The sequence below is a fragment of the Aulostomus chinensis genome, chromosome 19, assembly GCF_037954235.1.
Source record: "Aulostomus chinensis isolate RoL2024-O1b breed Wild chromosome 19, RoL_Achi_v1.0, whole genome shotgun sequence".
NCBI lineage: Eukaryota > Metazoa > Chordata > Actinopteri > Syngnathiformes > Aulostomidae > Aulostomus > Aulostomus chinensis.
The window spans coordinates 24,406,953-24,479,041 of record NC_141338.1 but is presented as its reverse complement, the minus strand read 5'-3'; the positions used below and the strand labels follow the sequence as shown (position 1 = coordinate 24,479,041).

The 72,089-nt window shown below is 44.1% G+C and overlaps 2 protein-coding genes, 1 long non-coding RNA gene and 1 pseudogene across 8 annotated transcripts in view; 2 read left to right on the top strand and 2 right to left on the bottom strand.

Moving 5' to 3' along the window:
* The first annotated feature begins 16,442 nt into the window (after positions 1 to 16,442).
* Positions 16,443 to 29,726, top strand: LOC147244464 (uncharacterized). The gene is made up of 4 exons (XR_015110422.1): positions 16,443 to 16,633; positions 17,983 to 18,046; positions 19,567 to 19,726; positions 29,453 to 29,726. It is a non-coding gene; the product is annotated as an uncharacterized LOC147244464 (long non-coding RNA).
* Positions 29,727 to 38,876: 9,150 nt separating this feature from the next.
* On the bottom strand, positions 38,877 to 48,979 carry june (JunE proto-oncogene, AP-1 transcription factor subunit). 2 transcript variants are annotated; one of them, XM_086187409.1, is made up of 2 exons: positions 48,549 to 48,979; positions 38,877 to 43,990 (listed from the first exon to the last, which is right to left on the bottom strand). In XM_086187409.1, exon 2 carries the CDS (start codon positions 43,838 to 43,840, stop codon positions 42,794 to 42,796), a length of 1,047 nt encoding a protein of 348 aa, XP_086043535.1. In that variant the 5' UTR covers positions 43,841 to 43,990; positions 48,549 to 48,979; the 3' UTR covers positions 38,877 to 42,793. The 2 variants fall into 2 exon arrangements, with proteins under 2 accessions (XP_086043535.1, XP_086043536.1); XM_086187410.1 differs by lacking the exon at positions 48,549 to 48,979 and adding an exon at positions 48,425 to 48,508.
* Positions 48,980 to 52,397: 3,418 nt separating this feature from the next.
* LOC147244462 (uncharacterized) lies at positions 52,398 to 54,246 on the top strand (annotated as a pseudogene).
* Positions 54,247 to 66,459: 12,213 nt separating this feature from the next.
* Positions 66,460 to 72,089, bottom strand: part of LOC147244461 (leukemia inhibitory factor receptor-like) — a 15,119-nt gene continuing 9,489 nt past the window's right edge. For 3 of the 5 annotated variants that reach the window (XM_086188360.1, XM_086188362.1, XM_086188365.1), the window contains 4 exons: positions 70,208 to 70,336; positions 69,951 to 70,044; positions 69,770 to 69,836; positions 66,761 to 68,537 (listed from right to left, as the gene is read on the bottom strand). In XM_086188360.1, the coding sequence (XP_086044486.1) occupies positions 68,073 to 68,537; positions 69,770 to 69,836; positions 69,951 to 70,044; positions 70,208 to 70,336 (755 nt within the window). In that variant the 3' untranslated portion in view covers positions 66,761 to 68,072. Of the gene's footprint in view, positions 66,715 to 66,760; positions 68,538 to 69,769; positions 69,837 to 69,950; positions 70,045 to 70,207; positions 70,337 to 72,089 lie in introns of those variants that run through there. The other 2 variants (XM_086188363.1, XM_086188364.1) reach the window with 2 other exon arrangements.

Below are 72,089 nucleotides of genomic sequence, written 5' to 3'. Positions count from 1 at the left end.
GTGACACTGGTTAGAAGGTGCGGTTCATCCCTTTACTGTCTGGACTATTAACAGGAACTTGTCTTACCTCTGCTCTCCGCAGCTAAACCCACAGGCTCTTTTCCTGGGCTGTTTCAAGTTTACGTTGACCTACAGAACTGGTTCCAAGAACATCAAACCTGATGCCCTCTCCCAACAGTTTTCCCTGGCTGTGGAGAAGCCTCTGAAGAGTCCATCCTCACGTGGTTGGAACGGCCAGGTGGGAGACAGAATAGGTGGTAACAAGTCTTCTCATGCTCCTGCTGGCCTCCTCTGACCCTTGCCCAAACCTCGATGCCCCTGGTTGCATGTTGCAGTTGACTTCATCACTGGACCCCCCCCCCCCCCAAGGTAATACTATCATCCTTACCATTGTTGACCAGTTTTCAAAAGCTGTTGATAATTACCATCAGCCCAAAAGACTGCCAACCTCCTGGTTCTCCATGTGTTTCAACTTCATGGTATTCCCCAGGACATTATTTCCAACCAGACCAAAGGCCAGACGGAATGGGCGAATGAGGATCTTGAGGATCTTGAGGCCTCTCTGCGGTGTGTGGCTTCCCAACTCCCAGCCTCCTGGTCCACCCACCCTGCCTTGGGTGGAGTACGCCCACAATTACCTGGGTAGCTCTACCACAGGTATGTCAGCAATCATGGTGGTTAATGGTTTTCAGCCTTCTTTGTTCCCCTGTCAAGAGTCCAAAGTTGCTGTCCTGTTGGTTCAGGCCAAGTTATGCTGAGACTGCCAAGTTTGGTGGGAAGCCAGAGCAGCCTTGGGGAGGACTGCAGTCTGGAACCAGCACCTTGCAGACTGACACTGTACCCCAGCACCAGACTAAAAGGTGGGCCAACAGGTCTGGCTTTCGTCCCAGGACCTTCCTCTACAGATTGATTCCAGGAATCTGGCTCCCAGGTACATAGGCCCATACCACATTGACTGCATTATTAATCCCATGTAGTCGAATGAAACTGCTGAGTGAGACCAAGGGAGTCGTGCAGCTTTGTATGGGTCCTCCAGGTTTATGAAACACCAGACCACATAAACCTGAGTAATGAAAAAATAATACAGTGGTAACACCAGCATGATTCAATCTCGTTGCTTCTTGTGTTGATACAGTGTTAAACATGACAAATTCAAAGCTTTATTGTCAGTTCATATAAGCGATATTATACAAGGGGAAAAAAGTAGAATATTTGTAATTTTTAAATAATGAAAATGTACTTGGGCACGGTGGTGGAGTGGTTGGCACTGTCACCTCACAGCACGAAGGTTCTGGGTTTGAGTCCCGGCTTGGGCATGGGATCTTTCTGTATGGAGTCTGCATGTTCTCCCCGTGCCTGCATGGGTTCTCTCTGGTACTCCGGTTTCCTCCCACAGTCCAAAGACATGCAATTGGGAACAAGACTAATTGGATACTCTAAATTGACCTGAGGTATGAATTTGAGTGTGAATGATTGTCTGTCTGTAGGTGTTGGTCCTGCGATGGACTGGCGACCTGTCCAGGGTGAACCCCACCTCTCGTCTGTAGCTGCTGGGATAGGCTCCAGCCCCCCCCCCCCAAAAAAAATATACTGGGGCAGTGTGGCTCAGAGGTAGAGTGGCTGCCCAGCAACCGAAGGGTTGCTGGTTCAATCCTCATTTCCCCCGGTGACTATGTCGAAGTATCCTTGAGCAAGATACTGAACCCCTAATAGCTCGTGATGCCCCTGAAATGCACTGGCAACCTGTCCAGGGTGAGCCCCGCCTCTTGCCCAATGGCGGCTGGGATAGGCTCCAGCCCCCCTGTGACCCTTAATGGATAAGTGCTATAGAAAATGGATGGATGGATGAATATTTACTACAAAGCTACTAAAATAATTTTAAAATGGGGGGGGGGGCAAGGCACAAGTCAAGTCAAGTCTGTTTTATTTGTATAGCGCCAAATCACAACAAAAGTTATCTCATGACACTTTACAGGTAGAGCAGGTCGAGTACCACACTCCTTCAATGAATTTAAACCCAACAATTCTCCATCAGCAAGCACATCCTGCAACAGCAGTGACCAAAACCTTCCTTTTAACAGGCAGGAATGTCAAGCAGATCCGGGCTCAGAGTGGAAGGCCTTCTGATAATGTCACATTCAAGTAGTTTGATATGTTTCAATGTTAATTTAGCTTATATTGTCTGAGAAAAAATGCTGGTAATGTAGAACAGACTATGGAGCTGAAAATCTCAGGGCACCTGACACCTGGCGTGTGGAGCTGGTGTGGCAAGTAAAAATAAATGGATTGTGTGTGTGCCTGGTGTTTTAAAGCATGATGTGCCATCACCCTGTGTGACATTTATAGACTAAATAATCCAATGAGAAAAAAAACCCACAGAAAAATCCATAATGAAAATCACTACTACTACTGTTTGGGGGTGCCGCCAGGGATTTTTGGTCCCATGAAAAGAAAACCAATTGGGCCCCTGTCACCCAACAGCCTGCACACCTACTACAAGGACACCTATAGAATCCAGTTGCCCCACTTAAAGCTATAAATTGTTGTTGCTCTGTAGGTCTGCAACTCTTGCCGGCCAATAATTAATCGAAAATATTTGCTGGCAGTGAACGCTGAAGATGTAACATGCATCCCTGCATACCCTTGAAGTTACTACTGTAGGGGGCTAAAACAGTTATTGTTTAAAAGTTGTAATCTTAGCCAATGAACTGTCACTACCACACCCATAGACTCAACCACCAACCTTTTAAGAGAAGACTGGATGTGTTAGGAAGCCTGCTTGACAGAGCAGGGGATTAGAGCCTGGCTACTAGGAGCAATGTCGTGCCTGGTCAAGCCAAGTTGGGATATTGGAGTAACTGGGTGAAGAGGTTCATATCAAGTTAAAGTGCTGGTCTCACATGATCAATTTAAAGAAAGAAGCTCACCCAAGATCTCTGTGCCACCCCCACCGATCCCAACACTGATTGACTTTGTGGAATGGCTGTATTAAAGCTATGCTGCTATAAGCTTAGACTGCTGGAGGACACATCTGGTTACATGGAACCCTCTCCTCTTCTCTCCTCTCCTCTCCCCTTCCCTCCCCTCCTCTCCTCTCCTCTCCTCTCCTCTCCGTTTCTCACCCGAAACATGCTGTAACAAGGCTGCTCATCTGAGAGGTTGATCGGGATCTAAAACACCCTGGTACAGAGCACCTTTTAGTGGAGTTGAGGAGGAGGTTTTGGATTCTCTGTGGCCGTGAGGCCATAAGAAGACAGCAGCACTTATGTCCTGAATGCCAGAGTTGGAGAGCCCAACCCATCAACCCCAAGATGGCAGACTTAACCTCCTGCGCGGCTCAGGTTACATCAACCAGTCTCCTTTTCTACAGGGATTGGCTGTTTTGGTCCGATGCAGGTTAAAGTTGGCTGCTGGAATGAGAAATGCTGGCGCTTGCTCTTTAAATGCCTCACAACAAAGGCATTCCATAACGAAGTGCTGTCAAGCATCAACACTGACTCTTTCCTAATGGTCTTGAGAAGGTTCTTATCATGTCAAGGGAAGTGGAGCTGCACTCAGATCAGGGCACCAATTTCAGAGGTGGAGATAAGGAACTACAAGAAGCTTTCCAAGCCCTTCATCCTTCTCTCCAAGCCCAGCGAGTGGAGAACCAGATCAAGTTTTGTTTCAATCCTCCTTGCGCTCCCCATTTTGGAGGTTGCTGGGAGTGGAAAATCAGGTCGATTAAAGATACCCTAAATGCCACCCTAGACTCCCAAGTTGTCACCAGAGAAGTGCTGACTACTGTCCTGATAGAGAATGAGGGCATTCTTAATTCCAAGCCACTCGGCTACATATCATCCAACGTAGCAGACTCAGACCTGGTCACCTCCAATTTGTTGTTGATGGGGCAGCCAAACCCCTAACTACCTAAGGCAGCATACCATGAGTCAGAGCTGCTCAGTAGTTGCCAATGGGTGGCTTTCCAAATGCTGTCTGTGTGCTTCTGGGAACGGTTCCTGCACCACTTCCTGCCCACACGACAAACCCCGTCAAAGTGGCAGACAGACACACCCCCTTTTCAACTGGACACTGTCATGATGATTGTCGAGCCTAAACTACCCATAGCATCGTGGCCTGTTGGAACAATCACCAAGGTGTTCTTTGGGACCGATGGTTTAATTCAGACAGTGGAGGTAAAAGCCAGGGACTGCACCTATGTCCCACCTGTGAGTCACCACATCAGAGTCCCTGCTGTCCCAGAAGAGCATGAGCTGTGATTAGCGGAGCCTGGCCACTAGGAGCGCTGTCGTGCCTGGTCTAGCAGGGTGCAGCTGGTATTGATTGAGAGAGAGAGAGAGAGAGAGAGAGAGAGAGAGAGAGAGAGAGAGTCAGTGCTTCATTATTTACATTTAGTGGATGAATTTTGGCACGTTCTCCACATCTCCTGACCCGCCGGTTGTATATGTGTGCATCCACAGAAACGTAACTTAAATAGTGGGCGGCATGGCTCAGGGGTAGAGTGGCTGTCTAGCAACCAAAGGGTCGCTGGTTTGATCCTCGACCCCGGTGACTATGTCGAAGTGTCCTTGAGCAAGATACTGAACCCGTAATTGCTCCTGATGAGTAGGTTGGTGCCTTGCATGGCAGCCTCCACCGTGAGTGTGTGTGTGAATGAGACGACACTGTCAAGCGCTTTGAGTGCCACTAAGGTAGAAAAGCGCTCTATAAAATTGAGTCCATTTACCATAGTTATGCTGTCTAATCCCAGGACACATTTTATTGTTGTGCACTTGTGGTAGCTTACCTGTTTATAGGTATGTTTCACTAATGATTAGAGGTGCTAGTTGTAGCTGCTAATGGTATAAACAGTCATTTGCTTTATATGAATGTTATTGACCGTCTCTTTTCTTTCTTACTAATGTGTGTCTTTCTGTTGATGGTGTGTTTGATGTTTCATGTGTTTATTTATGCTAATTGAGATGTTAAAGGCAAACGTTATACTGTGAGCTGGATGTCTGTGGTCAGTGATGGTTATTGTCATTTCTTTGTATTCTAGAACCACACGTATATGCATCTATACAGGATTAAATGCCTGAAATGGAGCAACAGTTTCCCACTTCATCTTTTTAGTTAAATCCTGGGGGAACCTCAGAGTGTGTTCTAACCAACACCACAGAACAGCCTGTCAGTTGCTTGTGAAACTCTTTTTATTTATTTATCTAACCTTTATTTTACCAGGTCGTCACATGAGATCAGGTGATCTCTTTTTCGAGCGAGACCTGGCCAAAATGGCAGCATCTAAAACAAACAAAATAACACAAAGTCAGACAAGAACAAACACAGCGACGTGGTACAGAGAAAAAACGAACAGTGAAACAAGGCCAGACGTGATAAAAGTCAAAGCAAGGAGGCAGGGGGAGGCGGGGCTTTACAAAGGGTCACTGAGGAGAGAAGGTCAGGTTCATGGAAATATGACACATTATCCAGCAAAACAATTGCATTGTCCCATTTCAGTCTTTAAAATGTCCAAAGTCTGTGTTTTAAAAGCAGACATGGTGGTGAGAGCCTGCAGTTTGAGAATTCTTTGGAGTCCATTCCAGGCAACCAGAGCAGAAAAAGAAGAAGCCCTTTTCCCAAACTCAGTGCGAGTTCTGGGTACTGAGGCATGTAAATGATCCTGTGAGCTGGAGGATGTGTTTGGTATGAATGTGATGTATGAGGACAGACAGAACGGAAGGTTACCAGGGATGGCTTTGTAAATGAAGGTGTACCAATGATGCAGTCTACGGGCAGAGAGAGAAGTCCAGCTTCCCTTTGTGCACAGAGTGCAGTGATGGGTTCATGCTCTCCAGCCAGTCATGATTCTAGGAGCACGTGGTAGACAGTCTCCAGCAATGCAACATGGTGGAACCAGCAGATGGAGATAAAACATCACCAGAATCAAGAACTGGTAAAAACGTAGCAGCGACAAGTCTCTTTTTTGAAATAAAAGAGAAACAGGACTTAATTCTGAAATAGAAACCCAGCAACACTTTTAGTTTTCTTGACAAATGTCTAATATAAAACCTAGGTATTTAACTGTCGATACATGTTCAATTTGCACTCCTTGTGAGGTGTGAAGAGAGGCGGCATGTAGTTTTATGTTGGATTTGGTGAAGATCATAAATTTAGTTTTCTCTGGATTTAGGACAAGTTTAAATTGCAGTAGCTGGGTTTCATTTTCCTTAAAAGCAAGTTGTAAAAGTTCCAGCGTCCTAGACGAGGTAGCAGCACAACAATAAATGACAGTATCGTCAGCATAAAAATGGAAGTTTGCGTAAGAAACATGTTTGCCAAGGTTATTAATATAGAGCGTGAACAACCGTGGACCTAAAACTGAGCCTTGCAGCACCCCCTTGTGGACAGATAGAATATCAGAATAGAAACCATCAGCATAAACACATTAAGTCCTCAGACAAATAATTAGAGAAATAATCAGCAGCAGAGCCAGACAATCCACTATTACATAGCCTTTCTTTCAAAACCTTATGGTCTACAGTGTCAAACACTTTTGAGAAATCAATAAAAAGAGAAGCACAATGTTCTCTCCTATCTAGAGCTCCGATTATATCGTTGACTACCTTCAAGGTGGCTGAGACTGTGCTGTGAGGTTTTCTAAAGCCAGATTGGTTACAGGATAAAATATTATTAAAATGGAGAAATTCCTTCAGCTGGTTGCTTACCAGTGATTCCAATATCTTGGCTGGTGCTGACAGGATAGACACTGGTCTATAATTGTTGAGGGTGGAGGGTTCACCACCTTTAAACAGGGGAAGAAGGTGGGCCTTTTTCCAGATTGTGGGGATTTCTCTGCAAGTCAAGGTCAGATTCAAAATGTGAGTCAGGGGTTCAGCTATGAAATCAGCAGAGAGTTTTAATTAATAAGGATCCACTTGATCGGGCCCTGCCGTTTTATCAGGATTTAGATTTTTAATTCTTCATGCACATCATCAATCGAGAAAAGCTGGAAATTAAATTCCGTGAAGGACGGGGGCTCTGATTCAAGTGAAGCGTGCGTGACAGTCGATGCATTTGTACGATCAAATAAGAAGCCAGAAGACACAAAATGTTTGTTGAAACAATGAGCAGCCCAGCTTTGTCCTACCCAGGAGGTACAGCAGAGAGACTGCAGGGAGGGACACTAGAAGAATTTTTAGGATTTAGAGATTTGCTAGTCTGCCAAAATTTCCGTGGATTATTTAAATTTTCTGTTGTGAGGGCAAGATCAAAACTAGATGTGGCCTTTTTTACTAAGGCAGTACATTTATTCCTTAGACATGGGAATCTGGCCCATAGAGCGTCAGAATTAATCTTCCTTGCTTTGGCCCAAGTTGTATTTGTTTCATGTATAAGATTTGACAACTCTTGAGAAAACCACAGATTGTCCCTACCCTTGACTCTATATTTCCTGTAGGGAGCGTGTTTATGATGATTGACAGGAACACATCCTGAAAGACACTCCAAGCTAATTCAACGTCAGGTACTAGGGAGACCCTGCTCCAGTCACTTAGATACAAGTCAAAATCCCTGGACGCAAAAGTGCTTTGTATCGCATTTAGTAATATAACGAGGTTTAGATTTAGGAATTTTTGTATCCCTGACAACTGCAATGGTCGCTCACGTCATTTGCAAAAATGCCAGTCATGGTGTATTTGTGTGGCTTATTCGTTAAAAACAGATCAATTAGTGTGGATTTCTGAGGACATTTTGGGTTTGGACGAGTAGGGAAGTTTAATAATTGCGTCATCTTTATTGTCACGATGTGAGTTTGTGGGATGATGGAGACCCAAATGCAGACGGGGAGAGCCGGAGGCTTGAGACCGGCAACTTGAGACTTGAGACTGACGACAGCAAATGACGTGAGTGACAGTGGCAACTACAATACTTACAACTAGGACGACGACAATGACAGCAAAATGACCCAACAAGTAACTGAACAGCCACTACAGGTTAAATACAAGAGGGGAAACAAGACACAGGTGGTGCAATCACCCAGGTGAGACACCAGGTAATCACAGGAGGGAGGTCAGAAAGACAGGACATGACTACAAAATAAAACAGGAAACACGAGACAGGGATCGTGACATTTATAACAGGATGTCCCCCTTTCGACACTCTCCTGTCTCTCTTGTCTGTATTTCTGATAGTCAGACTTCCCCTTTAAAAGCTGCAGCGGGGACATGATGTTGGCTGGACGTATGTGGTTCTTTCTGCAAGCATCACGACTCGCAGCACAGTGCTCTACTCTACATGTTTTGAAAGAAAGTTTTATTCATGCAGTGGAAAAAAAAAATTCTATTTGATAACAAAGCAATACTTTGAATGTTCAGTAAAAGGCATTATGTTTAATCTTTTGTTGTTGTTGCCTTTTTTAGGGCCAAATCTGGCCAATGAGGGAGCTCAGTGGGCCACCCCTCGGGTGACTCTGGGGGGAGACGTAAATGTATGAGGATCCAGATCTCATGATCCTGAACATGGAGATTGAAGAAACTGATTAGAAGTATCAATCAAAATGTAGTTTACAAATCCACCTCAGCTCATTCTTGTTTTGGACTCACAAATCCATCAGAGCGCAGATCTCTGGACTTCATTCCAGCACTGAACTTAAGAAAACCTCTGGTCCTGGTTGGCTACTAAATTTTAGCTATAAGAGGACGACACTGTGGATGCATGATGATTCTTTGTGTCATAAACTTTATTTATCAGCTCAGGAAACAGAAACCTATTATGGTGTTGGAGTTTCTGTCAGTCGGCATCATCATGACGCACATAGGGTGGAGACCATGTGACATCATTCCTTTGGGGTTAGAGGGCGTCACTGTGACACACTGCAACCATAACAACATGGTTTCACCTCCTGTGGTTGTGCGTATGTTGTTATGTAGTTGAACATTAACACAGCTGAAGTGTGTGTTGCTGGTTTGAGTCATGTCTGACAGTTTAATTCCTTCCTGATGTAATGAGAAAGTTTGTCAGAAAACAGGCAGCAAAGTGTGACTTTTAACACACAACACCACAACACACTCAACACTAAATGATGCTTTCACTGGTTCACAGCCAGTCACTCATCTCTTTCACACATAAATAAATGACAGTGGAGTCATGATAACACCCCCTGGGGCCTGTACAGTGACGCAGGCTTTTAGTGGTTAGCGAGGTAACATCAAGGTTTCTGAAATTACCTCCTCTGTGGTGCAAAAGTGAGCTGCGACCCTCAGAGAAAGACTGCCTATAATTTGAAGGTGACTCACTTTTCAGTTAAATGTATCACCTTGTGTACGTTCTTCAGACTTAACCTGCTCCACAGCAGCCTAAGAGGTGAGATTAGAGGTCCAAGCAGATGAAGGCCACCATTCCCATCAATCCCATCAACTCCAGTACACACAGGAGGGTAGGAGGGTCTCTCCAGAGTTCTGAGGTTTTACATAACAGAGCTTTTCCCCGAGGGAATTCTGACATTTGCCAGTTAGTGGAATTGTACTGAGTCAGGGAGAGCGTGTCTCAGAAGAAGACTCCCTCTGAATAAAATTACACAAAAGAAGATTTCCCTAGTTTTCTCTTTAATCAATGACAAACGAATAATGCATAGACTATTATGTCACTTTTTCTCTCTTCTCTCTTTATTAAAATTCAATGTAAATTTTACAATTGTTTTATATATGTTTTTAATTACATCAGATAAAAAAGAAGGAATTCATAAAAAGCGTAGAGACCTAATTAAATATATAACATGAAGAAGAGCTATTTGGAATGTGAGGAACCCAGAATTGTTGAAGTTGTACTGATATTGAGTTCGTTTGTCTATCTTTAATTTTAGAATTCATGTAAATGCATCTGGACAAAAATAATGAATAATTCATATGTATGTGCCTGTCACCCTAAGCCTTTTGGCTAATAATAATCTGAACATACAGCAGTGTAACAAATCAATGCTGAATGTGTGTCAACAGCACACACACACACACACACACAGGCACACATGCATGCATGCACACACACACACACACACACACACACACACACACACACACACACACACACACACACTGATCTGTGTCAGTCAGTCATTTGGGATTTGTCAGACTGAATTTAGGAGCATTAATCTGCTAAGGGACAAACTGCACAAACTGAAAGTATAAACCATGCGGTAAGTCAAGGTGATATTTGTGACCTGGTCTGGAGATTACTGACCAATCAGAAGCATCCTTAGCTGCGTGTACCGATGTCCACTCTATGGACACAGGATACACTCACTCAATTGAAGACCCTCGGAAAACCCCCACACAAGTTTTGCTCTGAGCAGAAGACTTTTCCAGCAAATGTGGTCATACTTTTCTGGGTTCAGACTTTTTCACTCCCTGTTTCAAAGCAGATTTCAGGCGCGACCCCAAACTCTGTTGGTTTAACTGTACGGATCATTTCTACTGCTTCCAACTGGCCAATGACATCCAGTGAATTCGGCCTTAAAAGGGTTATGGCTGTTCAGCCTGACGTGCACTTCAGTGGAGTTTTATCAAGAGCACTTGCAGACAGTCATATTGAATTTGTTTTCCCCAGTAAAAGGATGCCCATTGGGATTATTGATTCTTACAGTTTTAGATTTCGATTTTTTAACAAATTCTCACGTAACACTTGTCACCTTAATTTCCAGATGCCATAATCCGAACGATAGCGGAGAGGAGATCATTAAAATTTTAATATGCTCTTCTGTACCACGATTAATTATACTGTCACTGCAATCAGCTTAATGACCAGCTGCAGTTGGTGCACACAGCACAGAATGCTGTGACGACTCCTTTTAAAACTGAGCTAAGCCTCTCAGGCTTCACGTTAGTTACAGAGAGGCTGTGAGAATGAGTGCAGGCACCACTCAGGCTGAGGAAACTACCTCCACCTTCGATGTGAGTTTAGGTTCAAAAGATCCAATCGACAATATACTTTTATATGACACAAGAGGAAGAGCAGGAGCTCAATATCTGTCTTTCCTTTGACTTTCCCAAAGTGGAGTTCTCTAGAATTTGCAGCCCCCCCAATGAGTCCTCCCATTGGGTCCTTGGCAACATAAAAACCGTTTGATTTATTCTTAGATATAAAACTTTAGAATGAAATAAAAGTTCCTGGACATTTAGAAAACTTCCTTGTTCCAATCTTTGCTTCTTTCATTTTGTGCTGTTGTTGTGGCCAATGACACGCCATTTCATGGACCTTTGTTGTTCATGTTCAGGTAGTGTCAAGCATTTTCTTGGGTGGGGCATGGGGAAGGGGTGGGGGAAATCATGTAAACATTTTGAAAAAACGAAACAATTGATAACACATAATGTTGTTGTCTTGACCTCTGGTGAATTTCCTCTGTGGTGATGATGAGCTGCCGGTTGTTTTGGGGCATTTGGTCTGATGTTTTTCCCTAAATATCATTTTCCGCCTTGATTGACTGATCGCAGCTCAGTGGTCCGAGTAGCTCATGAGGAATTTTGAGCTCTCGCATCAGAGAGTACAAAACACATAAGTGTTATCTTTTGAAAATGAATAATATAAACAAGGAAATTACATGCAGAAGAAATATATAATGACAAAGATTCTAATCAAAATCAACCTTTTCAGCTTCATAGGAAGATATGAAAGGCATAAAGAAATTCAATGAAATGTCACAAATGAAACCCAGGTCCTCCTGTGCACTGAGAGCTGCTTGATTCTGATTCAGACTTCAATTTTCAAGATAAAAGATGTGTGATGTTATTATTTTTAGACAAGCTTGGACCACAACTCCGAATGAAATTAGTTTATGGCTCCATGAATGTGCCCCCCTCTCCACACACACATACACACACAGTCATGCACCGCTGGCTTCATCCTGAACGTGGCTCTGATCAGATGTGATCAGTTTCCGCTCAGCTTGCTCTCTCACAGCGTGAACACAAAGAGGCAGCAGCATAAATTTCCTTGCTGTGTTTTTCTCCGTAATTTCATGCAGCAGAGCAGCTGCAGGGGCTTCTCCTCTGTCGTCCGTCCATTCGACTGTCTGACCATGCTTCCAGTCCCAGCTGAGCAGGTCTCAAGACCAACATCACGAGTTTCATCAAAGAATGAAGCTCAAGCCAACCCATGTGGACGCCACAGACAACTATACGGCGTTAAAAGCACCTGACCAGGTTTGGATTTTACATCATGATCGTGAATTGAGAAGACATTATCATTTTCCCAACACAACATGTCTTGTATGCTTTTCAGGGGTTTGATGGGGGTGGGGTTGGGGTGTAGTGTCCCATCTATGTTATACACTCCTGAACACAAGACCATTCTTGTTCATCAGCCTGGTGTTATTTTGAACATGGGCTTTATCTCAGAAACACGCTTGTCTGTTCTTTGTGTTGCAGCTTGCTCATGAGATCTCAAGAAGCCTCGTCATAACTTTAAAGAACAGCTTTATTTGGATGAACTGAAAGAATAAATGGTTGTGTTCTTGCCCGAAAATTTTAAAAACTAAAACAATAAATAAACATACATCTTAACAGTATGCCTCAGAGATTTGCATCGTGTAGTTTGAAGAGACGCAATGCATTGTGGGTATGAATATGTCCATAAGCTCTTGATGGGAAACCAGAAATTCCTACATAGGCCAGTCAGACACATCTTGTATATCACCAACTTCACTCGACTGTCAATTTCACACCCCATGTCCAAAAATAGACAGGTCAGTGTGTGATTCACAACCAGTCACACACAAAAGCTATGGCCACATTTTTTTGATACATTCTTATGCTTCTTCTTCTCTTTCTAGATAAAGTTTTTACTTATCAGCTCAATAAATGCAGTAAGTTGCAGTTAAGACCTCCGCCTTTTCTTTTGTTAGAGTTGCCAACAATGCAAATTCACAGGTCAAGTTGAAATAAAAATATCTGTGATTCACTGATTGTTGCAATTCTCTGAATGAATTAATTCCACTACTGTTTTAATTTCTTGTGCAACAGAGCCTCAGTAATTATGATGATCAGGTGTAAATGAGGCACAGGGGTTTAAACACCCTGGACAGCCACTACAAACATGAGCAACAACAACAATATTAACCTGACGTTTGAGGGTGGGGGAAACTGGAGCACACAGCTTTCCCAAGTGTAGAAGTGTAGAGTATCACATTGACCTCTCGGTTGTGGGCAGCAGAGTCTGACTGGAACCAAGCACATTCACCAGGCCAAGCAGACTGGATGTCCATACATGAACCGGGTGCTCTACACAAATCTCAGCTATCAGATGGATGGACAAATACTCCTACAGCCATGGCAGAGGCAGAGGTGGCAAAAGTTCATTATGTAAGCAACTTTCAGATACTTGTATAAAAATGACTGGTAAAAGTAGTACTACTTCCATGAGTGCAAGCACTTTTCAATCTTTTTCACAAGAAAAAGTAGAGAATTACAGTTGTAAATATACTCCAGAATAAAAAGAAAAAATATTGACATCTTTCCACTTTGGTGATTTTCAAGTCTACACTAGATCAAGCATTGCTAACTCTGTTCTTTTTAATGAGTCAATATTGCAGGTGTCTTATTCAAGTTTCTTGTGTTTGGTGAAAGTCTTCTCCCTGTATACAGAAGGTGGGAAGCAATATTTATGTACTTTACCTCACCACCTCCACCAGTGTTGGAGAATGAACAAGTGATCTGCCCCCTTAAACAAAAGTCTCATCCATTATTAGGTCTCTCAAATTGTATTGATGTGCTGTGCATGAAGACTAAAGAAGAAAGCCTGTTTTCAAAAATGTAAGGAGTAGAACAAACAGATATTGGTGTTAAAATCTAGAGAGTGAAAAACATCTATCTCAAAATCTATGCAAGTGCAGTCACAAAGTACTTGTACTTTGTACTAATGAAATAGGACCCAGTGGCCTGGTGGAGCAGTGGTCAGCACTGTGGCCCCCAGCAAGAAGGTTGTGGGTGGACCCCGGCTGGAGCACGGGGTCTTTCTGTGTGGAGTCTGCATGTTCTCCCTGTTCCTGCTGGGTTCTCTCTGATACTCCACCACAATAGCACTGACCACTCCCACATAGGTTGATAAGCTGGAGTTTCCACACTCTTCACTAGAACTGAAGAAGCCTCTCGGATGAGAGGTGAAACGTCTTCAAGATAAACTTACGTCCAATTGACCAGATTTTACTTCGCTTCGATCTCTGATACTCCAGCTTCCTCCACAGTCCAAAGACATCAAGAGGGGACCAGGTTAATCCAGACTCTAAATTGACCGTAGGTGTGGCTGGGAGAGCCAGTGGTTGTCTGTCTCTATGTGTTGGCCCTGCCATGGACTGGTGACCTGTCCAGGGGGAAGGCTGCTGGGATAGGCTCCACCCCCACCACCCTCAACAGGAGAAGAGGTAGAAAGTGGATGGATGGATGGAAATATGACCCATATAATAATAATAATAATAATAATATCCTCCTGGCACCGTCACCTTATCTTGGTGGAGGAGTCTGAGTGCCCTAGTGACTCTAGGAGCTATGCTGTCAGGGGCATTTTTCCTTTGGGGTCACACAAGGCAGACTGGTCCTTGGCAAAGAGCCAGACAACGAACGGTTCAATAGACCCTTCATGGAAGTTAAAACAATGAGTTTGTGTACCCAGACCGGAGGGGCACAAGAGCACTCCCCCCCCCCCCCGACCCAGGCCCGGGGTAGAGGCCCAATGGCAAGCGCTTGGTGGTCGAACCTTAGTCCATGGGGTCCAGCCGGGCTCAGCCCGAAAGGGATCAATGGACTCATCCTCTCGTGGACCCACCACCCGCAGGAGGAACCGTAACAGTCCGGTGCTATGTGGTTTAGGCAGCAGACAAAGGCAGGGTGCTTGGCTGTCTGATCCCCAGGCATGGAAGCTGGCCTTTGGCACATGGAACGTTAACTCTCTGGTACGGAAGGAGCCAGAGCTGGTGGAAGAGGTTAAGCATTACTGGCTAGATTAGTTGGCCTAACCTCGACACATAGCTCCAGGTCCAGAACCCAAGTCCTTGAGAGGGGTTGGACTCTTTCCTTCATTGGAGTTGCTCCAGGTGAGAGGGCCAGGATGGGAAGAAGTCACAGAAGCAGTGAAACAATTCCACGGTGGCAGAGTGCCGGGGATGGATGAGATCCTCCCTGGGTATCTCAAGACTCTGGATGTTGTGGGGCTGTCTTGGTTGACACATCTCTGCAACATTGCATGGACATCAGGGGATGGTGCCTTTGGAGTGGCAGACTGGGTGGTGGTCCCAATCTTTAAGAAAGGGGACCAGAGGGTGTGTTCCAACTATCAGGGGATCACACTCCCCAGCCTCCCTGGAAAGGTCCATGCCAGGGTACTGGAGAGGAGGGTCAGGGTGATAGTCGAACCTCAGATTAAGGAGGAGCAGTGTGGTTTTTGTCCCGGTTGTGGAACCATGGATCAGCTCTTCACTCTCACTAGGGTGCTGGAGGGGGCATGGGAGTTTGCCAACCAGTCCACATGTGTTTTGGGCATCTGGAGAAAGCTTATGACTGTGTTCCCAGGAGCACCCTGTGGGGGGTACTCCAGGAGTATGGGGTGGATGGCCCCTTACAAAGGGCTGTTCAGTCTTTCTACAGGAGGAATGAGAGTCTGGTCCGCGTTGCCGGCAGTAAGTCAGACTTGTTCCCAGTGAGGGTTGGACACCGCCAAGGCTGCCCTTTGTCACCGGCCCTGTTCATAACCTTTATGGACAGAATTTCTAGGTGCAGCTGGGTGGTGGAGAGGGTTGAGTTTGGTGGCAGGAGGATTTCGGCTCTGCTTTTTGCGGATGACATAGTCCTCTTAGCTCCATCAGGACACAACCTCCAGCTCTTACTGGGACAGTTTGCAGCCAAATGTGAAGTGGCTGGGATGAGAATCAGCACCTCCAAGTCTGAGGCCATGGTCCTCAGCTGGAAAAGGGTGGCCTGCTCACTCCAGGTCGGGGGGGGGGGGGGGGGGGGGAGGTCCTACCTCAGGTGGAGGAGTTTAAGTATCTCGGGGTCTTGTTCACGAGTGAGGGTAGGATGGAGCGGGAGATTGACAGGCGGATTGCGGCGGCATCCACAGTGATGCGGGCACTAAACCGGTCCATTATGGTGAAGAGGGAGCTTAGCCAAAAGGTGAGGCTCTCCATTTACCTGTCAATCTACGTCCCAACCCTCACCTGTGGTCATGAGCTCTGGGTAATGACTGAAAGAACAAGATCACGAATCCAAGCGGCTGAAATGAGTTTCCTCCTCAGGGAGCCTGGGCTCTCCCTTAGAGACAGGGTGAGAAGCTCAGTCCTTCAGGAGGGACTCAGAGTAGAGCTGCTGCTCCTCCATGTGGAGGAGTCAGTGGAGGTGGTTCGGGCACCTGGTGACATCTCCCAAGGGAAGTGTTCCAGGCATGCCCAACCGGGAGGGAGACTTGAGGCCGACCCAGGACACGCTGGAGGGATCATATCTCTCGGCTGGATTCCCCCAGAAGAGCTGGTGGAAGTGGCTGGGGAGAGGGCAGTCTGGGCTTCCTTGGTGAGGCTGCTGCCCCCACGACCCAGACCAACCGGATAAACAGAGGATGACAATAATAATAATAATTATAATAACTTAAGAGTTTCTTCTATTCTTCCATAGCATTGGTTGTAAGTACACTCAGTTCTTCCTTGTTTCTGGGTGGTCAGGGTTCTTTGTTACTACTGGCTGGTTGTGAGCAGCTACTGGTTCAGTGCCTTGCTCCAGGGTGCCTCTGTAGTAATCTTGGTTTTGCTCTTTTTACTTCTGTTTCCTCCACACAAGAGTTTTCAGCCAGTGTTTTGGCTCGGCTCTGTGGATTTATTTAGTGTCTGCAGATTGATCACACTGGTTTGTATTTAACCTACTTAGGCTGAGAGTGAGCGCGCTAAGCTGAGCCCCCTGCAGGATTTAACATTTCCAACTGTCAGGACGAATTAACCGGCACTAATACCACTTTCATCCCTCGCTGGTTTCCTTCAGTGGAGTGACTCACGGCTCTGTAATGCCGAACAGCAGTATGTTGGAGCATTTTTGAGAGTGATTCTTTTAAACATCCATGTTGATTAGACTCTGATCTGCTCCAATCGCCTTCAGGATGAAAATCAAGTATCATATGTTTATAAAATAATTATTTAGGAAAAAGTTATTGTTACAGCATGAGTCAAAATTTGATTATTACAAAACACTTTGTGCTTGTTTGTTCTTCCTGTTGTGATATGTATGTAAAGAGCAACTTCAGAAACCCCCTAAGTTCCAAAATATTATATTTTATTTTTATCTTATTTGGAAAGATTAGACAAGATTGTACAAGAAATTCGATCCATGTCAAGAGCATAAAATATTGTCTTGTGATTCAAAGATATAAGGCCTTTGTGTCATGATCACAAGTTATTGGGCCTGTATCATGTTAGACTCCTGTCTTGGGGTTGCTGTATATTATGAATGAATTAATGAGTGGATGAATGAGTTTATGTTTTCAAACATTAAAATAAACAATAAATAATAAAAAGAAAAAACAACAAAGGACCAATTTTACCATTGAAATTCTATTTGCAACCTAAAAATAACCATAACAACTAACCCTAATGTGTTACATACACATATATATGTATATGTGTGTGTGTGTGAGTGTGTATGTATATATATATATATATATATATATATATATATATATATATATATATATATATATATATATCAATTATCATCAGATTATTTACCATCCAAAATAACCATGTATTTGAATTCCCCATTTACTTTGGAACGGTGAGTTTCTCCATGTGTGAGACAGTTGCCATCTCAGCCTCTGGAACTTTCAGGGTTCCCATTTTCAGAGACGAAATTAGAAATATTCATTTAGCAACTATTCACAGTCTTCAGGTAAATGAACTTCAGTCTACTTTGGTTAGTTGTTGTGTGAAAAGAAAACAGGAACTGTGTTCCAATTTTTTATTTTCATATTCATTTCAATACTTAGGATAACAAAGGCTGGTACTGGCTTTCAACAACCAGGGAGTCCAGGGAGAAGAATCAAGCCACAGGTGAGTGTGGAGCATTACCAGCTGATTATTGTTTTCCTTTGGATGCTCAGCTCGCTCAGATTTATAAGCGAATGGTCACATCAGGATCACAAATCACAGGCGCACTCCAGCAGCGTGAAAGCGTGTCCTGTGTTTGGTGCAGTCATTGTTCTGGTGGACATGCTCTCTCAACTCCTCCATGTACTGTGTGCTTCCTGCAGTTGAGGACATACGGTAATCACTGGAAGGCTCTTTCCACAGGCTACATGTCGAGTTGAATTTATGACAAATTCAACCAAAAGAAAGTGAGGGACTTTCTAAATTCCTCATTATATACGTGTACAAAACTGATTATTTCAGGACTCAGATGAATGAATAATATGAGTTTGAGGTTCCCTGGCATTTTAAACAGATAGGAAATCTTGTGCTCAGCCTAGTTTGGCTAAAGGATGGGAGGCAGGAAATGTTAGCCTGCATCAAAAATGTTGAATTGCATTTTCATAAATGAATCATTTTATATGACGCAGAATTAATTCTCTGAAAATGCAGAGCCAACAAGATTTCCGACACAGATGAATTCTTTTTTGCAGTCATCAGATTTACATGAAACAAAGGGTGGTTTTAATTTAAAGCACCAAAAACTGTAAAGTGTTCAATCTGTATGAAGACAAAATGAAAAGGACTGAAAGTAAAGGATTTTGCAACTGAGATCAAGTGATCAGAATCTCATCATGATGAGCCTCATTCTGTTCTTGTTCGTTTTGGTTTCTAATTTACCAGTTTTTCATCTTTGAAGGGTTAAGGTTTCCGAAGTCAGGCCAGATAAGTGTGTGTGTGTGTGTGTGTGTGTGTGTGTGTGTGTGTGTGGGGGGGGGTTATTAATTTAAAAAAGCCAAATTAAACATTCAAAGATTGGTTAATTACAGAGAACCCTCCGACCCCCGCTATCCACCATCATTTTCATGTGTAAAATTTAAATAAGCTCATCGCTCTCTTCCAAAGCCAAGAAAAAAACACCTCCATGCATTAGAGATGAGTGTGACAAGGATTAATTATAGCGCAGTAAAACCTGTAGCTAATGTGCTGCGTTCAGACCGACGCGAATGCTGATGACAGACAGACACAAACATCACATCCCCACACAGGAGAATCACACCAGTTTTCTCTGTGGTTTGATTTGATCTAACTGACCTTCACCAACAGCGAAACACTAACTTTACATTTTATTACTATGTGAAACTTTACAGACACCTTTGTCCTGCTCTTATTAACATGGCAGCAGCCTCCCAAAACCTAGGAAAAAAGTTTTTCAATTTCCAATCTTTTGATAAGAATTAATCGTTTTACATATTCACTGCAGTCGACAACAACATTTATTTACATTTACTGTTCTCAAAACTGAAACATTTATGTGCATAAAAAGATCCAACAGACCTCAAAAATTTCACACCGCAGTGAAGTCAAGTTGGGTTTTGGTCCTTTCCATGTTTTGTCTTGTCGTTTCCTGTTTTATTTTGAAAGTAACTCTCCTCTCATTTCAGGTCACTTGCCCGTCCCCATGTGTCTTGTCTGACTGCTAAGGGTTTGCACCTGTTCCCCATTGCCCTGTCTATATATCGCCTGTGTCTCCCTTTGTTTCGTCCCCATGTGCTCACCCCAGCCCTTTGACCACAGCCTTGTTGGCTGTTTTTCTTCCTCCAAGTGAGAGACTTTTTTGTTGTAAGTTTTTCTATCTTAGACCAGTCTTTAGTTAACGTTTCATAACTGTTTCCTCTACAAGAAGTCACCTTTTGTTTCCTTACCTTTTCATAACTTAGTGCCTCCTGTAGTGCCTCCATCCTCCTCCGTAGCTGGAGTGATTTTCATTTATCAATTAACCTTCGATAGCCTATTCTGCTTTTCCTCCTTTTAGTGGAGTGGTTTTTATTTATTCCACCCCTCTGAGGGGTGATCCTATAGGCTAGGTTCATAGCCTTTATTCTGATCCTTGAACCTGGAGTTGTCTGGAAACCTGAACCCTGCACCTGCACCTGTTTCCTGTGTTCAAGCCTGGTCATGACAGAAAATAGAAAGGGCAAAGGTTGTAATTTTGCTTACTTTTGGGTTGGCTGATACTGCTCTTCCATCAACACAATAAAAAATAAAACAGAATTAGAGAATGGATTGGTGATAGACAGGAAACACGGGGTAGAGAAGAAGTAAAACATGAAGCAGTAGTCTCAAGTCTCAATTTTGCATCCTAAAAAGTACAGTCTAAAAATACTGCTATTTCATAGTATAAATCATTTGGAAAAGAACATCAAGCTTGATGCTGTACTTCAGCAGGGAAATGTTTTTGGACTTCTGACACTTGAAACACATGGGGTGAGAGGGATGCTGCTGCTGAGCACGAGCCACAGCAGCCGTGTTCAGACCACTATTTTTAAAGCAACTAGTTTTTTTTCTTCTGTGTGAGACATTATCCTCCAGGCATATTAAAAATGAAATCACCTCAGAAAACTCGGAACCCAGTTGTCATGCAGTGGCACACAACCCAGATGGAGTAGCATGCAGGTTAAACGCCTGACTCTGCGCCTCCTTACCATGGTCCAGTGTCAGGCAGCTCACACTGCAGGGAAGAATTACAGAGGTCTCTCCTTGCAGAAAATATATATACTGTATAGTGCATGCTTTGGCTGTTGCAGTTGACAGAAGTCATTAGTTTTATACCCATTGAGAGGCAGAAAAACACGTGGCATTAGAAGTCAGCGTGAATGCATTGAAAACATAGAACACAGCTAGAACGGTAAAGGGCTCTGTGTGATTGACAGGGTCAATCTGGCCTTCTTTCCTATGTCTCTGTCAAAACAGATCACTTGATGTGGACTTCATTGAAATACTTGAATTAGCCATCTTGTAAAACAGAAGAACCAGCGGTTCATCAAGAGGTGTTTTCAGTTTGAAAATGGGTATTGAGTTTCCACGGGGAGGTACTGAAGACCCTAATTTGAGGGGGGTGACAGGTAGTGATGAAGGAAGGGGAAGTGGCCTCCATGAACACCGGCTGGGCCAACAACCCTCACGTGACCTCAACGACTCTGAAACCCAGAGACAGACAAAGTGAATGATTATCTCAGCAGGGCTCCACAATTTAGAGAAAGAACAAGTGCGATCATTTTGGCTGCAGTTTCAATGGTAATATGATTTGCAATATTGGAGGGACTGTTAATATTTACAACCATGTTCTCTTTGTCATTGATAAACCTATTATTCTTATATCTTCAGAACATTATGCGTATGCAGAGCATCTCTGCAGCAGCAAAATACTTCATCTTAAATTGCATTCTGACACACAATGAGCCTTTAATAAAGATTGCATATTCCTGCAATTTGCAGTGGAGGGGACATATTAGGCAGAAAATGAAGATTGGTCCTTTGTGGTGGTGGATTTGTCACTGTTTGTTACGGTGGCCCTGCAGGGCAAAACACAACAACATTTCAGATTATGGAAAGGGTAGGGAAACATTTTTGTGTGTGATTGGACGAACCCAAGTTTGCCGACAGTTCAATTATGTCATTTCCTGTTCCTTTTGCTTACAGCTCTCAGCAGCATCCTTGCGCGAATTTTAAACTGAGTTTGAAAGGATGGAAGAGGATATTGAAATCATAAGGGACTGTTTTAAGAAAGGACATTCATACGACGTAATTGTCGATATGCTTTCAACGTATCATGACATTAAGATGTCCCGTGGAACTCTGAAATTAGTTTGAAAGATTTAGGATTTAGACGGGGCGGCTACTCTTCAGCGAGTCACATCAGAAGGGCTATTTTATCACAGCTGCACGGACCTGGACAGATGTTTGGATACAGGACAATGTTGTTGACTTTAAAGCAGAAATATGGCCTCTGTGTTAAAAGGGACACAGTAATGCAGATGCTTCGAGAACTGAACCCATGCGGGACCTTGTTGTGGACACGTCGTAGGACCATTAGACGCACGTACTGTTCTATGGATCCAAATTACTTGTGGCATGTAGATGGGTTTGACAAATTAAAACCACTTGGCATGAGTAAGGGTTAGGGCATAGACGAGTTCTCCCTCAGAATCATGTGGCCCAAATGTGGACCTACAAACAACAACCCTGAAGTAATAAAAACAACTTCATCAACTGTATTAGAAGTGTCGGCGTTATTCCCATGAGACTGCGCACCGACTGTGGAACAGAGAGCAGGACAGTAGCCACGATTGGCCATTAGCCACCCTCGTTAGTTATCAATGGTTTTAAAATAGTCCCTTATGATTTCAATATCCTCTTCCATCCTTTCAAACTTAGTTTAAAATTCACACAAAGATGTTGCTGAGAGTAGTACGCATAAGGAACAGGAAATGACATAATGGACCTGTCGCCAAACTTGGGTTCGTCCAATCACAAACAAGAATGTTGTCCCTACCCTTTACGCAATCTGAAATGTCGTTGTGTTTTGTGAAATGCTGTTGTGTTTTGTGAAATGTCATTGTGTTTTGCCCCTCAGAGCCACCACAGTTTGTCTTTAGTTTATAATAATTGCTGCATGTGCATGAAGTGTATCGAAGACAGAGCATGCACACCCAAAGTTCTTAAAATCATTCAAGGTCAGTAGGTTGTGATTCTTGAAAATGTGAAAATCAAGGAAGGACAAGGGTTTTGTTTTGTGAACATCTTCAGAGCTTTTTAATATAAAGATTCTATTGGTTTGAACGGAGACGCATGGTGAGTGACCAGTTAGTAAAGCAATATTCAGTTGGCCAGAAGATCATGGCATACAATAACATTGTGGTGGTATGCCTTTACAGTGATGACTTGACATGCTCAAAGTTGTGTAGGTTAAATCAAATGGTGTGTGAATTAAAAATAAAAAAGATTAACACTGTTGCAGACCAAGTGCTGTACAGCCATTCATGGAAGCAGTATCCCCAATGGGAGTGGCCTCTTGTTTGCAGGAAAATGCACACTACATTGTTTGAGGAACTCAAACCTTGTTAATATCCAATTATTATGGATTTATTCTCCCTTACTGAAACCAAAACTAAAATAAAGCAAAAATTTTTGCTTCACATAAAGTGGTCAAGTTTGTAGGCTCCGTGGCCCTGGCACTAGACCTTGCGCTCAACAAAGGTATTGCTGCAGTGCCTGGAGGACAGACACGACTTATTGCACCTTTCTATTTTAGTTTTATTTCATTTTCTTAATGAAAATAATTTTGAATGATGTCTATTAATGGATGGAGAAATATGAAAGCTGAAATGAGTTTCCTCTGCAGTGGAGAATTGTTGGGTGTGTCATGAGATAACTTTTGTTGTGATTCGGCGCTATAGAAATAAAATTGACTTGACTTGACTTGCAGGGAGGCTGGGCTCTCCCTTAAAGACGGGGGCTCCCTTAAAGACCGCCAAGGCCCCTGCCTTGGTCTCCTGCCCAATCCACATTGCACTGGACCCTTTGGGTTGTGGGACCACAAGGGGACAAGTTCATGCAACCTTTTTGGGCCGGGCCAAGACCCCATGGGTGAATGTCGAAAGATATTTTAGAGTAAATAGTTATGACATAGGATGGCAGATGTGTCTGTCTGCATTCCAGTTCATACTGTGCGCCAATCCAGATCTGCACCTTCACAGTCTGACAGATTTAGATGGGCCCCTGGTGATGTTTGCAAGGGTTTGAGTGCCATCCCAATGACAATTCATTAAGTGCATGAGGGCTCTCCCACCGACTTTTTGAGCCATTATTGTAAGACAGCATTTTGTCCAGACATTGCCCAAGGGAATTAACCACAGGTCATAGTGTTGGATATAATGGGTACTGTGTTAAAGGAGGGTAGGAAAGAAATGAGACATATGATGCTGAAGTGGAAAATGTGCGCTATGGTTTCATTCCAACTGACACATTATCTGCAAAACTGTACTTTATTACCATCTTATTATAAACACTCATAAAATTTTAAATCTGCTGGGGTTAAACTTCATTTGTGTTATGTTAAGCATAATTATATTGTAGACCTTCATTGTATCATATACTTGGGGAGAAGAATACAGCAAGACCACTGACTCAATTTCATGGTTGAACTTTTATTGTATTTTTTTGCCCCCTGGTATCCTTGGTGTTATCTTTTTTTATTTGTCCTAATATTTTACTCCTGATGTCTTTAATATACAAGTTTGTTGTGAAACACTGAGTTGTGGATGAGGCTGCCATGATAATGTGAGAGCACTGTTTCATTCCTGTTTATAACACTTTGGGGAGGTTGGAACTTGGCTTGGATCTGCATTCGGGTAAGGTGTCCCTTACTGTCCTGGACAACCCTGTGATTGTACGCTGGTGAAGGTTCTCAGTCACCCAGGTCAAGGTAGTCTAAGAGTAAGGTGTAGGCAACAGGAAGAAGTCCAAAAAGAAGTCCAGTTGCCCACGCCTAATTCTTAGACCAGCCCAGCTGACACAACAAAGAAGGTGGAAGTATTGTTGTTTTTAGTGTGTTTGTGTGTGTGTGTGTGTGTGTGTGTTTATCTAATTTTATCTTCCTCATTTCAGTCCATAGAAAATAGCATATTTACACTAAATGCTTGGGAACTGTGAATCCAAGCGAACAAAGATGACATGTGGGGTCCCGCAAGGCTCTATTCTTGGGCCACTTTTGTTCAACATCTATATGCTCCCACTGGCCCAGGTCATAGAGCACCATAACATCTCCTACCACTCATATGCTGATGACACACAACTTTATATTACAGTGTCACCATAGGATCACAGTCCACTGCATCCACTTAGTGACTGTATCCTACAGGTCAATCAGTGGATGGGCCAGAATTTTCTCCAGCTCAATGCAGAAAAGACAGAAGTCATTGTGTTTGGTCCCAAAAACGCAAGGCTTGAGGTCAGCAGCCAACTTGACTCAATGACACAACAAACCACCGACCAAGCTAGAAACCTTAGCGTTGTTATGGACTCAGACCTGAATTTGAAGAGCCACATAAAAACTGTCACTAAATCAGCCTATTATCATCTCAAAAACATTGCACGAATTATGTGTGTAATGTCTGACTGATTTTAAACTCTTTTAATGATTTTAAATGACTTTTGAATGTTTTAATTCACGTATTTGTTTTTAAACTGTTTTTAACTTTCAATGTCTCATTCCCTCTGTAAAGCACTATGAATTGCCCTGTGTATGAATGGTGCTATACAAAGAAATTTGCCTTGCCTTGCCTTTAAACTCTATTTTTAACTGAATGTGAAATCACATTCACTAATTAATTGTGTTGAGATCAGTTCTTGCGCACACTTCTCATAATGGTAAGCTAATAGCCTATACATGTACAAGATGTTCTCCATTTCAGTGGAGTCTTCAGTGTGACTGAAGCCTGAAGACATTGTCTTTTCAGTGTTAATTTTGACAGCCATGTTAATTTCAGTTTTAGTCTTAGTCTTTTGATGGAAATGCACATTAGTTTTAGTCACATTTTAGTCGACAAAAATGAGAAGTATTTTAGTCTAGTTTTAGTCATATATAATTCATTTTTGTTTGTCTTAATCTCCTCTAAATCAATATACATGCCAATTTCAAATTTAGGCTTGTGATTCATCAATGAAGATGAAATGCCAGCATTAGCCTAAAGCTAGCATTGCCTAACATGAGTTTAACGTTAGCTCACTAACTACACCAACCACAATTCATCTGTGCAATTGAATCTGCTTCTCTGCACAAAACTACAGACAATTTTGTTATGGGCCAGTTGTCACTGACAATACGGATTTGTGTTGGCAACATATGATTCGTTGACAGAAATCAGCTTCCCTTTGCTTACCAATTTCCTCCTCTAAACCTCCACCTGTCTCCGAGACCCCATCCCAACTAAACTGATCAAAGACACTCTACCCTCGTAGCCCCTCCCTCTGAGATATGATTAATGTGGCGCTGGTATCTGGTTCCGTCCCTCAGTCCTTTAAAGTAGCAGGAATTAAACCCTCCTCAAAAAACAAGCCTGGATCCAGAAGTTCTACCAACTACAGACCAACATCACATCTTCCTTTTCTCTCCAAGGTTCTGGAGAAAGCAGCTGCTAAACAGCTCTGTGACTTCTCCACAGCAACAGCTAATTGGAGGATTCAGTCAGGTTCCAGGTTCATCCTAGCACAGAAACAGAACTACTCAAAGGTACCAGTGACCTCCTACTGGTACCAGATGAGGGACTGGTCTCTGTGCTGGTCTGATTAGATCTCAGTGCAGCTTTGATACCATTGACCACCATATCCTTCTACAGAGACTGGAACCTGTCACTGGTATTAAAGGAACCAAACTAAACTGGTTCAGGTCATATTTACTAGGTCCATCTCAGTTGGTACTTGTTAATGATGGTTCCTCTGAGACCACTACAGTCAGTTCTGGTGTTCCACAAGGGTCTGTGCTTGGACCAGTCCTCTTCACCCTGTACCTGCTTCCTCTAGGTCACATGATCAGGAAAGCAGGAGAGCAGGGCAGAGAGAGGGATAAATAATGGAGGAAGACAGATATACAGATGGAAAGAGAGGGACAGAGATAAAGAGGGAGAGAAAGGAGGAGAGACTGATGGACAGATGAGGACGTGAGCAGGTGGAGCTACGGGTGGCAGCTGGAGCCTCTTCAGGTCTGGAGCCTCCTCCAGCAGCACCAGGATCTGGGATGAGGGGAGAAGAAGAGGAGTTAGTAACACGTATGAGGACAGGAGGAGGAGAGAGAAGCCCAGTGCATCATGGGAGATCCCCCAGCAGTCTGAGCCTGTAGCAGCAGGTCTAAGGGCCAGCCTAAGCAGTCCTGACTATAAGCCTGATCAAAAAGGAAGGTCTTAAGTCTGCTCTTAAAGGTCGAGAGGGGGTCTGGGTCCTGGACTGAAACTGGGAGACGGTTCCACAGGAGGGGCCCTGATAGCTGAAGGTTCTGGCTCCATTCTACTGTTAGAACTCTAGGAACCAGCAGGAACCCTGCATCCTGGGAGTGAAGGGTTCTTCTTCTCCCATCAAAGTCCTCAGCTATCAGGCTCCTTCATCCCTGACAAAGCTCATAGTCCCCTGTTATCCAGCTAGAACCCTTCAGTCCCAGGATGCAGGGTTCCTGCTGGTTCCTAGAGTTCTGCTACAAACTTAGACTGCTCCCACATTGCACCACTGAGCGCCACATGATATTATTCCTACCGGTGGCTATCAAACTGTTAAACTCCTCCCTCTAAGATGCAGCCCATCCTATAGAGTTGTTTTTGTCGGCTAAATCGTGCAATATAAACATCCCGTTCAGTGTAAAAATGTAAATATGTTACAGAAGAGATCTCCTTATATTCTTGATTTCTATTTTATTCTTTATTATATATTGTTTCTTACTGTGAAATGAAGCACGGCAATCCAATAATTTCCCGCAAGGGATTAATTAAGGATTTCTGATTCTCATTCTCATACTGATCTCCCATGATGCACTGGGCTTCTCTCTCCTCCTCCTGTCCTCATACGTGTTACTAACTCCTCTTCTTCTCCCCTCATCCCAGATCCTGGTGCTGCTGGAGGAGGCTCCAGACCTGAAGAGGCTCCAGCTGCCACCCGTACCGAACCCGCTGAGGTGCCTGTTCAAGTTTGTGGTGTTCTTGCCACCTATTTTAACACCACAATAACCCCGTCTTCCTTCTCTATTACACACTGTCTTTTCTTCTCAGCTGCATCGTATACAAAGTATTTTCACACGTCCTCTCTTCTCTTGTGACCAAGTGAGGCTGCCATTGTCCACGGCATTGACACAGGACCATGTCCCACCGTGTGTGACCGTGTTGTCTTGCACAGTTACCCTGCATGGGCTGCGGGCGTGGCTGCTGCACACAGGAGCTTTTACGCAACAGACTGAATATTAATTCAGTAAAAAAAAAAAAGAAGTAGTGTGATTCATTATGTTCATGAGCCAACCAGTAGCACTTTTGTCTCGTCTCGCCATGGTGAAAATATACATTATTCTCGTCACATATTCGTCATCAAGGAGTTATTTTTAGCTCATCGTCGTCTTGTCTACGTCATGCAAAAAAGCTTCGTTGATGAACATATTTCGTCATCATTATTGTCAGGGAAATTTACACTGGTCTTTAAACAGTCCAGTCTAGGTGGTGGCAGTAATGAACCTATAAACTGCTTTGCCAACCACCATGGAAACCAGTACTCAACCTGTCCATAGTCAGGAACTACTTTGCATTTTTTATTTGTTTTTTGTAGCACAGTAAAAAAAAACAAAAAACTTTGCTACCTGAAAATATATGCATTTGATAATAAAGATAATAGTGCTATGTTATTAGGGAATCACAGTGTTCCAATAGTTTCAGTAAAACAATCATCAAGTCTCCTAAATTATTTCAAGTTCAAGTTCAGTTTTCCTTTCTGTCGACCAATCATATGCTACTCATTCGTCATCTACAGTTTTCTTGACAGTAATGTCCAATCAAGAGCAGCCAAAGATCAACAACAAGAGATAAGACAATTGTCTACCAGGTTCTCTCAGCATATTCTCAGTGGTGCGCGCACCAAGCCACTGCCAGGACATGCCTGATAAAGGGTTTCTGGTGGAAACCAAATAAATTATTACAGCAGGACTACGATGCAGCAGAAGTGCGACAGAGGCTATTAGACACTGATGTTTTTGTAGGTGGGACGTAAAGACACAACCAGCTGTAAAAGAGCTGCGTGCAGCCATCGTGGGTTTAACCCTTACAGAGACTTCTGAACTGGTGATAGGGGCATCTTTCAATAAGAAACTGTGGGTGCAGTAAGAATAAATCAACAGTTGCCTCACTAGCTAGGCTTTGCTACAGAGAATAGCCTTTCATGAGCAAATCAAGTGACTGTTTGATGCTGGTGCAGATGTCTCTAACGTGAGGTCCTGCAAGCAGTAAAAGCTACCTTAGCATGCCTTGGCACTCTCAAGCAGCCGTAACTGGTCAGTCTTAGCATTGGCAGGCTATCTAGATAAAACAACAACAGACTTTAGGTTTAACAGCCTCTATTCTCACCGAAAAGATGCTTAAATTATCTATACACAGTACGAGTAGTATTCCACTCCCCTTTTACAGAAAGAGCAGTTCTTAAGGGTGACTGAGCACAGCCAAGCTTAAGTGAGTGAACCAAGATGAAACTTCTCTTTGAGTGTGATATTACCGCAACTTTAGATAATCCTAAAATTTTCAGGACCGACTGCAGTTTTGATGAGACTGTATTTTGTCTATTTTGCTTATTCTAATGCAAAACTCCAATGCTGGAAAATGCAGTATTAACTGTATGATTGAAGTCATCTATTTTATTTATTTACTGTTTTGTCAGACACAAGATAATCAGAGGGAAACCTTATACTGTCTACTTTAGTTCAAACTTTTAAATAAGAAGTCACTATGTATCTTGTTTGTATTTTTACAGGACCCTCAGGGACTCAGGCAGTTGTGTTTGCCTGAAGGTGAAGGTGCCTTGGTTAACTGGACTCTTGCTACAACTTTGACTGTTTTTGAAGCAGAATGTCTCATTTGTGCTGGAGGTCAGAGCTAAAACAAGATCAGAACACTGCACAGTTTAATCCAGGCTGACGGCCCTGCAGCCAAATCTGCTTCTCAGATTGAAGAATGAGCTGTTGTTATTTAGAGAAGCCACCCCCACACCCCACCCTCCGGCATGTGACAAGAGCGAGGAGGAAGAAGAGGAGTTAGGTCACCAATGGTCTGCGGTGGCCTCATGACCTCGTCTCAGTGTAAAGCTGGAAGAATTGAGGTTGTATTTTCCTTTTCAGTGCAAGGAAATGCCTTCTAACGTGATGTTGTAAAAAATCCGTTTGAGCTTGTTGGTTCTTGTCTCCTGTGATGAGAGGTTTGTGTTAATTATGTCTTTGGGACTGGTAATGGGAAGGGTTTCTGCAAGTTTTTAGTCCCTAGAAACAAGAATTAATGGTGAGCAAAAAGAGACTACTGAGGGTCAGTGCTCATGTAGGATATCAAGGTCCCATTACTGTATGTAGGAAACTCCGCTTGAGGCCAACGGCAGGGATGGCTGATAACTGGGGAACTGGGACCATAGTTCCAGTGCCACCAGCACCGAGAGCAAAGATGACCTTGCTTTCTCCTGCATGAACATAAGGAGCCCCACAGTAACTGGCCAGCGAGTGCCCTCAAAGAAGGACATCACGCTTGGAGAAGAGGGGCAAGAATATAAGAGATACTTTGCAGGTAGACTCTACTGTAGACAAGACCAGCAAAAAATTAATAACTTTGTGTTTATCTTCATTATTAAAATACAGAAAGTAAAACTAACAAACTAAACAAATACATGATTAAACACACAAGCAGCGCTGGGGTCTTTCATTAAGTGAAGTGTATGAGCAGTGATGGGACCGATCTTCCTGCCATGTACTGTATTTAAAAATATCGTAGCTCATGGCGCATTTCTACAGTGCTGAAGATGATATCAAAGTAACTGAGGAGGAAAGGATCCTTGTCCAAGTCGACGTGAATGTGATGTAACCTCAAGCCTAATTTCCTTTTGGTGATTGGGACAGCAGCCTCTTATTGTTGTAGGCAATTGTGAGCATATTGAGTGCACAGTTTAAATCATTCCTATAATTTCCCGCTAACCAACATGAATTATGTCACAATGCTCATCAGGGCTGTTGTAATATCAGATTATGACCATACCACTGCCAGAGTAATTTACTGTAGGGTATTAATTTCTTATACTGACTTCCCCCTTTTCCCCCTCTGATGTGTTTTTGAAGACCCTGACAGCACTTGCAGATGGAGGTATTAAGTTCCAAATAGATTCTGTTGTTCTCTTTTATTTTAGGACTTGTTGCTTGATATTGTGACTGTGGTTATTGCCCAAATCTACGGTGTACACTTTGCTACGTGGCTGCAAACACATGCAGAAGAAGGGCGAACTGCACTCAGCTGAAAGCCTCTCTAGCTATGTACAGTTCTTGTGATATTCGTCCTGTGGGAATTGTAAACTTGCACGTTAAACTGAGCTGCCACTTCAGATGAAATGGTTCCTGCTGCGCTGAGTGAAGTCTGTGAGGACGAGAAATCCTCCGTGGACTTGGGATGCAAAACACACTGGTCAATACATTATAGGAGTTTTTTTCATTCAGATTATGGAATTTTAGGCGATAAATAAACCCAATAATATGAAGGCAAAATTATTTTCATTTGACTTGGCTGTTGTTGGTGCATTGCCTGCAAGCCTGTAGAACTGCCCAGTGAAGGGAGAGAAAGTGAAACCTTTTGCCAACGGGGTGCACATTTTCTGAGGAAGATGACTAAAATTTGCATTTGAAGATGGGAGTCAGCAAACTGAAAACTTGTCATCTCTACGATGGAGTTTGGAAGGTATATGAAGCAGTCAGTGCTCGGCCGTTAGCTGCGATCAACACCCAACAACAAAAGGCAAGTGTGGAAGTGACAATTCAATAAACTGCAAAGAGTTTGCAGGAGACGGTCCCAAGCTGCTGCTGCTCTATAGATGGATCCGTTCCTGCCTTGCCACACACACTCGGTTGTCTTATGCGAACTTATAACTTCAGGTTATGCTGCCCCCCAACTCTTGTATTTTTTTTATCCAGCATCTCAGCCCACTATTTGCCTTTTTGTCATCACTCTCAAAACATATTAATATTTTTCCTTGTAATTTTTATGTAAGCTTTATTTGTAGGGATCATTCTAAAGATAGGCTTGTTATGGGCAGACGGGTCGTTACAGACGGATTCAACAGCACACGACATGCAGCATTCAAGCTCAGCTCAGAATTAAAGAAGCATTTGGACTCAGAGGCCAAATTGAAGCAGTCTAGTTGTCTGCAAAGCAACGCTTGTTTGACTGACAACCTTCACCAACAGTCACATTACTGGAGGTATCAAGTGGGAGGAAATTAAAATTCTACGAACAAGAAAGACTTTTTGTTTTTGAGTGATGCACTTAACCCTGATTTGACAGTCAAAGGATTTAATTCGATGGGCTGGTCATTTTGAAACAAATGCCATAAAAGCACCACATTTTAGCAGGAAGAACCACTCTTGGTTTTGTCGTTACAGATGTCAGTACGATTAGGTTCCATCAGAGTTCTGGAATATTTATTCACATTCAGCACGCTTCCAACATGCTAGCCTGTTTTACCCTGAAGTGTGCACAAACTGCTGGTTATCAATGTCATTTTGAGTTATTAGGGTTGCCCACAAGATGTTGTATCTTGGTATTGGCTGAAAAAAATCTAGAGCATGCATCCTTACTTGTGACCCACATTTACAGGGTTACTGGTACATTTCTTTGGGTACGACAGCAGTTGTAGTTGGGCCGAAGCTGCTGCTGAAATTTGAAATCAGAGATCAGACATGGGCAAGAGTGACATAAAATCAGTTTATACCAATCATTTTGAGTTATGTAAGAGGCGAAATGCTCGTAAACATGACTGTAAATACGTCTTTGCTTGATTGTATTTTCAAATCATTGGTGTATAAACTCTCAAGAGTTCCAATCATCCAATTAGAAGAAGAAAAAAGCTGTGAGAGTGTCAGATTCTCACTTTTCTGACATTTAAATCAGGTACACACACACACACACACACACACACACACACATTGAGTACTTGGCGGTTCATGGTGACTCACTGTGTCTGTGGGCGGAGCATCTGAGTCACTCTCAAACAACTACAGAGCCAATAATACATCCCTCCCTGCATCCCTTCATCCGTGCACACCTCCATCATCCTTCCATCAGGTTCAGAAGCTCACCGACTATCAGAATGAGTTTATATAATATTCAGTCCATGTTGGTCTCACCAGGACTGAAGGTAGTCGTCGTAACTGCAACACAGTTTACAGTCACACAGTCAACTTCTCTCTCATCCTCAGACATTAATTCATTCACATCATGCCTTCAAGTGCTTGAATGACAAATATGTGTCATTGTAGTCATTATCATTTGTTACAAAAGAAGAAAAAACAAATTTTCTGCACTGAGGTGGGAAGCATTTAAAAGGGGGTCAGTCTCATGAACGACAACAAAACAAACCTGTTGTGTGATTGGTCGAATAAATAATTGCTCCATGTTATGAACATTAACAGATGTGTTTTACAGTTTCCTTTCACGTTGTCTTTTTATTTTCTACCTCTGGTGTTTTGGTTTGATGTTGCTATGGTGATGCCGACAAGAAACAAAAACAAACACAGCTGAAAACTTTCACTGTTTGTGTGTGTGTGTTATGTAACAGGCAGTAACTCTTGTAGTCAGCCAACAACATCAACAGGGAGGAAAAAAGGCTGAGGGAGACTTAAGACGAACAGACCAATCAGGGCTTCACGGTCGGATCGCGCCTGCTGAGGACGCCTGACTCCCCTCCACCGCTGACACTGATGCCTCTTCAGGTCAGACCTGATGGCAGCGATGGGACACATTCATTCCCCTGTTATTACTGGCAGAGTTGTTTGTGGGATGTTTGATGAAAATAATGCTGTGAATTATTGGTTGTATCTGTTATTGGTGGACTAACTTGAATTGAAGATGTTGGCTGACGTGAGGATTTTGTGTTAGTGGTAACTTTACTTCTCATTCACACACAGTATCTTGCTCAAGGACACTTCGACATGGTCACCGGGGTCGAGGATCGAACCAGCGACCCTTTGGTTGCTAGACGGCCACTCTACCCCTGAGCCATGCCGCCCAGTTAATCTAAAACAGAAACACAAAAGAGGAAAACATAGTAAATAAAGGTGATGAAGGTCTGTAGCAGTACTGTAGGTGCCAAGTCTGATTGGTGTGAAACAGAATTTGTAGATAAAAAAGCCGTCTTCTTAGTGCCAGAACTGACGTGCACCTTGAGAGTCAGAGCCCTCCCTCAGGTTCTCAATTCAATACCGAATGCTCTTCCACACCCTCAGCCATAGTGCTGCTGAGCTACCAAGCACACCCGTCATTTATTTTACATTTCATTCATCCCTCCATCCATCCATCCCTCCATGTTCCCCCTCTTCTCCTGTTGAGGGTGGTGGGGGTGGAGCCTATCCTAGCAGCCTTCCCCCTGGACAGGTCACCAGTCCATGGCAGGGCCAACACATAGAGACAGACAACCATTGGCTCTCCCAGCCACGCCTACGGTCAATTTAGAGTCTGGATTAACCTGGTCCCTCTTGATGTCTTTGGACTGTGGAGGAAGCTGGAGTACCAGAGAGAACCCAGCAGGAACAGGGAGAACATGGAGACTCACCCAGAAAGACCCCGTGCTGCAGCCGGGACTCAAACCCAGAACCTTCTTGCTGTGAGGCCACAGTGCTGACCACTGCACCACCGTTTTTGAACATAATGTGCAGTATTTTTCCGGGTGTGCAGGAGCGCCCTCTACTGTATGACAGTGATAACACTGATTGCTGAAAAATCTCATCAATGGCAGGGAAAGTGTTAATAAACGCTTTCAGAAACTTTGGTTTTAAGGAGATTTCTATCTTAGATTTGCAGGTTCACACTGCATTAGGATGGGGGGTCAGGCTGAGCTCAGCTTGGATGAGTCTCAATGTTCCTCAGCAGACTGCAGGTACTGGAGCCAACAGGCGGTCAGATTATCTCTGATTTTAGTTGATGGAGGAGATGGATGTGACTGCTGTCAGTCAGCTGCTGTCAAATGCTCAGATCTCCTCTATTGGATCCTCACTGACATCCACCATGTTGTATCATTTTTGCCTAGAGACCCACTCATGTCAAGAAAACCACCATCACCTCGGTGAGACATCACCGCTCGAGGCTGTCAGTGGCCTCAGTGATGCCTCAGGTGTCTCATGAATATTTAATGAGGCAGTAAGATGGAATGAAGGGAGACGCCTGACTGGACTCCATGACAATTTCCCCCCAGGTGTGGGGCGGGGCTCAGAGCTGGTGGTGGACCTGAGGTCAGCATCCGAGCAGAAGGCTGGAATAAATACTATTTACATATTTTCTGTTCAAATCCTCATCTTCATTTCGATTCACCTCAGACAGTTCAGAGCTGTAAATGGTCACACAACAGGGTGACACAATCAGGAGCTTTTTCCAAACCATTATTACATCCCGATGCTATCCATGCCGATGGCATCATTTCCTGACTGTCGCTACAAAACTAAAATTAATGTATGACATCATATGATGCAAGAGGCTGGATTGTAGAAAGCCCTGTAATAAACAACTAAACACACCTATCTAATCATAGCATGTTGAGAAATAGTTGACTTGTATTTGCATTCACTGCACAAACTACAGCTGACTCCTATTTCTGTGTATGTATGTGTGCATGTATGTATTATGTATGTATGTGTATGTAAGATAAACTGTAATAAATGAAGTGAATTTATTCATAACAAGGTTTATTTGATGTAAAGAGTCTCTGTACATGGTGCCGCTAAGCAGCAGTGTGTTGAACTGAGGGTTTGTCAGCTTTAGACATGTTAAACTCTGGGAACACACGCCGACGTTCACTGTCAACATTCATTTATTCACAAACATCTTTATTTTTAACAAACAGAATCATCAAAGAGCAGAAACCCAAAGAAACAACAAGACAGTGAACAGACCAATACTTGTTTGAGTGTGTGTGTGCGTGTGTGTGTGTGTGTGTTGAGGTGTGGGTGGAGGGGGTATTAGTCACCAGAAATGGCACAGAGCCTCTCTCTCTCTCTCTCTCTCTCTCTCTCTCTCTCTCTCTCTCTCTCTCTCTCTGTCAGTAAGTGGGTCACTCCATCTGGAGCAGAATATGGAAAAACAGCAACACATTTTGAACCAAACAGTTTAACATAAAAACCTTGCCTGATTTTGTCAGTCTGAAGTTATTTCAAAGTAAAGCCTGTGAAACTTGAACTAAAACTGCTTGGATCACTTGTAATATTTGCTTCAAATTGTTGGTGCTAAATATCTGTTTAGACTGAACCACAACCTTTGTTACGCTCCCATCTGGGGGACCTGATGATTCCCAGTTGGCATCGTTTTGATGATGTATGTCATATTGATGCCGCTCAAATGGCTGTCTTACTGCTTTTTTATTCCTGTGGTGAACAACAACAAAAAACAACCTCAAGGGTTCTGAAAAGATGGACTGAGGAGAACAGCACGGTCCTGGGGCATGTTTAGAGACCCCTGACTGGGAGGTGCTGTGCAGTTCACATGGGGAGGCATGGCCAGCTTGACCCACTGCATCACAGATAATCTTCTGTGCAGAGAACATCGTACCTTTGAAGAAGGTAGGTGTTTCTCTAATAACAAGCCTTAGGAGACCCCGGATCTTCCTAAATGACAAGAAGACGGCTTCTAAGTCTGGGGATCAAAGTCAGGAAGGCTACCTGTCCTGATGGCCTCAGCTCCAGACTACTGACAGAATGACTTGGAAGAGAGTTTCTGCATATCTTCAATTTGAGTCTCAGTCTTCAGAAGGTCCTTATCTTGTGGAAAACTTCCTGTGTGGTTCCACTTCCAAAGACTGTGAACCCCAGAGAGCCCAACCACGTCACACCGGTAGCTCTAACCTCTCACCTGATCAAGACAATGGAGAAGATCTTCCTCAACAACCTTCGCCCCCTGGTGACTGCAGAGCAGGACCCCCTGCATTTCACCTATCATCTAGGCACTGGTGTGGAAGATGCAACAATCTATCTGGTACACAGGCGTCTTTCACAGCTAGAGATCACCAGAAGCACTGAGAGTCATGCTCTTTGACTTCTCCAGTGCTTTCAACACCATTCAGCCTGCACTGCTGTGGGGAAAGTGGAAGAGGGTGGAGTCGAGCACCACCTGGCTGCATGGACCATCCATGGATTTACCTCACCAACATGCCGCAATATGTGAGACTTGGGGACCGTGTGTCTGATGTGGTAGTCTGCAGCATGGGGGCCCCACTGGTACGGTGCTCTCCCCATTCCTCTTCACCCTGTATACCTCAGACTTCAGACACAACATGGACAGCTGTCACCTCCAGAAATTCTCTGACGACACCGCCATTGTTGGACAGGAGACGGATGGAAATGATCTGGAGTACAGCGAAGTCATCACTGCCTTTGTTGACTGCCGAGTGTGAAACCACTTCCACCATCAATGCCAGCAAGACAAAGGAAATGGTGATCGATTTCTGGAGGAAGCCCCCACAGACCACACAGATAAACATCCGGGGTACAGACATTGAAATGGCAGAGACTTCTAAGTACCTGGGTGTTCACCTCAACAACAAACTGGACTGGTCCACAAATCCAGAATCCTGTATAAAAGAGTTCAGAGTTGCCTCCACCTGCCGAGGAGATTATGATCCTTTGGAGTGTGCACGACTCTGCTGAGGAACTTTGATGATGCTGTAGTGGTTCTGCAGTGTTCTATGCAGTGGACTGCTGGGGATGCGGGAGCACCGAGAGGGACAGGAACAGGCTGAATGTCAGGAAGGCCAGCTCTGTTCTGGACTGTCCACTGGACTCCATAGAGGAAGTAAGGGAGAGGAGGATGCTGGCCAAGCAGATGTCCATCATGGACAACACCTCCCACCCCCTTTATGAGACCGTGGAGTCCTTCAGTGGCTCCTTCAGTGGCAGACCACTGCACCCTCAGTGCAAGAAGGAGCGCTTCAGCAGATCCTTCCTCCTATCAGCTGTCAGGCTTTTCAACAGAAAAATGTCTGAAGGTCAACGCCTCCTCTGTTAGTCTTTACTCCACTGTTCACTGTAAATTATGTCTTGACTATATTAGGCTTTTTATCTTAGCTCGGAGCTTTGGTTTTGCAATACTTCATCCATACTGTTATCATGCGTGCAATATGAAACTAGCAGTTGTGTATACTTCCCTATCCTTTTTCTTTTTTACTTCATATAGAATTCTTAACTTGTCTGTTCTTTTATTCAAGTCCTTGCACGATTGTCGGTGTCTTTGTCCCCTCATGCTGCTGTCATGACAGAATTGCCAGAGTGTAGTTGAATAAAGTTGATCTTATCTTATCAAATGGACCTGAACTGCATTTTTCTTTGTATAGAGTCTTGTTTCGTTCTCGTGTGCCATTGGCCGTACTCCTTAGTGCTCCTTACTTTCCTGCATCCTGATCTTATTTTGAATATCACTTCCGTCTCATGCTTTCTTGATTTTACTCCACGTCTTTGTTTTTGCATCTTTCGCGTGCCCACCTGGGTCTTCCTTTTCACCCACTCTCTGTCTGCCCTGCCCTGTTCCTTGTGTCCACTCATCTCCTGCACTTCCTTCGTGTTCCTCACGTTCCCCCCAGTGTGTCTGGTCCAGTGATTAATTTGGTTTGTACTTTAGTTCCGTTTGATTTTTTTCATCTTTGTCTGTAAACCATATTTTGTTTTCTTAAAAGGAACTGGCATAATGAAGAGGTCCTAGTGCTCATATTATTGTTACCGCTGCTGCTGGTGATAGTTTTCCCTCCTTCCTTCATTGTTCCTTCCCACACTCAAGCATATTAGGTGGTGGAAAACTCTGGCTGCCACCCACCATAAAATTCAAGAAGTCCTCTTTGTCAGTTCCTTTGTTTGCATTTGTCAGTTGTCACCTTTTTCGCAGCATTGTTTGGATTTTTGTTGGTTTTCGTAATAAATACTTTCAGCTCTCTGAGTCCTGCCTGCTGAATGTTTGCCTTTGGATCCACCTGCCCAACATAAACCACGACATGACCACAAGACATAACAAGCTTCAGGCATACCACTGCCGCCCTGGGGCTCGAGCTACAAAGGAGGATCTGCTCTCTTTATCTTTAGTTTGCATGGTGTGGGAAAGCCAGACAAATGCAGTCAGGGATCAGCGGTACATTGACGGTGATCAACTCACTACATCAACACATCTGTGTGTGTGTGCGTTCACATCAAAGGGCAGATCCAGCACTAGATGACCAACACCTCATAAATATGACGAACAGAATCCATAGAACAGGCTGGAGGTACACAGAGCGGTAAGGAGAGCTGCAGCGACTGTGAGAATCTGTAGATGAACAGACTTTTAATGTCACTGTGCATCAATGAGGCACGAGTAGATGTGACCTGAGTGATAGATTTGATTGACACTGACATGAAATGAGGGAATGGTGTAGAAAATGGCAAATTTTATGAGACCATCAACACTGATGTCACTCATTCAGCTGCAGCTGTGTGAGATGTACAATCTGTGAGAGTCTGAATGTAATCCACATGACCGATGATACAGAGACACAGAGACAGGCCCCCACCTGCACAGGTAAGGACAAAATTTGTTGATTGGAACTGACAAAGATTCGTTTAGCTAACTGCAATTAGACAAGTTCAAGTTGTGATTGTTAAATATTATGCAAGAAATGCAAATTATAGAAAGAAAGCTGTGTGTGTGTGTGTGTGTGTGTGTGTGTGTGTGTGTGTGTGTGTGTGTGTGTCTTTGGTCAATCCTCAACATCAGCAGTCCCAGCTTTGACCTGGTGATTCAACTGTATTCCATGCCAAAAAAATCAATGTCAGGAATCTTACTCGTTTATTTTGACTCATTTATACTGACGGTTCCCTTCTGACAATCACGACAAAAAACATTTATGAATAAGTACCGCAATGAGCTTCCTTACTCATACATGGTTGTCAAGAGTTGTAATTGGCTTATTTTTAGCTCCAATCAAAGTATTTGTGGATTTTATTAAAGTATTAACATGTTACCTATGAACATGCAATGACTCTGTACATTTTCATTGGTTTCTCAAGAAATACATGTACCTTGGTAGAAGACAGCGCGTTCAAGCTCAGAATGTTCCATGTCAAACATGATGGTCTGGAGTTTTAAAGCCCAACTTTATTTTATTTGCACTCATTAGCTATGGCTGAAACAACCACGATGCTGCCTTAAACCCGTGGAGGTCCAAGATATGTTGAGGACCAAACGCTGGATCCATAACACCATCACCAGGGGTGTGCACAGCTCTGTGAATTTCACAGCCACCTCTTTGTGTCTCCACCTGGATGACAACTGTATCCATTGTAGATTTTACAGTGATTTAATTGCAGTATAAAGATCAAAATGAAATTCCTCTATCACAAGGACAACTTGTGACGAGTACAACGGTTCTTTTAGATGAGTTTGGATCCAGTCAGCATCTGTCATTTTGACTCTCCATCACATTTATCCTCCATAGAAGTATATTTGTCTCTGCTTCTCACACGAATACACCAGCAAAGTGATTGGCAACACAATTTAGCTCCATTCTTTGTGAATGGGAGGGACTATTTTGCTGTACAAAGCAAGCTGGGAGACCAGGCCACACGGATCAAAATGGCTCCCTGACACAGATGTGAATTTTTTGCGATGACGTAACTTTCACTTTACTGATTCTTTCAACTGCCTTATTTAACAATAAAACCAAAGCCCAGAAACTTCCCAACCAGGCCCCTTTTTTGTCACTTCGAGAGGCAGTGCAGTATATGACTGGAATTGTAGTTCCAATAGTTTGTTCCTTAAGATTTGTGTTGTCAGGTGGAAACCTTGTAACTTCAACTGACAGAAATCAAACCACTGGCTGGCGAATATTTCATCACTGATGTATTGACACAAACAACCCAACACAGCAGAACAGTGAGAAACAAGTGAACATCGGCCTTTGTAACAAAATATATTCATGATAAACAGCGACACAAACCAAACAGCTTGTATACAGACACCTATCAGTTCAGTGTTAACAACTTTTTTTTACATTTGTACAAAAATAGAATCATTAGAGACATCAAACCCTCAAATAAAAGAAAATAAATACTCATTAGACACTTGCCGAAATTAGAAGTCTCTCATTGTCAAACACACAAATCACGTAACTGCAACATCTCATCCTCAAGTATGAATGGTCACCTATAACAAGGTTCATGTTTTCAATGTGGAGCAGCTTTACTTTATTTTTTGAAGCTCACAAAAAAACAGGCTTCTGTTTGAAAGTTTTTGTTTTGTCTGACAGCTGCAAACGTAGAAATGTTGAAATTGACAGGCAGGTGAGGACTGGAGAGCCGTTCTCACTCTCACCTTGTCCATGCAACAGCAAAGTTCCTGGCACAAAGCTTCCAATGATTCTGAAGCTGTTTTTTTACAAAGAAAAGGGTTGGGATTTTACATGTTGTATATTTTATCACACATCCATTCAATGTGCCATCCAGCATCCTTTTGATTACAGGATGCATTTTTATGCAACATACTTCTCAAACTGAAAATGTTCCGACAGCATCGCAGTGACCCAGCAGCCGCATCTGAAGAGAATGGGAATGTGCTGACTGGGCCGTAAGGTCACTGGAAAACAGTCTGGAAAAGGAAAAGTATTAAATTCATGTATCAAATGTGGGAAAATATGAATATAGATGCATGAAACAACATACATAGGCCTATTCCTTTTTTAAAATAAACCTCTGCACTCAGTTATTATAAGCCCAGTTTTTAATATCACACCATCTGCATCAGAGTTGTATTCACACAAGTAACTTTTATATTCCAAATGACATCTTAAAATGTCTGCCATAAAAAGTACAATTTTTGACTCTGGATCTTTCTCTATTTACCAGGCAGCACTGGGAATTTTCCATTCAAACCTCCAAAAAGCGCAGATGAATTCAGCTTTCTGGAGGAGAAACAGTAGTAAGAATGGCTCCACATGAAGATCATCAAAATCATTCAACAACCATGTATTATTTGCACAATGTACTAAATTTAGGAGTTTTTAAATACGTCATCTGAATAATAATTTCTTTTGTCTTTATGTTTCATATTCGTTGTCTTGCTGCAGATTATTACAACAAAATCAGTCAAACAAATACAAAAAACAGTCTGCTGTAAAGAGGGGCAAATATTCACCCACGTCAGGATTGTATTTTTCAAAAAATTAAAAGAAAAACTGATGATAATACTTTTTGAAATTTAAGGTCAGGGATGACAAAGAACATCTGACACATTTCCTCCGACTAGATTCTTATGTCCTTTTAGCAGGTGGACAGACAGAACATTTCTTTCTGACGTTTCAGAGGCGATCCAGGGAGGCAGCAAATTTTCCACCAGCCAAACGACTGAAAGTGTTCAAATGTAGATTCTTAAGGTTTTGAACGTCCAGCAACAACAAAGGAGGAAAACAAATTTCAAAATTAGAGATGAACACTTAAAGAGGTTCCCGTCATCAGATTGCACAGCCACACAGCAGCATTTCTGCTCTGAATGCAAACACTGCTTGTTGTAAATTTGCATCACAGTTCGTAACGCCACTTCATGAGTGACATCAGTGAATTTACTGAAATGTTCTGGTTACTTTCCCAAATCTAGTTTGAATTAGAAAAATAGCTCCCACTATAAAAAGTTCCTCTTAACTCGTCATGTATTCAAAATTTGAAACAGAAATGTTTTTTGTCGTGTTGGTGAATCACTGCATCATCAGGAAAAAGAAATTCAGTAAAGTTTATGTGTTCAATGTCCTAAACGTTCCTAAATGAAGGCTGGAGAAGCGGCTTCAGAACACCTCTTCAGGTGAAATCCCTCCCCATCTGTTCATGTCCAAAATCAGTTTTTAAGTCTGCAGGCCAGGGATCCATTCTTCCCGTTTCCTGTCTAAGCTCTGCCCCCTCTTGCTGGATTAGTGACAGCAGTTAACGAACACGTCTCGTTAAGCATCCGTCTGTTTCACCGAGGTGTTGTGATGATGGACCGTGTGCTCTCTGCTCATGGAGAGCTGAGGTGACATCTCAGAATCATAAAGTACACCTCTGATTGTTTCACACACTTGTTCTCCTGAAGCTGTGGCTCCTCAGCAGCTGGAGTCCTCACTGCCAGTGCCTCCGCCACCTCCTCCAGACTTGGATCCCGAGCCAACAGCCATCTGGCAGCCGTTGGTGACATGACTCATGACTTTCTGTTTGAGCTGAGCGACCTGCTCCCGCAACATGGCGGCAGTGGAGGCCAGGTCCAAGTTCTGACTTTTGAGGATTTTTACCTTCTCCTCCAACCGTGAGATCCGCTCCAGTTTCCGCTTGCGGCATTTGGACGCAGCTATGCGGTTGCGGAGCTTCTTGCGCTCAGCTTTGATTCGCTCTTGTGTTTCCAGGTCAATCGGGGAGAGGGAGGGCGGGGATGTGGGGTCTCCTGGTGGATGAGGAACCTCTGGGACAGTCTGAGGGGCATCCAGGCCGCGGGCGTGTGACTGAGGGGCTCCACCACCGCTGTGATTTGAGCTGCCACCGTATGTCATCGGCCCCCCTGAATATGCCATCTGGCCCGGGTTGTAGCTGCTGAGGTTGGTGTAGATGGGCATGTCACTGGTGGACATCAAGTTCCTCTGATACGAAGCCTGCAGGGAGACGCTGGAGGAGGAGGATGGGGACATGGGGCCTCCTACCAGCTGGTTCTGCTTATGAAGGTCAGCGAGCGCCTTGACAAAACCATCAGCAAATCCCTCTTGCTCGTTGGTGGCCTGGTTACGATACATGAAAGGGTTGCTAGGGTTGGATACTGGGCTGGTGGTGACCAGGCCCTGGTTAGACTGGATGATCAGGTGCTCAAGGTCAGGGGACGCCAGCTTCAGCAGGTTCATCTCAGCTGAGGATGTTACAGTGGATGCCATGGCACTCATAAGGGAGCTGTTGCTGACAAGTCCTAAGCTGTTGGGGTTTGTGCCCCTCCCTCCTGCTACACTGCTGCCACCACCAGGGAAATGATGGCTACCCACCACTGACATGGCCTTTTTACTCATCAGCATCTTGTTTCCTGGGTAACGCTCATATTCACCAAACTGACTGAAGCTGGCGACAGCAGGAGAGTCATCATGGTAGAAAGGAGTCTCCATCTTGGTCGTCATTGATGAGGAGGTGTCACTGAGGAAATCTTCATAATCAGATTAACCTGAATATCAACGTTCCACTGACGTCAGCGTCTGGAGGATGAAGGCAGGATGAAGAGAAGGAGAAAAGACAAAGAGACGAAGAGAATCTAGTCCCTGCAGAAAAACCTGTGACAGGAAGAGCAGGATGAAGACAACAGAAGATTAGAGATATGAAAACCATCATACTTACACACACACACACACACACACACACACACACACACACACACGCGCACACATATATGATTCAAGATAATGACTTGGAGATTCTTCAAATTTTCTCAAAATAACCCTCAATAACCCTTTAGGATTTCCCTCATTGCCTGTGGGTCATCATGTAGTGACCTGTACACATAGGCCTGAAATATGGAGTCCCTCAGAAAAAAAAATTAATTAGTATTGCATGTTTTTATCAATAGATTTAATTGCTTATCAGTAAAATTCCACCCATTTACTGGTTACTTCACAAATTCTAAGAATAATGTGACTTAAAACAATCTCGGTTTCTGGAAACTTCGTCTTTCAATATTTAACAGTCAATAATAAGTGGATGAGGCCCTACAGGCGAGGTCGGACCAACATGATGGAAACAGTTTCTGCAGCCTGACGTACGAGGCTCCTCTCTGGAGCAGTCTCTCTGCTCAACGATGGCTTCCTTCAAGTTTTCATTTCATCATTTTTCTGCTCAAGTTTGATTTCACTTGTTAATTAAAGTGTGTGAGTTATTATTGTTATTAGTTATCATGTTGGATATCAAGTTGGCTTTTTAAGAAATTTGTCTTTAAATAATTTAAATGTAATAGACTGTTGTCAGGGCATAAAACAATCTTCTTCTGATCAGAAGAAGTGCTGTAAAGACGGGCTTGACTTGAAAAATCAAATCAAATCATGACCATCAAGTCAAAAGTCAAAATAACACTGCCTTGTACATTGACAGTCTATACATCAGAGATGAACCATAATTTGTACTGTTGATGGATTTGTCATGACGAGGAATTACAGTGGCAGCAGGAACAAATGTGTCCTGCGCATGAAGCCAGAGGATGTATCAGCATGTGGTGCTGACCAGATGCAAGGACCAGAAATGAGCCGCCATCAGCAGCTCAAACATTTGGTTTTTGAATGCGACTACAGCCTTGAATCGCACAGCGTTGAGACTAGAGCCTAGCAGGTCTGGGTCCCACGGTGGATCGGTGAAAAACACATTTTGATTATGGTTACAACTGTGGTTGCTGTCGTTTTAGCCGAAAGTTTGAAGTTCCTTAAGAGGCATGGAGCAGGCTTTATTTCCTTCTGACCAGCGTCTGCATATCCGCTGGATGTACACACACTTCAGTTAACTTCACATTTCTGTATCATTTTCAAATTACAAGCGCCAGCCCATTGGCGTCGCTGTGGACAACATCCATCAATTTGTCACTTTTATTTTGAACTGTTGTGTTAAAACCAGGAGCCTGTTTGGCTTCATACATGTATTTTAACAATTGCTTTTCTCAGTGGAAGTCCTCAGACCCCTCTTGTAAACTGAGATTATTTTGTGTCAATCAAAACAACATCAGTGTCTGACTAGTTCTCTCTCTCTCCAGCTGCGCGTCATTATTGGTTCAATACACCCTTTCTCAGCATGACAGCTTTGGTGCCATTTCTCTGGCAACCCGGGTGAAGCTTGTGAGATTGGCCCTCAGAGGCTCCAAGCACCAAGTCTACCATGGTTCCTCCAGTTCCTCATCATTTCTACCTCATGGAGGAACTGATTAACAGCAGTCTCTGTAAAGTCGAGTTTATGAATGGACCAAATATTTTGGATCAATTGGAAGACACATTTGCGCAAACAACTTTCAGATGTAACTGACAAAAACTAGAAAAATCATTTTCCATTTAAATCCGGCACTCTTTCCCTGCCACTTTCCCTCTGCCCTCCAGGTGGCCTCCATGTATGTACGCGGTGACGTCACGCCAAGGGCCGAGGGCAGGTGGCTGAGGGGAAGTGGAAAATTAATGAAAGGCAGGGTCTCTCGCTTTTAGCCCCTTGAGTGAGAGTAAATAAAAACCATGTGTCCTTTCTTTGATTAGAACTCTCACTACTCTGACCTAAATCTCTCATGAAATTAACAAGAATGCTGCTTTGCAGGTGCAATCATCTGTTACCTGGGTTTGCCACCGTGATCTGGACCTTTGACCATCGGAATATTTTCAGTTCCAACTGCAAATTTGTGCCAAAGTTGAAAAAAATTACCCCAAGATATTCTTGGCATATTGCATTAAAAAAATGCAATGGCACTCATAAAGAAAAAGCCTCCAGCCCACGGTTGTTGCTGGCACAGACCCACGAAAAAGGCAGGGTATTGCGATGAGGTTGTTAGCGGGAACAGAAGCGAGCACCAGTGCTGTCGGTGAGGACACCACCGGTGTGTTCAGCAGGTCGCACGGGGAGATTTTTGTCTTGTTTTTCATTAAAGTGATAAGTCAGGGATGTCTACAAATTTCCCTAGAACCCAAGTCGCTGGGACTCAAGGGTAACTTGAAAAGACTTTGGTGGTGAAGACTGAAGGCGACACTTTTTGGCGGCGTCCAACTGCAATGCTGTATTTGTAGATTCAATGCGATAAAGAAGGGCCAACGAACCAGAATGTTTTTATGTCAATGCAGCTTTTTGTCAATTGTGGCTGTTTGATACCTGCATCGATTCATATAAGAGAGAGTTCAACAGAAATGGAACACGTGCAGCTGAATGAAGCAGCCTCCCTGCAGCTGGCCGGCCTGCAGCACGGTTGGCCTTCACGTGTGCCATCAGCTTGTGTCAGCATTAATAAGCTCCACTCATGGTTGTGCTCCCAAATGGGATTGGTCAGTTGACTGGCTTTCATCATAGCACGTACAACACATTTCCCTTTCAAAAACAAATTTCCTTGCACCTCATGAAAACGAAGGTGTTGCAACTTCTTACTCGTACTGGCAGTTCTGTATTCTCATGAAACCTTTGTTTATCTTATGAAAGTGCACAATTATTCAACCATAATCTTGCAAGTAAAGCAATACTAGTGATCAGTGCGCCTATCCAACAGTCGCCCGTGAGTCCAGTGCTGTGCAGAGGAAGCCTCACACATGGACACATCCAAAGAAGAGCTGGCGACAGACGCCAGTCCCCACGGGCTTCAGCCTCCTTGTCCGTGTGCCGTGTTGTGGTCATGTGTTTGAGTCCTGGTCGGACCGTGCGTGTACACAGCCCCTTCGATGAGAACCTTGAGCGATATGCCAGACATTCTTTTTTGTCTCAGTGGAAAATGAAATATTCTAAGATCGTTCTGACAATGCTGTGGCTAGGGTCTGATGAGGTTATGGTACAAAACGACTTTTTTGGGTTAAGGGAAAAATCATGGTTTGAGTTGAGATATAAACAACTAAATGTTCCAGTGTCTTGCTAAAAACACAGAGGCACAACTGCACATTTCCCAACATCTCAATTATATGGGTTACATATAAATAATAATGCATTACTTTTCTTGCATATCTTATTTGCTTCTTTCTCAGCTTTGATTTGATGATGAACCATGGCCAATTATGTCCAAATCAAAGGCAAATGATTGTTGTACCATGTGGTGTTACTTGATAAAAAAAAAAAAAAATTCAGCAGTGTGTTGTTTATTCCTGTTTTCCTTTTATTTTTCTTGTGTCTATCTTTTCAATAAGTAGAAGACCAAATCAGGGCTCCTTTCACACCTCTTTGATTGTAGGTTTTGTAAAGTTGTAGAAATAATCAGGAAGAAGACGGGAGAGTGCGTCTGAGGCTCGCCAACGGTCTCACAAGCACAGGACAAAAGGAAAATCTTTATTTAGCTTAATGTTAGTTTCAACATAACTATGTCAAAGAAATATGATGTCCCTGAACCTTTCACTGACCTGTCTATACCAGCTTCTTTATTTCTGAGCCTACAACCCTTCAACATGTTTTCTTTTCTGCTGTGAAATTGAATAATGGCACGGAGGCTGTGTTACAGTTGCTGCTGCAGGTCTGTTTGCATCAATGAGCAGCTCTGCTCCATCAAAACATGCTGTGAAAGCTGCAGGTGACACAACACAAACACATTTATGCACATACGTGTTGCAAACATACAGAATATTTTAATATGATGAGATTATTTGAAGGCTAATTACCCAACGTTTAGTACAGTATTTCTAAAAGACCTCCACTCCATCTTCGGCATTTCAGCTGATATGTTTTGCTTCATATGAGGAAATAAACCTACATGCAATACCTCACCACGGCCAAGTAACAATCTTGACTGATTTTCCAATAAGTTCTGAGTCATTTATCTGAGTTCCATCAATTTCTACTTCCCAATCCACAAAAATGAAGTACCTGGATGCACACTTTCACTCTCCGGCACTTAAACAGCTAGTGTTCCTTTGCAGATTCACATTTGACATAAAAGCGGGTGATTAAAGATAAATTGTTCAGTATGGATGCAGTTTGTCATTTCTACAGGACCACATCGCCTCTTCATCCCGCTCTATACGTCTAAGTTCCCGGCACAACCGTAACTCAAGGAAAGTGCCGACCTGTCCCAGTCTGATGTCTCGTTCGGATGGATGAACGAGTTCGTTGGTCTCGGACATCATCAGAGAAGAGAACGGTGGTGAACAGCATGGAGATGAACAATGTGTGATAATGGTTAATACTCACAGAGAAGACGGCGGAGCGCTGCTGAAGCATCCGAGAGCAGACAGAGTGACTCAGAGACAGTCAGCATGCTCTCTCTCTCTCTCTCTCTCTCTCTCTCTCTCTCTCTCTCTCTCTCTCTCTCTCCCATCTGACTCACGCGAGTTTTGTGTTCATTCGCTACTTAACACATTTTAAACGAACAAGCCTCGTTAATGTGGTTTATTGCAGCCTACAATTTGCTTTTATTAACTCAAGGAGGCTATAATAATTCAGATAACCTTCGGTAGTCATTTACCACTTCAACTAAATCTGCTCAAATCATCATCATCGTCACCACCACCACGCACTTGAATTATCCGTCACCAAGTGGTGGAAAAAGTGTGCAGCAGTCTTATTAGAATTCATTTAATTTCATCATCCATCATCCATCCATCATCCATCCATCCATCCATCATCCATCCATCCATGTTCTCCCTCTTCTCCTGTTCAGGGTGGTGAGGGTGGAGCCTATCCCAGCAGCCTTCACCCTGGACAGGTCACCAGTCCATGGCAGGGCCAACACATAGAGACAGACAACCATTGTCTCTCCCAGCCACGCCTACGGTCAATTTAGAGTCTGGATTAACCTGGTCCCTCTTGATGTCTTTGGACTGTGGAGGAAGCTGGAGTACCAGAGAGAACCCAGCAGGAACAGGGAGAACATGGAGACTCACCCAGAAAGACCCCGTGCCTGAGATAATGAGATCCATCCATCCATTTTCTATATTGCTTAGCTGTTAAGGGTTGGGGGCGGAGCCTGTCCCAACTGACGATGGTCAAGAGGCAGAGAATAACCTGGACAGGTTGCCAGTCCATCACAGGGCCATCAGTAGCTATTAGGGGTTCAGTATCTTGCTCAAGGATATTTTGACATGATCATCAGCGGAAGTAAGAATCAAACCAGGGGACCCCAATTGTGTGTGTGTTTGTGAGTGTATTTATATTTTTGTATATATGTGTATTTATACATATACATACACACACATATATACATATATATATACATATATACATTATATATACAGTGTGTGTGTGTATATATACGGTGTGTGTATATGTATATATATACATATATACATATATATATATACACACACACACACACATATATATATATATATATATATATATATATATATATATACACACACATACTACACAAGCATTCATGTCCCTCATTGTGAAATTAATAAGATACAACAACAATACTATGGCAAGGGGGAGTAAGGATGACAGGTCAGCAGGGGGATGTCATCATCACCCCCACCAACTGAGATTGGGTACCAAGCCCCAATAGATACAAACAGCCTCAATACAAGAGCTGCTGACCTAAGAATGAAGATCGTGAACCAAAAACCTCAGTAGGGGCTAAGATAAGTAAGCACATGGTCAATCCAACAATGGGGCTCAGAAAGGAATTGGCACTAACACCCAAAGAACCAAGCACCAGCTACTGGTTGACAGAGCAGTCGCCCCAGACAGTAAGAGCAGACCAACCAACCTGTGCAGCGCCTGGATTGATTACAGAAAGCCTACGACTCAGTGCCACACAGGGCAAGGCAAGGCAAATTTATTTGTATAGCACCATTCATACACAGGGCAATTCATAGGGCTTTACAGAGGGAATGAGACATTGAAAGTCAAAAACAGTTAAAAATCGAATACGTGAATTAAAACATTCAAAAATCATTTAAAATCAATTCGACAGCAGACAAATCAATATTAAATCAATCCATCAGTACCAAATCACCCAGATCAATCCCAAATCAATACTATCAGAAGGCTGCAGTAAACAGCAGTGTTTTCAGCCCTGATTTAAATGAGCTGAGAGTTTGTGCCCCCCTCAGAGGTTCAGGGAGTTTGTTCCACAGGTGTGGACCACAGAAGCTGAAAGCAGCTTCACCCTGCTTGATTCTGACCCTGGGGATGCTGAGTAGACCTGTCCCTGATGACCTGAGGGGTCTGGATGCTTCATACCCAGTCAGCAGCTCTGACATGTATTTAGGCCCAAGCCCATTCAGTGACTTATAGACCAGTAACAGGATTTTGAACTCCATCCTTTGACACACAGGGAGCCAGTGCAGTGGTTTAAGGACAGGTGTCATGTGGTCCATTTTCTTAGTGTTGGTCAGGACTCTGGCAGCAGCATTCTGGATGAGCTGCAGGTGCTTGATTGATTTTTTACTGAGACCTGTAAAGACACCTTTACAATAATCTAGCCTACTAAGAATAAATGCATGGACGAGTTTTTCCATGTCTTGTTGAGAGAGAAATCCTTTGATTCGTGCAATGTTTTTGAGATGATAATAGGCTGACTTAGTGACAGTTTTTATGTGGCTCTTCAAATTCAGGTCTGAGTCCATAACAACGCTAAGGTTTCTAGCTTGGTCGGTGGTTTGTTGTGTCATTGAGTCAAGTTGGCTGCTGACCTCAAGCCTTGCGTTTTTGGGACCAAACACAATGACTTCTGTCTTTTCTGCATTGAGCTGGAGAAAATTCTGGCCCATCCACTGATTGACCTGTAGGATACAGTCACTCAGTGGATGCAGTGGACTGTAATTGCATGGTGACACTGTAATATAAAGTTGTGTGTCATCAGCATATGAGTGGTAGGAGATGTTATGGTGCTCTATGACCTGGGCCAGTGGGAGCATATAGATGTTGAACAAAAGTGGCCCAAGAATAGAGCCTTGCGGGACCCCACGTCATCTTTGTTTGCTCAGATTCACAGTTCCCAAGCGAGACAAAGAAGTCACGATCTTCTAGGTAAGATCTGAGCCAATTTAGCACCGCACCAGAAAGTCCAACCCACCTCTCCAGTCTGTCGAGCAACAGGTTGTGATCGACTGTGTCGTATGCGGCACTAAGGTCTAGTAGTACCAATACTGATATTTTAGATGCATCGGTATTAAGGCGTATGTCATTTAACACCTTAATAAGTGCAGTTTCAGTGCTGTGGTGTGGTCGAAAACCTGACTGGAAAGCATTGAAGAGATTGTTTTGGGTCAAGAAAGAATGAATTTGTTGATAGACAACTCTCTCAATGAACTTTGACAAAAACGCAAGGTTAGATATGGGTTTGTAGTTACTTAGTACTGAAGCATCTAGATTAGGCTTTTTTAAGAGAGGTTTCATTACTGCAGTTTTCAGTGCCCTGGGAAATTGACCTGATTGAAGAGAAGCATTTACTATCTTCAATACATCTGATGAAACACAATGAAAAACACTTTTCAGCAAGCTTGTAGGCATCATGTCAAGGCAGCAGGTCGTGGAGTTTAAATTCTGAACCGTTTCTGTCAGAGTTGCATGGTCTATGGGTTGAAATGTTTCTAGATTTCTGAGAAACTGAGGAGGAACTGGTGACATAACTAAGTTGCTTTTGGAGGAGCCACATACTGTTTGTCTTATCTTCTGAATTTTATCTGTAAAAAAGGCTGCAAAGTCAATGCATGACTTGTTGGACAGCAGTTCAGCAGGAATCAATGCCGAAGGGTTTGTCAGTCTGTCGACAACAGTGAATAAGGTGCAGGCATTGTTGGCGTTCGTCAGAAACTTGATAAGGGTGTGGAAGACAACCCTAGAGGCCAAGTCAAAGCCAGCAGCCCAAGTTAACATCAAGTGTGGCATAAACCAAGGAGATGCACTGTCACCACTCCTGTTCTGAGTAGGTCTGAACCCCTCAGTGGTAACAGATACCGATTCTGAAGCGGGGCAACAGTCAGCCACCTGCTCTACATGGATGACATCAAGCTCTACGCCAGGAATGAGCGAGAAATTGACTCACTGATCCACACCACCAGGATCTACAGCAACGATGTAGGGAGGTCATTTGGATTGGACTAATGTGGCCGGATGGTATCAAGCAGTGGCAAGATGATCAGAACTGAAGGGGTCGACCTACCAGAGGGGAATTTAGGTGACATCCAGAGCAGCTACAAGTACCTTGGGATCCCACAGGCTGATGGAAACCACAAGGAGGCAGCAAGGAAGTCAACCACTGTGAAATACCTCCAGAGAGTAAAACAAGTACTGAAGAGTCAGCTGAACGGGAGGAACAAGGTCCAGCCATCAACATGTCTGCACTGCCGGTCATCAGATACCTGCTGGGATCATAAGCTGGCCAAAGGAAGAGGTAAAAGCCACAGACATCAAGACCAGACAGCTCCTCACCATGCACAGAGGGTTTCACCCTGAGTCCAGCACCCTGAGGCTGTACACTAAGCTTACGGATCCTTACATCGTGCTGGGGGCCAGGGTGGTGCAATCCAGGGTACCTGTCTCATCAGATCAGATGGTCCTCAGGTGTTTGGGCCCAGCACAAGAACTTCAGTTTATCAGAGTTTAATAAAAGGAAATGATGGGTCCTCCATGTTTTCTGTCCTTCAGACAGGCCTCCAGTTTAGTCAGCTGGTTTGTTCCATGTGGATCATTGATGAGTTCAGACCCTTGTGGAACACCAGAACTGACTGTAGTGGTCTCAGAGGAACCATCATTAACTGGTACCAACTGAGATGGACCTAGTAAATATGACCTGAACCAGTTTAGTGTGGTTCCTTTAATACCAGTGACAGGTTCCAGTCTCTGTTGAAGGATATGGTGGTCAATGGTATCAAAGCTGCACTGAGATCTAATCAGACCAGCACAGAGACCAGTCCCTCATCTGGTACCAGTAGGAGGTCACTGGTACCTTTGACTGGTTCTGTGTCTGTGCTAGGATGAACCTGGAACCTGACTGAATCCTCCAATCAGCTGTTGCTGTGGAGAAGTCACACAGCTGTTTAGCAGCTGCTTTCTCCAGAACCTTGGAGAGAAAAGGAAGATGTGATGTTGGTCTGTAGTTGGTAGAACTTCTGGATCCAGGCTTGTTTTTTGAGGAGGGTTTAATTCCTGCCACTTTAAAGGACTGTGGGATGGAACCAGATACCAGCGCCACATTGATCATATCTAAGAGAGAAGTGCTAAGGTTTCTGAGGTTATAGATGCCGTGTTGTCATCTGATGACAGGAGGAGAACAATTTTTTCTTTAATAAATAGAATTTTGTCATTAAAGAAGTCCATGAAATCATTGTTACTCAGGGAAACAGGAATATTTGGCTCAGTAGAGCTGTGGCTCTCCTGAGAGTCTGGCTAGAGTACTGGAGAGAAACCTGGGGTTGTTCTTGTGTTCCTCAATTAGGGAGGACAAGGACTCGTGTGCATCAGAGCCACTGTCCAGGATAAAACATCAAATATCCAAGATTACATCAAGAAGATGGCCCCTCAGGACGAGCTGCTCAGAGAGAGTGAGGAGGAAGGGGAACAGATGTGGACATGAAAGCCCCTAAACTGCATATACAACCACCAGAATGAGGAAGTGGCTGGAATCAAGAAGACCTACCAATGGCTGGAACACGCTGGACTGAGAGGCAGCACAGAGGCACTCATCATGGCAGCACAAGAGCAGGCCCTACGCACAAGAGCCATAGAGGCCAAGGTCTACCACATCAGATCAGACCCAAGGTGCAGGCTATGTAAGGATGCTCCTGAGACAGTCCAACACATAGTAGCAGGGTGGAAGATGCGAGCCGCAAAAGCGTACATGGAGAGGAGCAACCAAGTGGCGGGATACTGTGCAGAAACATCTGTACCCAGTATGGACTACAAGTACCAAAATCCCAATGGGACACACCAGCAAAAGTGATGGAGAACAACAGGGCTAAGGTGCTGTGGGACCTCAGCTTCCAGACTGACAAACAGCTACTGGTGAACCAACTGGACTCAGGAGTGGTGGACAAACAGCAGAAGAGAGCAGTGGTGATGGATGTGGAAGAATCAGGAAGAAGGTTGAGAAATACCAGGGGTTAAAAGAACAGCTGGAACAGATGTGGAAGGTCAAGGCTGACCTGGTCCCAGTGGTCATAGGAGCACTCAGGGTGGTGACCCCCTCCCCCCCATATTCAGATTCAGAATACTTTTTAATCGCTTGTGGGAAATTCCAATCACACACTCAATTGTGTGATACAGCTATCACAAATAATCACATTTAACACTGGGTGACCGTAATAAAGGCACACATCCAAATTCTACAAAGCACATATACATTTGATTGTGTATGCACGCTAAATTTGAACAGTCTGTTGTCCAAATGGAGGCATATATATGTGTGTGTGTGTGTGTGTGTGTAAAATCCTAAAAGAAAAGATAAATTGAAAAAAAATGTGTTCAAAACAGAGCAGCACGGTGGAGCAGTGGTCCTCACTGTGGCCCCCCAGCAAGAAGGTTCTTGGTGGAGCCCCGGCTGCAGCACGGTGTCTTTCTGGGTGAGTCTCCATGTTCTCCCTGTTCCTGCTGGGTTCTCTCTGGTACTCCAGCTTCCTCCACAGTCCAAAGACATCAAGAGGGACCAGGTTAATCCAGACTCTAAATTGACCGTAGGCGTGGCTGGGAGAGCCAATGGTTGTCTGTCTCTATGTGTTGGCCCTGCCATGGACTGGTGACCTGTCCAGGGGGAAGGCTGCTGGGATAGGCTCCACCCCCACCATCCTGAACAGGATAAGCGGGCTCCCTACCACCACTAAAAGAAAATGAATGGATGAATGTGTGTGTGTGTATACACACACAAATATATATATATATATATATATATATATATATATATACACACACACACACAAATATATATATATATATATATATATAAATAGTGTGTTTAAAAATAGATTGGTGTGTTTACTCTGGCTGGCAAGTAATTGCAATTGTCAAAGTTGGAGCAGGGCTGCACGGTGGTGCAGTGGTGAGCACTGTCGCCTCACAGCAAGAAGGTTCTGGGTTTGAGCCCCGGCTGGGGCACGGGATCTTTCTGTGTGGAGTTTGCATGTTCTCCCTGTTCCTGCGTGGGTTCTCTCTGGTACTCCGGCTTCCTCCTACAGTCCAAAGACATGCAATTTGGGGACTAGGCTGATTGGACACTCTAAATTGACTGTAGGTGATATTAAGTGTTTTTCTGTTGTCTTATATATTATCTTTTAATAATACTTTGTACTCACGTATACTTACAAGTCAAGCATATACATGATATAAGCTTACGTAGATCTAAAAGACAAATGTTCTTGGAATGTGTGTCTGTGTTATCTCCACTATTCCCAGTCCCTTCCTGTTGTCGGAATGGCACCAACTAGTCCTGGTGCTCAGTAGATTTGTGAGACCCCCTCTGTAAAACCCCTTTAACTACTTCCAGATGTTCAAGAGTTCAAATAAGGTGACTTGCAGCTAAGTCATTGATTCTGCTTGGGATGCATGAGCAGGAGATCCCGGTACCGTTACTAACATTAAAGAAGTACATTGATGAACTAAATACAGTGTTGGATCATTTTCTACCTCTTTGGGAACTGCCACAGAAACATCTTTATTACAGTAGGTGTGAATGTGAGTGTGAATGGTTGTTTGTCTCTGTGTGTTGGCCCTGTGATGGACTGGCGACCTGTCCAGGGTGAACCCGCCTCTCGCCCGCGACCCTTACTAGTAAGGAATAAGCGGAAGACAATGGATGGATGGATGGATGGAAAGTTGGAGCAGTCAACACACACACACACACACACACACACACACACACACACACACACACACACACACAACTGCATGTTTTGGATGCACAGCTGTTGTGTTCACTGTTGAGGAGTTGAGTCGTCCAGTGGAGTGAAAACACTTTGCATAAAATAACCGAGTAAGTGCTTGTTTTGCTGTAGTTGAGTGTCAGGTCTATTATTAGTTTGTACCTTGAATTGTGTGACTGTAGCCACTTATACCTTTTACTCCAGTTATATAGTTCTGGGGGGTCACAGTTAAGGGGCATGTACATGTGATGTATTCACCAGTTACAGCCAGGTGATATATTGCTCTTATGAAATGGTTTCCATTAAAAAAAATAGTCCCTCTCGACTGCTTGCACATAAATACTACCTCTGCTATACTACCACTGATTTTAACTTCAGGCAAGAATGTAGCTTGAAACTCAAATTTGCTGTGCTTTTAAGTATAGTTAAAGCCAATTTGAAAACTTTTCAGAGAGATAAGGGACCACTAGATGGCTGCTCACCAGCTGGCATCCCTTGGTGAGATTATTTCCCATAACTCTGGCAAAAGGAAGCTGTGAGTGTTGCTTCATTGGTCGGTCATCCTGACTGTTCTTGAAATTCTGAAAGCGCTTGCAATATGTGGCTGGTACTCTGGAAACTCTCCAGATCCCGGAACCGTATGTGGTCAGAACTGGACCAGACAGAGTATCCAATCCGTACACCTGACAGGGTCCAGTTTGACTACAAGTAATGTGACAATACCAGGGTGGTTCACCAGCACAGCCATTTAACAATTAACTAGAACAAGCAAATCCTTCCGACCATCTCTGGAAACCACACCACAGGCTGTCGTCAAACTGGCCTCAGTAGGACTCAGAGTATATGTTCAGTCCACCCGTGTTCAGTGGGATACTTCACAGCTAGCCGGCTAGCTTTAGCTACAATTGGGCCTGAAGCTCTCATGAAAGAATGCACATCCTGTAGAGTTGAGGCAGAGCAGCATAAGGACATCATAGGGAAATATCGTTTCCATAAAGTTTGATCCAGTTTGTAGTTAAATGATGGTAAATGGACTCAAATCATATAGTGCTTTTCTACCTTAGCACCACTCAAAGTGCTTTCCAGTGTCCTCTCATTCACCTGCTCACACACACGCACACACTGATGGTGAAGGCTGCCAAGCCAGACGTCAACCTGCTCATCAGGAGCAATTATGGGTTCAGAATCTTGCTCAAGGACTCTGGGACATGGTCACTGGGGGAAGTGAGGGTCGAACCAGCGACCCTTCAGTTGCTAGAGGGCCACTCTACCCACTAAATAAAGTTGTGTTTTTGTACTGTGATCAGAGAGGTCCAGTCTTCAGACACACCACTCCTGCAGCCTTCTGATAAACCTGACCTGTCCAGGGTGAACCCCACCTCTCGCTGAAATCCACTGGAATAGCCCCCCCCCCCACAACCCTTAACAGGATAAGCGGAAGAAAATGGATGGATGGTTGGATGATTTAATGCCATCATAATGCTATGGGAGAAGGTCTGTACAACTCATTAACCAAGCTTGACCTATAGCCCCTGAGATCAGTTATTTACAGTCTGTTGACTCAGAAAACTGTACCTGACAGTCACACCTGGCCCCAGATCCAGGACCTCGCAGACTGTCACTGGTGGCTACCACTGGTTTTCTATCCAGGACTTGAAAGGCTTATCATCTGGGATTCACACCACTTGACAGTGTTTGTCATGGTTGAAATATACAAACACTGCACATGTGCAAGCACGCACACACACATATACACGTGCACGCATGCACACACTTAAATCTGACCTCAATTGGATTAAACTATCATTTTTTGAGGTTACAGTACATTTTTTTTCTTTAAAAATATTAAGATGTAATTTAATTTTTTTTTTGGCGGCATGGCTCAGGGGTAGAGTGGCCGTCTAGCAACCGAAGGGTCGCTGGTTCGATCCTCGACCCCGGTGACCATGTCCAAGTGTCCTTGAGCAAGATACTGAACCCATAATTGCTCCTGATGAGTAGGTTGGCGCCTTGCATGGCAGCCTCCACCATCAGTGTGTGAGTGTGTGTGTGAATGGGTGAATGAGATGACACTGTAAAGCGCTTTGAGTGATGCTAAGGTAGAAAAGCGCTATATAAAATTGAGTCCATGAGTCCATTTTAAATTCTGCAACTTTCACTTGTGTCTTGTGCCATTCCAGCAGGTCCCAACCCCTACAGTGGGTCTATGCACATTCAGCACTATTTGTATAAATGTATCCCTCCATATCATTCCTATTCCAACCTTCTTGATTTTATGAGAAACACTTGAATATTTTCTCACCACTATTGCCAGGTGGTGTATATCAGGGATTCCCAAACTTTCCTGTATCCCTGGAACTTTCAACCTGCTGTTTTGTGCCCCCTCTTCTCATCAGTCGTCAGGCCTACGTAAGCACATCCACTGAAGCTCCAACTGCTCCCACTGTGAGGTGAGGTTGTTACAATGATGAGTCCATAATTTAGTGAGTAAGTGAGGCAACATTTAAGGCTAAAGGACCTTGTTTTTCTGATCCAAGAGGAAATGAACATAGGTCTACTGGGTGTGAATCCCCAGAGAACCCACCTACATCACCACTCTTCCTCTGATTGTTTAGCATCTGGTGCATTTAGGTGTATTGCATAAGATGGATCAAGTTCAGAGCCAATCAGAGGAAGAGTAGGAACGGATCTTTGTAGATCACAAGTGGGAAAAACATAAAACACTGTTTTATTTTGCTTTTTTCTTTTCTGTAAATGAAATTGAATGGATGTGAATTAGTCAACAAATTACAAGTCCATAATATAAAGAATGGAGACATGCAGAGAAATTGCTGCCCTGCCTTTGTCCATGGATAACCAAATCCACCCGATTGTAATTGGGGGTAAATGCTGATTAACATATTATAGTTTATAAGGTTATGAAATTATAGGGGGTGGGAGGGGCTGGTGGGAGAGAGACAAGAAAGCACAGTGAAATACACCTTTTTTTTAGGCTCCACTATTTGTGGGCTGTCTCATTCTGAAGATACTGTTTATGCAGATTGGCTTCACTCTGACATTTTTTGGCTGTTCACAGTGTGAGTCCACTGGATGTAATGGAAACATTTCCCTCTCACACATCTGAAAGTTATCAGCTGCCATGACATCATCTGAACAAACAGGCGTGATGACATTGTACTGTGTCAGAGGGAGACAGAAAAATGGGAGAGTCTTTTCGAGGGATAGCATCAGTAACGAGGCTGTTGGAAAAGCTCCTGAAATATTGAACTCACTTTTTTTTAAATCTGAATAGCAGTACAAAATAGTCACAATAATACCTGACTATAAAATTGCATTAACCAAGTTTTTGCCCAGTTCAGGGTAAAAGAAACTGACATTTGTTGACAGTTGAACGTGAGGTAAAGCCTTTTGGTTTTACTGTGACACCCTTCATGAAACATGTCGTCGTCCTCCTCCGCTTCATCTGGTGGGTCCGGGTCGCGGGGGCAGCAGGCTCAGCAAGGAAGCCCAGACTGTCCTCTCCCCAGCCACTTCCACCAGCTCTTCCGGGGGAATCCCGAGGCGTTCCCTGGCCAGCCGAGAGATATAATTTCTCCAGCATGTCCTGGGTCAGCCCCGAGGCCTCCTCCCGGTTGGGCATGCCTGGAACACCTCCCTAGGGAGGCGTCCAGGAGGCATCCTCACCAGATGCCTGAACCACCTCAACTGACTCCTCTCTACATGGAGGAGCAGCAGCTCTACTCTGAATCCCTCCTGAATGACTGAGCTTCTTACCCTGTCTCTAAGGGAGAGCCCAGCCTCCCTGCGGAGGAAACTCATTTCGACTCATTTTTATACCCAAAGCTCATAACCACAGGTGAGGGTTGGAACGTAGATCGACCTGTAAATCGAGAGCCTCGCCTTTTGGCTAAGCTCCTTCTTCACCACAATGACCTGATTTAGCGCCTGCAACACTGCGGACGCCTGCCCCAATCTGCATGTCAATCTCCCGTTCCATCCTACCCTCACATGTGAACAATACTCCAAGATACTTAAACTCCTCCACATGAGGCAGGACCTCCCCCCTGACCTGAAGTGGGCAAACCATCCTTTTCCAGTTGAGGACCATGGCTTCAGATTTGGAGTTGCTGATTCTCATCCCAGCCGCTTCACATTCGGCTGCAAACTATCCCAGCAAGAGCAGAAGGTCGTGGCCTGATGGACCTAAGAGGACCATGTCATCCGCAAAAAGCAGAGACGAAATCCTCTTGCCACCAAACTCGACCCCCTCCACCACCCAGCTGCACCTAGAAATTCTGTCCATAAAGGTTATGAACAGAACCGGTGACAAATGGCAGCCTTGGCGGAGTCCAACCCTCACTGGGAACAAGTCTGACTCACTGCTGGCAACACGGACCAGACTCTCACTCCTCTGGTAGAAAGACTGAACAGCCCTTAGTAAGGGGCCATCCACCCCATACTCCCGGAGTACCCCCCACAGGGTGCTCCTGGGAACACAGTCAAAAGCCTTCTCCAGATCCACAAAACACATGTGGACTGGTTGGGCAAACTCCCATGCCTCTTCCAGCACCCTAGCGAGGGTGAAGAACTGATCCACGGTTCCACGGCCGGGATGAAAAACACACTGCTCCTCCTCAATCTGAGGTTTGACTATCAGCCTGACCCTCCTCTCCAGTAACCTGGCATGGACCTTTTCAGGGAGGCTGAGGAGTGTGATCCCGATAGTTGGAACACACCCTCTTGTCCCCTTCCTTAAAGATTGGGCCACAGCAGCCTCCCGTCCCCTCCGTTAATAGTGTGGGCAAGTTGCCGCCTTCGCCCCCTTAGGCAACGGACGGTTTGCCAGAACCTTTTCGGAGCCAACTGATCGTCATTCTCCATGGTCTCACCAAACTCCTCCCACGCCCGAGTCTTTGCCTTGGTGACTGCCATGGCTGCATACCACTTGGCCTGCTGGTACCGGTCGGCTGCGACTGGAGATCCACAGGCTAGGCACACCCTGTAAGCCTGCTTCTTCAGCTTGACAGCTCCCCTCACCTCTGGTGTCCACCAGCGGGTTCGAGGATTACCGCCGCAACCACCCCCAGCAGCCTTACGGCCACAGCTCACAAGAGCAGCCTTGACAATGGCAGAGCGGAACATGGCCCATTCTGACTCAATGTCCCCCGCCGCCCCCGGGATGTGGTCAAAGCTCTGCCGGAGGTGGGAGTTAAAGATCATCCTGACAGGTTCTTCCACCAGGCGTTCTCAACAAACCCTCACTACTTGCTTGGGCCTGCCAGGTCTGTGCGGCGTCTTCCCCTGCCACCTGATCCAACTCACCACCAGATGGTGATCAGTTGACAGCTTGGCTCCTCTCTTCATCCGAGTGTCCATAACATGCGGTCGCAGGTCAGATGATACAACTATAAAATCGATCATAGACCTACGACCTAGGATGTCCTGGTGCCACGTGCACCGGTGGGCATCCTTATGTTCAAACATGGTGTTAGTTATGGACAAACTGCGACTTGCACATAAGTCCAATAACTGCACACCACTCTGGTTAAGGTCGGGCCTGCCGTTCCTCCCAATCACGCCCTTCCAGTTCACGCTGTCATCACTCACATGAGCGTTGAAGTCTCCCAGTAGGACAATGGAGTCCCCAGTGGGGACAACATCCAGTACCCTTCCCAAGGACTCCAAAAAGGGTGGGTACTCTGAATTGGTGTTTGGCGCATAAGCACAGATCACAATCAGGACCCGTTCCCCAACCCGGAGGCGCAGGGAAGCAACCCTTTCGTCCACCGGGGTAAACCCCAATATACAGGCAGAAAGCCTGGGGGCGATCAAAAATACCACCCCGGCCCTCTGCCTCTCACCCGGAACAACTCCAGTGAAAGAGAGAGTCCGACCCCTCTCAAGGACTTGGGTTCCAGACCCAGAACTATGTGTCGAGGTGAGGCCGACTATATCTAGCCGGTAACGCTCAACCTCTTCCACCAGCTCCGGCTTCCCCACCAGAAAGGTAACATTCCATGTCCCAAAAGCCAGCTTCCATGCCTGGGGATCCAACAGCCAAGCCAACCTTGAACTGCCGCCAAAACCACAAAGCACCGGACCCTTCTGGTTCCTCCCAGGGGTGGTGGGTCCATGGGAGAATGAGTTCATGTCTCCCCTTCAGGCTAGGCCCGGCCGGGCCCCATGAATCAAGGCCTGGCCACCAGGCGCTCGCCATCGAGCACGTACCCAAGGCCTGGTTCCAGGGCAGGGCCCCGGTGCCCATCCGGGCTGGGTAACCAAACTCCTCGCTGTTCCTTCCATCAAGGGTCTATTGAACCATTCTTTGTCTGGCCCTTTGTCTAGGACCAGTCTGCCTTGGGTGACCCTACCAGGGATGAAATGCCCCCGACAGCATAGCTCCTAGGGTCACTAGGGCACTCAAACTCCTCCACCACAATAAGGTGACGCCAGGAGGAACATGAAACATGTGAACATCTCAAATAGTCAAGTCAAGTCAGGTTTATTTGTTTGGTGCCAAATCACAACCAAAGTTCTCTCCTGACTCTTTCCAAGAAGAGCAGGTCCAGCACTTCCCTCCTTCAATGAACCTCCACCCAACAATTCTCCATCAGCAAGCACATCCTGCAACAGCAGCCACCAAAACCTTCCTTTACCAGGCAGGAAGGTGGAGCAGATCCAGGATCAATGGGAACGGCCTTTTGCTGTGGCCGGTTGGGGGGAAAGTGAGCAGGAGAGCCGGGCAGAGACAGTGACAGATGATGGAGGAAGACAGAGATGCAGAAGGAAGAGAGGGAAAGACATAAAGAGAGAGAGAAAGGAGGAGAGACTGATGGACAGACGGGGATGTGAGCAGGTGGAGCTACGGGTGGCAGCTGGAGCCTCTTGAGGTCTGTAGCGTCCTCCAGCAGTACCCTGGATAGCCATCCTCCAAGCTCTGCATGCATGTCGCAGACATGACACATTGCCAAAATCAAAAGAAGCACAGAACTAATTGTGGTGACACGTCATGTGTCTGCAGTTCAGTTGGTTTATATTTTTTTTATTTTCATACTTTTAACAATTGCATGAAAATCTTATGTGGTATGAATTTGTGAAGATTATCTTGTTGAACAAAACATGTAAATCTAAATGTTTGTTTGTCATACAGATGATTTCCTCCATTAATTGAAAAAGCCTGCATATAAACTTTTGGTAAAGGGAACTGATGGCAGTGCTATCCTTGCATTTGAGGCAAGTCAGAGGAAGATAACGAGCAAACATAATAGGGTCTTCGCCCCAACCCAGAGCCGGTTTTCACATCCACACCATTCAAAACCTGGTACTAGACTGTTCTTGCTGTCAATGAGCGTGTGCAATATGAGCATTATGCGCATAATGCGCGTAATCTAATTTCACCCCCTGAACATGGATGAAATTCGCTGACATTCGGCACACTTGTCCGGTCTGGCTAAACATTCACTAATCTTAAAAAAAACAAAAACACCACAAAACTCAATAGCGCCACCTCAGGAGCCACACAACAAATTTTTTTTTTTTAAATTTGCAGCACTATAACTCTTCCCATGAATGTCCCACAAACATGGGACCAACACCGTTGGACTCGTCTCATCAAGACCAACAATTCCTACACCTGACCCCTCACCTATCTACAACAGAATGTCCACAATTTGGACAAAATTGTCAAGATGAGGACTTTTTTTACTCCCTGAACAAAATCTATCTCCTCCTAGGTCATTAATGCTATCGCTTCCAAACTTTCACACATTACTCTCCCAACTGTGCTGATTAAAAGTTACTCAAAACTTTGTAATAAGTCCCTCGATGTCCATTTTACAAGCCGTCAAAGTGGGGGAGACACGTTTCACCTTAAAATGGAAGTCTATGGGGACACTGTGTCCTCTCAGGGTATATACTGTCAAACAAACGCTTCTCACGTCTACACCATACATCCCACAGCTTTAAAAAACACACCACTGCATTCCTGACAAAAATCCCTACAAAAATGTGGTATTCTGTGTCCCTCTTGACCAACGTATGCCGACTTATTCAGCTTTTCCACACTCCAATCCTGGTGCTCCTCCTCTCTCTCCACTCTAGCACAGATCAGAGACAGAGCAGTGGGGAGGGGTTCTTAAAGGGCCAGCTCTCAGCTCTGCTCTCACTCTAGCACAGATCAAAGACAGAGCAGTGGGGAGGGGTTCTTAAAGGGCCAGCTCTCAGCTCTGCTCTCCACTCTAGCACAGATCAGAGACAGAGCAGTGGGGGAGGGGTTCTTAAAGGGCCAGCTCTCAGCTCTGCTCTCACTCTAGCACAGATCAAAGACAGAGCAGTGGGGGAGGGGTTCTTAAAGGGCCAGCTCTCAGCTCTGCTCTCACTCTAGCACAGATCAAAGACAGAGCAGTGGGGAGGGGTTCTTAAAGGGCCAGCTCTCAGCTCTGCTCTCACTCTAGCACAGATCAAAGACAGAGCAGTGGGGAGGGGTTCTTAAAGGGCCAGCTCTCAGCTCTGCTCTCACTCTAGCACAGATCAAAGACAGAGCAGTAGGGGAGGGGTTCTTAAAGGGCCAGCTCTCAGCTCTGCTCTCACTCTAGCACAGATCAAAGACAGAGCAGTGGGGGAGGGGTTCTTAAAGGGCCAGCTCTCAGCTCTGCTCTCACTCTAGCACAGATCAGAGACAGAGCAGTGGGGAGGGGTTCTTAAAGGGCCAGCTCTCAGCTCTGCTCTCACTCTAGCACAGATCAAAGACAGAGCAGTGGGGGAGGGGTTCTTAAAGGGCCAGCTCTCAGCTCTGCTCTCACTCTAGCACAGATCAAAGACAGAGCAGTGGGGGAGGGGTTCTTAAAGGGACAGCTCTCAGCTCTGCTCTCACTCTAGCACAGATCAAAGACAGAGCAGTGGGGGAGGGGTTCTTAAAGGGCCAGCTCTCAGCTCTGCTCTCACTCTAGCACGGATCAGAGACAGAGCAGTGGGGGAGGGGTTCTTAAAGGGCCAGCTCTCAGCTCTGCTCTCACTCTCTGATCAGACTCAGGCTTCTAACTCCTAAACTACAAGGCCCAGGGATTTGACCAAGACACCCTTGGATTCAGGCCAGGGGCTCAGGCCCTCACAACGCTGCTTGTTAGGGCCTGAGCCCGGAGGTACTCCGGGGCTCCGGCCCTATCGTGTTTTTTTAACTTGATTTTTCTGATCAAATTGTGTTTGCATCTTCTTGGGAGTGCCTGCAGCAGACTGATGTTTGTAGTACAGGTCAAAAAGAGATGGGACAAGTTTGCAAAGACATATCAACTGCTATGTTGTTTTAGTACATGTAATGTCAAACAACAAAGAAGAACTTTTATAAAAACAAATTCTGTGCAAATTTTGTGTGCAGCTGTAGGGTAGGTTTGGCTTACCAGTGACTTTTCTCAGTGACTTTTCAGTTGCATTTTTCTCTTTCAGAAGTTGAGGGACTGTATAACGGTATAACCAAATGCAGGGTTACATTTTATATCCATCCATGTGTGGAGCCCGTGGGAATAGGATACACACATACAGGGAGAACATGCAGACTCCACACAGAAAGACCCCGTGCTCCAGCCGGGGCTCCACCCACAACCCTCTTGCTGTAAGGCGGCAGTGCTGACCACTGCTCCACCGGGCCGCCAAGCATAATGAGATCCATCCGTCCATTTTCTAAACCGCCTAGCTGTTAAGGGTCGGGGCGGAGCCTATCCCAGCTGACTGAGTATAACCTGGACAGGTTGCCAGACCAGCACAGGGCCGTCAACAGTTTTTATTTAATTTATCATTTCTATTATATATACACACACACACACACACACACACACATATATATATACATATATATACATATATACATATATATACACATATATACATACATATATATACATATATATACATATATACACATATATATACATATATACACATATATACACATATAAATACATATATACACATATATATACATATATACACATATATACATATATACATATATATACATATATACATATATACATATATATATACATATATATATATATATATATATATATATATATATATATATATATATATATATGTCCTCTCCCAGAGGCCTGAAAGAGAGAGAGAGAGAGAAAAACAAAGTAGTCGCCACATATTTTGGGTCATAGCCTTGCACTTCAGTCATTCAGGATGGCTCGTGGTTCTGCTCAAGGCTGGGGTCAGTCAAGAGAAGGACATGAAACTCAAACGGCTCAAGTCACTAGGAATTCATTGTTTGTGGCGTCTCCGTGGTGTTTTATGTTCGTCAAGGAGTTGTCTACTGTCCAGCTGTGAAGATGGAACATGTATAAGAGACAGATACATCATGATGTGTGAAGCTGCTCTCTCACAATGCTGAGTTTTTTTTGATAGTAATAGGACAGTTGCTCCCTCTAGTGTTCATTATAGACATCAGCAACAACAGAGTTTATCATGTTACAAAAATGATTTTCTGTTCCTCCCATAAGAAGTTCTCCAGGGCCTCGTGCAGAATCAAAAATCAGATCAGGATTAGATGACATCTGGAAGAGAAATGTAGGAGGAATTCATGAAGACTGTCATGCAGGATTTAATGTTGACATCACATGAACAACAAAATTATTGAGTTAACTCCATGATCCCCCTCATTGTGTTTACTTAGAGACCTCACAATATTCAACCCAGCACCCAATAAGACCAGACCACTACTTTCAGCCAACAAGCCCACACTCAGGACCTGGAAAAGGAGACACAAACCCAGCTCATCACACTGGTCCAGCATCCTTGCAGAGTTCATATCCATGAAGAGGCTCTCCAACACCAAACTGGTCCCCTCTTCCTCTCAGAGCCCTACATTTACTGCCTGTGAGCCACGCCACCAACCCAACAAGCGGTGTCTTAAAAACATTCACATTTGTTATTATCATTACTTTTTTTATTATATCTTATTGTCTTTCTTTTTGAATTGCTTGACAGTTTTTCTTCATCATTTTTTCTTTATAAGGTTTTGCCCCTAAACCACATTCATTGTACTCATCCTTCCCATACATTGTGAACAGCTGGGACTGATACTCCCTGCTCCTGCTGCTCCTGGCTCACCTGTGGTTTTGTCTTGTTCTGCTTGCCTTTTTTGCTGTTGTACTCTTACCACTATTTTGTTGTTCTTACTGTTGCTTTTGTCTCTTGTTATTGTCTTCATTGTTTTTATTAATTTCTTGTTATTTCTTGATTGTATTATTCATGGTGCACTTTACTCCTATACATGTCTTGTTAAATGCTTGCAAATAAAAAAACATCTAAAAACTGAATGAACAAAGGAAGGCACACCTGTAAAGATCTTTTTCTGCCTTCAACACAAAGACTTGCCGCTGCACCAGGACGGCGCAGGGATGACCTCCATCTCTGGGTCTCATATCAGTCAGAAACAGACTCAAAAGCTGTTCCACCATTCTGTTGTCAACATCTTTATCAGGAGGGGGAACATTCTACTTCTGTCAAAAGATCCACTCCACTCTCACACTCTGGAACTTTAAAATCTGTGTAATTGCAAACTTCTCATTTTAAAAAATTTCTATGCAGCCGTTAACAGTTTCAAACGGACTGGCATATTAAAACATACTTTCAGGAAATAAAAATATATGTTTAAAGCTGCACGGGCTACGAGGACAACCGACTTTTGCTCCTGAGACCATGTGATTTTCCGTCCCTTCTTTTCCGCGCTCTTTCCAAAGTGGACAGAACAGGTGGCCTTGATAAACTTTCAACAGTGGAAACTGCAAATGCAGACAACTTCTAAAAGGCTACGATGCACCTCGTGTCATGCAAAGTGTTTTCTCAGCATTATCATATTTACTTAAGTACTGAAGACATTCAATGACAGTAAGGTGTGTGTATACAGCAACTATTCAGAATGCGGTAACAAAATGTAAGTTGGGTCACAGAAGATAAAACTCTCTGGATTCTCTTCTAATTGGTGTGTGGGACTCAGGACCTGATCCTCCCCTGAGCTTCCCTCCAAAGATGCAGGCTCCTGAAACCCAGGTCCTGAGATGGAATGCTGCTCCCCTGTCCTTGTGGTCAGGTTATCGAATGGGTTAGCATTTACCCCTCTGTGAGGAAGAGATGGTGAGCTCGACAGACATGGAGGAGCTGAGGTGAGTAAGCTGAGGGCTTGTGGGGGACCTTTTTTTAGAGATGGGTTGATGTAACCCTCCGTAGTTTTTAAAAAGTCATAGGACGCTTTCTCCTGGTTGGCACGACCAGTCGCACCTGCTCCTGACATACAATGCAGCTCTGGGACATCCATGATTTCTGCTTGATTGTCGTGATGGGAATCCTCATAAACAGGATAGCAACTTTGTTCATCCTGGGAAAAAAATACAATTGATTGGTTTTCCTGGTATGTCAATGAATGATGACTCCCACAGGACGGGCAGCAGCCCTGGAGTGGGCAGTTCCAATAAATACTTTAGTGCACGGTTTTTATATCTTAGAAATTAAGATTAATAAAATAGTTGTAATTCAATAATGTGTGCTTATATTGGAGAGGAACATGGTACTTTTGAATGTGTCAGTGTATTTTATTATCCTTTGTCAAACAGTGTGGGGGTGTCGGGGGAAGTTTGGGGAGTGGCACCCTGCCATGCGTAAGTTGTTAATGACGCACCAAGATATCCGACCCCTTGCTTCATACTTGCTGACGCTGCAATTTAGAAAATACAAGCTGCATATCTTTAGCTTCAAGCTAATGATGGAAACACAAAACTAGCTCAAACATCTGTACAGCACATCAGTATTTTCTTTATCCAGCCATTTCTCAATAATGTACACGCTCTTTGTTTTGAGCTAAAAACAATTTGGCAACCAGATTTACTTTTTCATGCTCGTGTGTTCTAGTTTGATTTCAGAGCACGAAATTGTAAACATTGAAATTTCTAATTGAAGTTTATTGGAGAAATATTGCTACCGAGCAAACTCAAAGAAAACGACGAGCTGCAGAATGGGCAGAGAAAATGGAGTCGTGAGGTCAAACTGACCATTTAGGAAGCAGAGGAAATAAAGGCTGAGACTAACGAAGCAGATCTGCTGGGAAACTCTACCTGCTGGTGCCACTTGGTCAGTTATGCCTTCTCTTACCCAGCTGGTACCTTTCAAAATGGCTGATTTGACAAGGGCTTATGAATCAATACAGACTCTCAGGAGTTCACAAGACCTTGTGAGAGTGAGCAAGGGTTACAGGCACCATTGGCACTCAATTTGTCACAACTAGCGCCTGACAAATTGCAACATCTATGTTCAGTGCACAGCACTGCATAGGCACACATTCAAATATACTGCAATTGTTCTCTTATTTAAAACAGGAAGACTATTAGAGAAATATCTTATCTTGACATCAGAAGCTGATAACAGATTTAATTCAAGATTTCGGTGGGAGGTGGATGATCTTCAGATTTGTAACTTTGGCTTCAGAATTCTTAAACTTGGGAATGACTTGTTTCCACTCAGTGTCGACAACGCCACACGACAGACATTGGAACTTATCTTACTCATAATGAAGAAAGCTATGAGGTTACTCTTTAAATCACTGTGAGAACTTACCAGCAATGTCAGCCACTTGTCCCTCAACACGGGCTTTGGGACTGTAGGACAGACTCTCTTTTTGATGCTGTTAAATAAAAGAATGCATGAAAATATGTCTCTTGACCAGGGAAGCAAACAACAGCTAACAGACACTAAAACTCAGCAAGTGATTTGGGAAATCAACAGGTTGTTGAATTACCATGTCCAGTGTCTGTAACAAAGGATGGCGATGACATTAAGAAGACCAAAAACGGTGATCAAGGACATGAAGATGACCTTGGTGAAGTTATCAGCTGGACAATTACAAAAAAAACAGTCCAGGTGAGGACCAGCAGCAAATGACGTCAGGTGTGCTCACTTCATTTACAAACATTTCATTGAATTCTTTCGAATGAAGAAATTGAATTTATACACCCGTGCATTTGTCTCAAAATAAGAAGAAGCAAAATAACCTACTGAGTGAATTCAAGGTGGCAGTGAAGGATGAAGAGCCACATTCTCCAAGTGCTGTCAGTGCCTTCACGGTGAAAGTGTAGGAAGTGGTTTTAAGGTTTCTCACCATCAGGCTGGTGGCCTCAGGATTGTCTAAACCAAAAGACAGAGTCTGACACTGAAACAAACATTCAAGGAACCCTGAAAGGCACAGAGGAATCCTGGACAGACCTTTGCTAAAGCAGAACCACGGTGTTTTTAGGAACTATTTCCTATCTTTTACTTCATTACCAGGATGAATCACCTGAAACATAACAACACTGGCACATCACCAGAGATTCATTTCTTTTGAACCCTGGATTTGGCCTTTTGGGTTTTTTGATTTTTTTTGTTTTTTTGGTCTTTGACATGTTGTATTTATTACAGGCAACATGTGGGTAGTACACACACATCCATCCAATTTCATAGATATTTTGGGTACATTTTGAGCAGTATGTGCCCTTAGAAGACTGTGGACATCATTTTATTTGATAAACCTATCACTCCTAGTATTAGCAGCCTTCCCCCTGGACGGGTCACCAGTCCAGGGGGACCACTTTAACTAAATCTGCTCAAATCATCATCATTGTCACCACCACCATGCACTTGAATTATCCGTCACCAAGTGGTGGAAAAAGTGTGCAGCAGTCTTATTAGAATTCATTTAATTTCATCATCCATCCCTCCATCATCCATCCCTCCATGTTCTCCCTCTTCTCCTGTTCAGGGTGGTGGGGGTGGAGCCTATCCCAGCAGCCTTCCCCCTGGACAGGTCACCAGTCCATGGCAGGGCCAACACATAGAGACAGACAACCATTGGCTCTCCCAGCCACGCCTACGGTCAATTTAGAGTCTGGATTAACCTGGTCCCTCTTGATGTCTTTGGACTGTGGAGGAAGCTGGAGTACCAGAGAGAACCCAGCAGGAACAGGGAGAACATGGAGACTCACACAGAAAGACCCTGTGCTGGAGCCGGGGCTCCACCCACAACCTTCTTGCTGGGGGGCCGCAGTGAGGACCTCTGCTCCACCGGGCCGCCCCAATATCACACACATCTAAAGGAATTTAATGTATTTGAAGTGATGGTCGATCTTTGATTTCAGTCCTGTGACGCTGAATAATTGCTTCCCCTTTCAGACATAAACAAATGAGTGGCTCTGCAGGAATGAATCAGACTACGCATCTGCATCAATTTACTTAACCACTGGGCCAAAGAGAACGACTAACATTTGCTGTGAAAAACTGAAAATGACAGGACAGCTTTGTCTACTGCCCCACTGCTTGCGTTCCCTGCAGCTAAGAGTAATTAGCAGCCATGCTTCTGTTGGGGTTCGGAGCTTTGTAGGTATCAGTCTGCTTCCCTGGCTCTAACAAAGATGGACAGGGGTCTTATTTCCCAAAAACAATGGTGTGTTTCAAACACTTTCTCAGCTTTTGTGGGGGACAAAAACTAACCAAAAAAGACAATGAACACTGGTCTTCAAGTCGTCAGGTATGAGACTCCAAATGAATTCTGGAGTGGTACTGTGCCTCCTGGGTGTGGACATTTGCATTTGTAATATGCTACTACATTTTATTTAATGGCTAGTATTTAACTGAAAGCACAATCTGAGCCTGAGCAGAAAGTCGGTGCGTGATGGGAAGAACTGAAAACACCCAGTAAGAGCATGAAGCTGGTCATGCTTGACCCTCTGGGCTAAACGAGAACAGCTTTTGCTGTTTGTTGGAATGGTGATGGATGGTAGGTCCTCATGTTGTAACAGGTGCAGGGGGACAGAATGAGCGTCAAAGCATGATTTGAGTCCATCCATCCATCCATTTTCTATACCGCTTATCTGTTAAGGGTTGTGGGGGGGTGGAGCCTATC

Bases quoted from the DNA above. Each gene is read 5' to 3' on its own strand.
- june (XM_086187409.1), bottom strand. From the start codon at position 43,840: ATGACGACCAAGATGGAGACTCCTTTCTACCATGATGACTCTCCTGCT.